We start from the raw sequence: 72089 nt of genomic DNA on the forward strand, positions 1-72089 counted from the left end.
CTGGATGTCATTATCATTAGTCCTGACAAAGCTATAAGCACACAGCTCGTTATGATCCTAAAATATAAAAAGGATTCTTTTCCCGCGGGTCTGTTGTCACGGATCTTGAGTCATAACTATGTGACATTTTAGGCTCCTGTGATCACAAAAGATACATTTGACATTTCCTTATACACAGTGATGTATAAAGAGAACAATGGAATAAAAGCATGACTAAATTACAACATGCACTGTTCAACCTGTCAAAAATAATAACAACATAGAGTCTGACAAAGTTATTTATGAGTGTTTTTGGAGGCCTGTACTGAATTTACGAGTCCACAGTAACTTTAAAGAGCGTGTCGACATCTGTTTTTTGAAAGACTGGCCAACAGATAGCCTTTTAAATTTCCAATGGGATATTTACACATAAGACTCAAAAGTGGGTGACTTGTTAAAGAAAATGACAGCAATTGTATTGAAAGATTCAAATAAGACATTTATTGTTATTGGAATCAATGAAGAGAATATCACATCTTGCTATAGATTCTCCTCCACGTGGTCACTTCATTTCTGTTGTTCATTTCACTGTACAGGGAGGTGATTTATTTGCAGGCTACCTGCATGTGTTGGCCAAATTCCAGTTAGATTCATCTCTCTGTCACTGTAACAAGAAAGACGTTGCTTTTCATTAGTTATATTGAGTTGTTTTTCATTTTTCATTTATAGACATTCAAGAAGAGAAACCCCTAAAGGCTGCAGCACGGGCGGGATGCTGTAACAGATACTCGACATGAGCTGCTCTTACAATGCCCCCGGGACTCCTGGCAGGACCGTGCAGGTCCAGGCAGCCCATTTCCATGTCCGTGTAAAAGCTTTGATTCAACATTGTGACAAATGCCTCAATTAACATTCCAGTCCATTAAGGCGTTGACATTTTAACTTTATCTGGACGTTTTCAAAAATCCTCGCTCGCGGGCAGCAATCTTTTTGAAACATGGTCCTGCTTGTGAGTTTGACAGAACATCTGCATTAAAAGTGCCCTGGTTTTATTGTCCTGTGTGTGTGTGTGTGTGTGTTTTACAGAGTGCTTTTAGAAGCCACTAACAAAAGATAAAGCTTTAACGAGAGGGGAGGTTTGCAGAGGAGTCACTGAAAGGTTTGCTCACCGGTTGCTCTCTGAACACTATGGCAATTTTTTCAGGTGACTCACTGAAGCTCAAAATAGGTTTAGAGCAGAAGGTTGGAGACTTACTTAAAGGAGTAACACACACACACACACACACACACACACACACACACACACACACACACACACACACAGGTACCTTAACAAATCTACCCATCCTCATCCACCCACACGCACTGGAGTCATTGTTAATTCAATTCAATTCAATTTTATTTATAGTATCAAATCATAAGACACTTTACAGCTAGAGTAGGTCTAGACCACACTATAATTATATATATTATAGAGTTATATTAATATAAATATATTAAGTAGCAGTGTCGGTGCAGTGCAGAGATTTATTTTCTTTCCTTTTGTTTTGGCAATGGCACTTTAAGAAGAAAATAAAAAAAAAATTGATAATGATTAGCTAGAAATAAAATGACCTTGATCTTCAGCCATATCACGTCACATGATGACCAGATCAGATGTGGTTCTGTGTATTTTACAAGAGAGAGTGAATGCATCCATGCAAATTTGGTTTGTTTAGCTGTTAGTAGCTGTTAGTAGCTGTTAGTAGCTGTTAGCTGCTACCGCTAGCCAGCGAGTCCTTCCTCCAGGATGAAAATAGCCAGCAAAGCCAATGTCAATTTGTGGCAGCGGCAGGACCTGTTTTTGTTGTCGGCACCATCATAAAACACATATTGCCTGGAATCCCTGCGCTGTCTGTGTTTCATGCCAGTATTTTGATGAAACATACAAAATAAACCCATTCAAATAGTTCAATTACAAATAGGGTGATTGATAAAACAAAGCTAATTCCCAGTTAAAAGTGGGCTTCCTTCTAGGTTTCATTTGTTTATGGAGCCGCTGATCATTTAAGTGTGAGTCAAATTATCCATCAGGAATATTTTCCCCCAAGTGTCCCCAGTAATCATTGGCCTTTAATCTAAACTAAATTGATTTTCCATGTCTCCCTGTATCCAATTTTTTTTGTTTTTTGGTAACTAGACTTAAAAACAGATTTCTACCTCATTGTGATTGAGTTTAATAACACACAGCTTGTGAAGTGTCTCAATGTCAGACGCTTGCTTGCATCTCGCTCTTGAAAACTCTGTGTCTCAGCTAAGAACAGGGGCACATGAACAGTAGGAGTGCAATCCTAAACATTTCAAGGATTTGTCTGACAGCTGTGTTATCACAGTGCTCCTGCATATAGACAGCATTGCCTTCTCCTGTTAGTGTGACTCGCACACTAAGAAGCTGACACAGAAAATAGTTCTCGCTATTTAACTGTCCATCTTCCTTAGATTCTAATGTTGTTTGTATTTCACTTACTACACCATAGTGGACAGCAATCAAAGTCACAAGTTAGGGACCGTTCGGTATTTATGGAATAGACCACCGGAGGAAAATAGGGGAGGGTCATGTCTTTTTATTCTTTGCTAAGGGGAAGGTCACCCAACATTTTTTTACGCTGGGAGGGGGTGTCACCCAACTTTTGCATTCATGAAAAGAGCAACATTTCAAAGTGGGTTGTTTGGTGCATATTTTTCCATGTAGCTCTCAGTCTCGGCCCCCCATCAGCACCCTAGCAGATGGGTCTGACTGCATAAGTGGAGTTTGCTGGGGTAATTGCATTGTTTAAAAAATGACTGGAATAATTACATTTGGCATGACCAGATATTTTATAAATATTTTAAATAACACAAAAAAACTAAATGGTGGTAGGTCCTCAAGTCTTCAAGTCAAGTCCCAAAACAAGACAGTCAAGTTCAACTGTTTTGAAAATAGGTTATTCACTTTAACATGAGAAGACCCACTCTCATGTCTGTCCATTAAATGTAAGCAGCCAGTTAGGATAGCTTAGCTTAGCGCAAAGAATGGAAGCAGAGGGAAACAGCTAACCTGACTCTAAAGTAACAAAATGTGCCTACTACCACCTCCTAAAAAGGCTGTTTTCACCTGGTTTTAAAATCCGATCACAAGTGGACAACTCTAAGCGTTAGTTAACTTCTGAAGCACTCCCGGAACAAAACCACCACCAAAAAAGTCCTTCTATCAAGCCAATTACCAGTACTATTTTGGCAACGTCCTCCATTGCAAGAAATGTCGCCTAATTTTTTACACCTGACAAAGGAGATAATGGCGCACACACAAGCCCAAAACTCTGTTTTCCCTGTCACACAACAATACATAAACGGTGGTTCTAAAAGTCTTCTGGCCAGAGTTTTTCAAAAGCTCCGTTTAGAGTGACCTAAAATGCTGTTTTTGTGTAGACGAAAGGCCAAAATGCATAGAAAAAGCTACGTTTAAAAAAAAAACGTGTGGACTAGGCCTTAGTCTTAGAAAACTGTCAGCCAGTCCTGTCATGAAAACAGCTAAAAAGAGTGTACAGTGGTGGAGTAGTAAAGTATGGTGGTGGACTGCTAGCTGGAGTAGGTGCCAGTTCACCTCAAGGTGCTCTTGAGCAAGGCACCGAACCCCCATTGCATGGGCAGCTCCCTCAATCTGACATCTCTCCATTTAGTGTATGTATATTCAGGCCTGTGTGTAATAACAACAGAGTGAAAACATTGTAATTTCCCCTTGCAGGATTAATAAAGTTTACATTATTATTATTATTATTATTATTATTATTATTATTATTATTATGATTCATAGTGAAATGTTCATCACTTCCTGGACGCCTCAGCCAATACAGCATCCAATACTTCAGAGGTTGTTTGGTGACCTCTCATTAGCATGCGTAACAGACTGACCTAACCTCTCTGTAATCTCTTTGCCCATATGACGGGCACATCAATTATTGAGCCATTAATTATTGGCTCAAACAGATGTCAGTCAAGTGAGACGGACATTTTGACCTTGATGAATAGCACAGAGCTATAAACACACAGCGATTGTGTCTGAGCGTCCGGCCATGAGCAGTCGCGTGTGAACACTTTTGAAAGGTGCTATAAATTTCAAGGGCAGGGAACTAGTTAAAGGAGATCTTCCATGACAATGACTGGCTCATATATCAGCCTGTATGATGGTGTAAATACTTACACTGCTCCATTTCACTTCAAGGAACTAAATAAGAATCTCGGTAAAATACATTAACACATTTAATTTGGGCCATATGGAGGGAAAGTATCTGTAAAAGAGTTGGTGATACTGCATCACTGGTACTATGCAAGGTGGTGGTGGCTAGAAGATCACAATCTCTTAATATAACCTTCCTGAAGCCCTTCAGAGTGAAAGCTCAGCTAAGAGAGTGATTTTATCTTGTGCTCAGGCTTATTGAGCTTATTTCAGTCAGTTCAGTTGGTACAGAGCTGCGCTAAAGCTTTCAGAGTTCAGGATTTTATTCCCTCTGGGGCTCCCGATGCTGTATGCTCATTTATCATACTCGTGGTGCTTTGGATAAGAGTGTCCTATTTACGTAAGGTAGATATTCTAAAGTAATGGTAGTTTATTTTGACTCAATCCCACATATACACCATCCTACTGCCGGAAAAATATTCACTAGAGCACTAAATATGTTTCAATCCACCACTAAAAATAGTCCCTAACAAATAAAAATTATATTATCTGGGAAAATTCTCAGTCATCAAGGTCACGGTGTATTCAGAAGGCTCATATTGTTAGCAGTGTAGTGTTAGCAGTCTGAACTGAATATAAGTAGAAATGTCCCATGGGATAGATGAAATTGGATGAGTATAATTCATTCTGGTAAAAATGTTCCTATGCACTTCAAATCTAGACTATCTAGACTGTCAGACTAGTGACTGATCAATCACAAACTTACTCATTCACATTTAGCCGGCGGCAAAGGGGAGCTTTTCAGTTGTTTCACCTGACAACCGGCACCACCCACAGGAATGGAAACAATGGCAGCAACAGTTTAGACCTGCAGATTCAGATTTTCACATAAACATACAGTGGGAGAGAGAAAAACAAACAAGTACTGCAAAAGACAAGAATCATAAATAAAAAAAAATAGAAAAATGTTCACTTCTTACACTAGTTCTTACAATAAGAAATATGTAAAATATTTATGTTTTAAAATAATAATGAAATAATTAAAAAAATAGCGTGTTAATGTAACCCATTGAGTCAGATGGGGAAAATTGATGTTAACGAAACATGGGGCAGGATAAGACTCAGTGGGGGTCCTGGGTATTGCTGTCTTTGTAGCTACTAATCAAGGAATCAAATAGAGGAGACCTGAGGCAGTTGTATCATTTTTTAATTTGTGCACACATATATGTTTCTTATATCAAAAGATGACTAATGTATTTTAAGTAGTCTGTGAGTTACGAAGAAAAATGCCCCGGCCTCCCCTATCAAAGGACAATACTTCCAAGTAGCTACAATAACAAAGCCTTGTTTTAAAATGTTATTTTTCTAGCTATGCTCATAACACCTTATGACCTGTTTGCTGTCAAGGTGTGAGCCACCGGAGAGTCTGGGTGGATTAGATAAGCATCAGCCACACAGCGATAAACCACAGGAGCTTATGAGTCAGGGCTGCTGTGGTTTGTCGCTGTGGAAACTGCTCCCTCGGCCCCTTCTTCAGCCTGCAGGACGTACGTGGATGAAATATCTCAAAGCCTGTAGCTCACGAGTTAAAAGTTTGCAGAAGTGTCCCCCTCCCTCCCTCCCCCCCCGGTCATCACTGGAACACTGCACATCATAACATCACGATCACGTTTTCAGCTGGCCAAGTCATCACTGTAATGAGGCTGTCACCATAGCGACGTCCCAGGGTTACCGGTGACAGCCAGGACAGGTGACGCATGCCGCCGGCTATGGAGATCACAGCTGGAAACAGCCGTGACTTTCGGGAGGTCTAACCTTGTGTTTGGCCGCGACATATCAAATGCAGGCAGCCAAACAGCACTTTGACCTTACCTGTCTGCTGTTAAGTGACAGTGGAAAAGTTTGTTGTCAACCTAAATTAGAAATAATTTCACTACATTTTCACATTTCTGCTTTGCTATACTATATGATAATTGGTACCAAGGCAATGTTGTCTCAGACAGTTAACAACAGCTTTTAGATTTCTAAACACAAAGCAAAGATCCTACAGTACACAAGCATTTTATATTTCTGGCAGCACCGACAGCACTGTGTTTGGAATAAGTGATATGTGATAAGTACAGTGTAAACACACCACAGCAATGATCACTTAGAACCAACGTTGCAAAACTAGATGAAAGCAACATTATATGTAAACATAGCCAACAACTCATTTGATAACAGATTTCCCGGGGACTTGGTATCAAGTGGACAAGCTTCTCTCCACATTTTTCCTTTTTTTCTGTCAATTCATAATAGTATTGCTTTGTTGAGTGCAGGAAATGCATGTGCATTCAGGTCATCTATGGACCTTTTTCACAGCAGACATTTTGACTTGTCATAGTAGGAAAAGCACAGCTGAAATTGATAACCTTAACAATGGCTCTGTGAAAAAGGTCTATAGGGCTAGGACTATGCATATTGCAAATTATCCAAATATAAACATGCTCTTTGATAGATTTCTTTGTAACTGAATTCATTTTGTTTCTATGGAACTACACTAGTGTTACACAATGTTACACAATTCTCTTGCAGGTTTCTCTATCTCTCTAATGCTGCATCATCCCTCTTGCAGTTCGCTCAGATTTGACATTAAATGCAGCTGGTGATGAAACTGATGTGCTGTGAAAAGTGGATATCAATCTAGCAGGTCAACATTTTAAGTGCAAATGCATCACTTTTGTAAGAGGGTAAATGAGGGATGTTATTTTCTGGTATTTTCTTGCTATTTTTGCAAACAGACATGTTTTTTTTTCCAGAGTTGGTTGCACTGATGGGAATAGTGCAGCCTATAGTTACAGTGCACTGCTGCACCCACATGGCAACCTGAGTGAAATGCAGTTACAAGTATTGAAGGTTTATAAAAGCCAGTTGTGAGGAGTTAAGCATACATGGTTTGAAGTGCAATTGGAAATGTTATTTCATTATATATTTTGGGAGTATATATCTGGCCTGATTTAAAAGCCTCATGGGTGGAGTCTGTCACATAATGTGATCATTTGGCACCAAAGCAGGCTAAATTAATCAAGTCAGAACATGCAGGAAGAAATCTGCCCAAACAGTGTCTTGTCAATGACAACTTGCCTATCATCAGAATTATACTTAAATGCATCTGCCTGGAGGAGTGTTTAGGTAGGCCAGAAGCAAACTTTCTCTGTCTCTTAATTGATTGTCCCAGGTGTGTTTTTTTTCACAGCACAGGTGCTTCTGATAACATTAATGATGACTCTACTCCCGTGTCCCTGTAAACCATGAAAGTGTGAAAGTGAATCAGCATGCACAATACCAGGACCCTGAAACTGAAGCATCTAAATACAATTCAGCAATTATTTATGTTCACCTGTGCTTTTCCCACTGTGAAATGGCAAAATGTCTTCCATTTAAAAAATGCCTATTAGAGCCTATGAAGAAGTAAACTTCGTGAAATTAACAAAACCGGATACATTTAAATGGATGAATGATGTGTTGAATACACTTTAGCATTATAGTTGTGCAAGAAACCGTTAAAGAAATCTATTAAAATTACTTAATTTGGGAATTCCTATCACAGCTAACCCAAATTTACATTGGATGGACATGCTAACATTAACTTGGGAAGCAAACACCAACTTGATTTTAAGACTTTTCCTTTTGCCACATAACACAATTTTGTGTTTATGATTGACGGCCCAGATACAGGGATCTTGTGAAGAGTTTCGCTCTCTGAACATGCTTTTCCTTTGACATTTGTCTCTCAATTCTAAACTGGAGCTGATCCACTTGCAAAAGAGATCTGGTCTGAAATATGTATCTGAAGGGTTTATAGCAGTGATTAATGGTCATGCTGTTTTACTCTGGATTTCCATTCGGGAAGACTAAATGCCAAAATTATTGAAATCTACTAAAGAGAAAGTGAGACCAGTAATTCAGTGTTTGGCATTGAAACAACAGTGTTGACACGCTGAAAAGTTCATATACAAAGTGAGTTTTATCTTCAGTGTCTGTCACATTTTTAAGAAGCAGTGTTTTGCACTTCCACCTTAAGCAGCTCTGCCAACGAGTGTGGAGGGCCAGATTTGGAAGTGAAACAACCACCATCAATTTCAGTTACGACAGACTGAGTGCCATCAGTATCGACCACAGAGAGAGTCCAGTCTGAGAAATAAAATAATGTGAAAGTGTGCGTCTTCATCCCCATTTGAACAGTGATCACGTCTCGGCCATCACCATGGCAGCTTTTTACTGCACAGTGTGACCGTTCAGAACATATTTGCCTTCAGATGTGGTTGACAGCGCACAATATGAACTGTAGTTTGTTTTTGAGAATACTGACGCCTCAACAGCTCAGTCCTGGAGGTGAGAGACAATCATGGCAGACAATAGATTTGGCGTACAAGTGCAGTAACCTGCTATTCCATGTAGAATAAAGAAATGTTGGCCACTGTTGGCAGTGAAAAAAAAGCTCTAAACACAATGTTACATTTTACCACCTTCTAAGTTTATATAACGTGTTAAACAGTTAGGGCGCTACTTAAGCATTAATTTGTTGCCGTGTTTCTGGCCACTGGGCACACAATAGTCACTCTCTTTTAGCTTTGGTTTGATCGTTCTGACTCAGTCAGTTGCTGACTGCTCCATATGTTCACCAGTGGGATGCTGATTGTGTCTCTGCCATTTGATGCTGGACATATAGAGTACAGTCAGGTTATAAAAGCTTTCTCTGCAAAAAGGCTGCCTGTTACAGCTGGAAAAAGGTTGATGGGAGCGGTGAGGTTGAACCAAAACAGTTAGGTTGTGGGCCATAAAACCAAAGCATGGGACAAGTTTCTTTTGGGTCTTAGATAGGTGCAAAGCTCAGCCCTGATAGCATCAAGCAAACTGCTGCTATGACTTTTGGAGTAGCTCTTCAAACCTTCCATGTAGTTGAAAAAACGCCAGAGATACTTTCTGTCCCACTTTAAATGGCTCTTTCAGGGAGGACAGATACCCAATAAATTCTCAGTGACAATTTAGTCATAGTGGGAGAGGCCTTTGCTACTGCCTGTCTTAGCATGAACAACATTCTTTTACTGGGCAAAAAATTAAATTTCCAGAATCTGTCGGTCTGCTTTATTGACAGTGGGAAAGATCAGGGGTTAGAATCTCCCACTGTGGTCAGTATTCATTTTATGTTTGAACTTTTCATCAAAGGGTTGTGATTTAACTCACTGGGCAAAGTAGAAGGGCGGCTCTTCCAGCGAAGCAGCATGCGACATAATGACTCATAGGGTCCAACTTTTTTTTTTTTAAATCTTTTCTGGCAACACAAAGCTCCACTGTGATGAAAGCAAAATGTCATCCCGACTTGTGCAAAAGTTTCCTTGTGCATCTCTGTGGTTAGTGGTGGTTGTCAACATGGAAAAGGGCACATTGTGGGAAAACAGTACCACATAACTTGTTGAACAATGTCTGTAATTGTTATGTTATGTTTGTTTGTATGTATGTTATGTTTAGTCGCTTTTCTGTGGATTCTCATGGAATTTAATTCCATCTTTTCGGAGCACTTTCCATCTGCTGATGAAGATGTGATATGATCGAAAGCCCCCGAAGTTTTGATTTTCCAGGTCAAGATTTATGTTGCCACAACAATTCAATCGATTTAAATTGAGTTTTCTTCATGGGGCTCACAGGATTAAAATTGAATTATACAGAAACTTCTTTGAACAGCTTGTGTGTTTTTTTAAGTAACACTTGCACTGTTTGTTGAAAGAGATGTTCTTGTTTAATTCTTTAGAATGCATTTTTAATGCTGTTAGCACCACAAACAAAATCTTATTCTCCATCAAATGTCAACATCTCAAACCCTGGGTTATCCATTACAAGATACCACTAGAGATAAGTCAGAAAATGTTTTGTAATTTTGGTGAACCAACCCTTTACGCAGCACTTTCTGGGACATCATCCAGGCTACCATGAGAGGGAGACCACTTTAATCGATTATTGATCACTGAGCCGGGATCCTCTTTCTATCTAATGACTCTTGCCTCCATTGGTGTGTGGGCAGTGTTCATAGGCAGACTGGCAATCTGGCAATCTGGCAGTCCTGGCGAATCAGAAAGGCCGATGCACTCTTGGGCCGATTTGGGCCGCTGGAAAAAAGAAAGAAATGGTAGTTTATTTGAAGGTTGCTCCAGTGTGTGTATTATTTAATTATGAAAGCCTGTAAGTGCGCCTCGTGCTGCTTTTTACTTTTATAAAGTGGATAATGAAATTGGGGCCGGTAAGGGCTGGAATTTGCCAGGGCTGAATTTTTTGTCCCAGTCCACCCCTGGCAGTGTTGAATGAAGAGGCTGTTGATGAAGTGGTTAAGGACTATAATTGGCAGGAACAGGAGGTCATTTGTACACAGTCTTGGCCAAACATGGGATCCGGCTGGTCCAGAGTTGAGGGGACTCATCAAATGAGGTCTACTTTGAGGATGTGGAGTGGAGTGTGTGAATTGTCAGGATGGAACACAGCCAAAAGATAAGAGAGGAGGCAGATAGTGGAAATACACGAGAAACATCAGACCTGGAAGGAACTGACAACTGCGTTCAACCTAGAAAGTGAAAAATGTGGTTAGAAGTAGGGTTGCAGCTAACGGTTATTTCCATTATTAGTTTTAACATCATGACGAGCTCTTACTCAACCTGTAAAAACTGGGGGGTGTAGAGTTGGTGTTTGGAAGACATGGGCGTAGAATGGTGCATACTCAACCACTTTAAAAACTCATTTGTCCCCCTGTCCATCAAAGACCTGAATGGCAAACCAGCCTAATCCCTGAAATGTTGCTTTTATCTTAAACACACATGTACATTTTTACTTTTATCAGATTTTTATGTTGATAAGGCTGCTCACCATTACTATACCATTACTGCACATATTATGACGACTATTATGATGTGTTGTACAACGGACAGTGTGCAACTTTGTTGGCTAGTGGCAGTCTCTGCATGAAACATTAGCATGTCAATGCGGAGTGATGTAGGTGTGTATGTATGTACGCACTACGTTGTGTTAAATTCTTTAAACAGCAGATATTGTTTGTATGTCCAAGACAAATTTCCTTTGGAATGATAAAATAAAACTATCTATCTAATAAAAAGTTGCCGTCAAGTTGCATTATGGGAATTGTAGGATGCAGTATTTTCAAGCTTGAGCCATGTCATGGACTAAAGGGGGATTCTCAAGTTGTCTTTAAATAGCTTGTTTTGTTCCAACCAAGAGTCCACAATATATTCAATTTACAATCATATGAAAGAGAAATGCACAAAGATATAGCATTTGAAAAATTGGAATCTGGAAGATGAAGCCTACCGATTTTGGTGATCCTTTGACTTTTCGCTCGCTGGCCACCACGAGGTCGACATTTTTGGTTTTGAGCGAAATGTCCCGACTATTGGATGAACTATAATAAAATTTTGTACACACATTTGTGTTCCAAAAACTTCATTTAGCACCACCATCTTATCAAAATTGTAATTTGTTTATGAGAAATACCTGCAAAACTAATGACATTCCCATTAGCCTCAGCTTAAATTTGTGCTAACTGGCAATTGTAGCATGTGAACTTGATAAACTAAGATGGACATGGTCAAACAACCTGCTAAACCCTCATGCATGTTAGCATTGTTACTGTGAGCATGTAAGCTCACAGAGCACCTAGCGCAGCTGTAGACGTTTAGTCTTGTTAATCGTCTATTAATCACTGCAGCTCTGGTCAGAAAGCCTCACAATCCTCCTGAGGACTATCAAAAACTTAAAGATCGGATCTGTACAGATTTTGTGGCCACAGTTTTTTCGTAATCAATGGAAAACATCTCAGTTGGCGCCATACGTCCCAAGGGTTTGGACTTTCAATGAGAAACAATACATTCGGTTTCAATGTAGACACATTCTTGTATCATATTTTTTCACTTACATGTGACGCCACTGACACATTCAGAGCAAAAAAGGCGTAGAAGAGACCTCTTTATTGAATTTATTAAGTTGTATTCAGACACTCAAAACTGATCAGCCCATCACTAGTAATGCTGTTTCACATCATTAAAATTCATTGAGCTGTATGAGAGACCACCAGTAAGGTTAATTATGCTACCTGCTTATAGCTGTAGGTTAGCATGTCCAATACAGTCCGTCATATAAAATCGAAGGGCAGTCATTAATTAAAACATGATCAACACTGTGCAATGCAATAAAGGTTCCTTTCAAACATGACCATGGACCTTTTCGGAGAAAAGTAACAAGAGAGAGGGATTTTGTTAATAACACTACATTTACCTAAAAAGACCACCACTGCTTAACATTTGACCAGTTTGTGACAAGGTCTAGGATGAAGAAAAAAAAAAAAAAACAGACCTATATTGAACTGTACAATTGTTCAGAATCCCTAGATCATTTCCTGGTGCGCTCAGGAGCTCTGCAAGCTGTGCTAAAGGAGGAAGAAGACAACATTGCACCCTATAACAACATTAGAGTATATTTGTTTTTCCACATACTTGTGACAATAGGTAGTAGACCAATTTTCTGTTTGTGTGCTGTCTGTACTCTATTCTAAACCCTTTGACTGAGATCACCCAAATTGATGCAGGTTTACTACTGGCCAGAGCGGATTAACAAAGACAAGAGTTTAACATAGAACTAGTCATATGTTCAAGTCTTTGCAACTCAAAAAGCAGGATGTTCAACAGTCTTTAAGTTCCCTGTTGATTTTCTTTTTCATGTGAAAACATATCGGTGTCAAAATGTAAATTCTGTGATGGATTTGAAAGCATTTGTTAAATAGCAAAGCCAAAATAAAAATAAAAATCCTGTCATACGGGCCTCATGTTGAGCTCAAGGTGTTAGTTCCTGATGTTCCCACACTTTTAAAAACAAACATGTTTTCCATACCAAGAAGACTTTGTTGTTCAATATGGTGTATTGCAATGTGACAAGTCCATATTGCTCTACAGATGGTTGTGCATAACAGGAAGCCAGATGTGTATCAAGGCGGTTTTTCTTCTCAATACTCAAAGCCTTTTTTTGTGTGCATTTTCCAATTATTTAAAAACTGGACAGTACCAAATTTATTTTCCGCACTTTCCGTTAGGAGCCTTGGATGAAGATGTCTTCTTATGTAACAGATGTGTGGAAGGGAGGGATTCTTGGTTTGCACATCAGTCCTTTTCCTGGCACTGTCTAAATACATTGATGCCTCACAACAGACAGTCTTGCAAAGCCAGGCGTCTCAAGATGGGAACAATTTGGTTTTCTTCTGATTGTGAGCATAACTTAACCCACACACAAAGAATATTACAAGTAACACCATTCGCATCCAGTCGACCCTGTGAAGTGACAAATGAGGCTACACCTTCTCATCAGCAACTCGCACTTGGATATTCACACACAACGCAATCACACGTTCACAGGTTTCTCGCATGCTCATCTTTCTTAATTGGGGTTAGTCTTCGAACTGAATAAGAGATAAAAATGTGTTGTAGGCGTTGTAGTGATACATGCATCCATTATACTGATATACACTTCTTAAAAAAAGTAAAAAAAAAAAAAAAAAAAAAAAAAAAAAAAAAAGAAACAAAAGAACATCAACAAAAAAAAAATAGGTATTAGAAATGCAGCTATACAGAGTCTTTTAGCTATTCCAGGGGAGTGAGGTTGACGGTCAGGTCTGACGTCAGGAAGCCAAGGAGCCCGATGTCCAGATGTTCAGTTGGGAGGGGCGATGGGGGGGGGGGGGTGCGTGTGGGAAGGATGAGCAGGAAGCGCCGGGTTAGTTACTGCAGCAGGAACGGCTGGTGGGCTGAGCAGTCTCCGTCAGGTCCACTCCCCGGTTCCGCCCACTGCTGGCTCCGGCCGCTTGAGGCTCATTCTTGGGTAGCTTCTTTGCTGCAATGACATAGCAATAAGATCAGTGATGACATCACCATAGATAATCAGATAACCATTAACATTAATTCTTAAGAGTAGCTTCATACTAAATCCTCTTTGTTAAGAGTTAGTAGATTACTAGTCTCGCACTGCCAGACCTTCCTCCACAGCGCTGCGGAGGAGGGTCTGGCTAGTCCACACAGCATTCCGTGCTCTGGTTTAATGGCATTTCTTTAAACCAATCACAATCGTTTTGGGCGGCGCTAAACACGCCGGACACAACGACGGTGCCTCTACAAAATAGCGTCGGGAAGGAACTTGTTTTGGCGGAACGTGTGTACGTTCAAAAGTTGTTTTAGTCGTGAAACAAAAAAACTCAGATTGGACAGATAGTCTAGCTAGCTGTCTGGATTTACCCTGCAGAGATCTGAGGAGCAGTTAACCATAGTCCTCAGAAATGGAACAGAGTTTAAAATTACAACACAAAGAAAGCGTAAGGAAACTGATATCCGGCCGAAAATTAGGGACATCTGGCAGAATTTCCGGCAGCAGCTGATCGCTTTAGGCTACAAAACGGTGTTCTTCAAATGCTAATGGAGCAACAGCTTTCAGATCCTGCATACCAGTTTAGGGGCTGCATTATTTAACGCCACAGTGTCCTTCAGACAAGGCCCGGGCGGCTAAGCCCATAGAATCTCTTCTCTGAATGAGCTAGTCTCACCTCACTGTGACCCAGGTCTGACCAAATGCACCATTACTTCAACAACAACCACCAGGAGGTTTCCAAAAAGAGTGGTTCCAGTTTACTTAAGTGAACATTAGAGGCTGCAACATTTTATTTCAGTTTTAACCTGGCCTCCATTATCTATATCCTACAGTGGCTTTTTTTATTGGTCCACTTTATCAGTAACAGTACTCGCATGAACGCAAATACGTGGACAAATATTTCCCAACTTTATGGGTTGAAGAGAACAGCCTGAATGCACCACTGTCTGTCACCAGCTGGTCAGCTGATTGGTATATTAGGGCTGTAACAGCAGGGCGAGTGGTAAAAAGTCCTGCTAGATTTATTTAATGTCATAATTGTTTTAAGTCTTCATATAGATAAGATTAGGGAGTTAAAGATTTAAGAGTCACTTACCAATGGCCATGAATATCTCATTCACGTTCATAGAGGTCTTTGCTGAGGTTTCCATAAAAAGCAAGCTGTTATCATCTGCGTATGACTGTGCATCCTGTGAAAGGGAAACCAACATCAGGAAATCATTCATTAAAATGACCTCACAGTTTGCATGAGGAAAAAAACTAAATGTGGAGGAAGCAAAGTAGGCATGTCCAAAGTAGTAGACAGGTTGGGACCAATCAGACAGAGCTTGTGTTAATCTGTCACGTGTTTCATAAATAATAATCAGTCGGATTCTTTTATGTTGGCTTCAATAGACATATTTGTAATGATTTTTCTCATACTGTTTACAAGATTAATTGATAAGGATTTGAAGAACACAAACCTGGAAGTCCAGAGCTCTCTTGTTTGCGAGATCAGCCTTGTTCCCAGCCAGAGCTATTACAATATTTGGACTGGCTTGTCTCTGAAGCTCCTTAACCCAGTTCTTTGCCCGTACAAATGACTCCTGGCAAACAAAACAGGGAGGGGTGGGGTTGTGACTCAGTTAGTGAAAATAACAATAGATGTGATGGAAAGATGGGGACAACAGGAGCTTTCCTATAAGGTCTGGCTATGCTTTTGTTAATGTTTTGATCAAGCCCCCTCAAATAGACACATTAAAAAGATGCTTTTGATGAAATATGAAACAAATGAAAATGTTCCTTAGGTACAGTAAAAGCAGCATTTTATGCAGCATGGAAGGCTGGATTATTCTATACTGCTATGCAGAAGATATGCAATGCACGCAAGACGGAAAAATAAAAATGTGGGCCCCATGCCTGTCCTCTAAGATCTGAAGAGAAGGGGCTCTTTGTGTAAGACCTCAGAAGATACTTTCCAAATGTCTGTGCGCCACAAAGAACAAAATTGCCGCTGGCTTTGTCACCGACAGTAACTGTGACATAAAACGCCCCTCGTCCTATTTTTGTGACTATCTTTCAAGTACAATTTACAAATAGAATATAATCATAATATTACATTGGATGCTGCCTTAGTGGCAGCAGCTGTTTTTTCGATGTTAAGGCTGTTTTTTTTTTTTTTTTTTTTAGATGCAATCAACATTTCTAAAACTAAAAGAAGTGGACACTCATTGTTCAATATATAGACTATGTGGAGGTCAGTGATTCCAACATGTTCTTTGTAATCAAATCTATCAGCACATGCTGTGTGTGTGTGTGTGTGTGTGTGTGTATATATATATATATATATATATATATATATATATATATATATATATATATATATATATATATATATATATATATATACATATATATATATATATATATATATATATATATATATATATATATATATATATATATATATATATATATATATATATATATATATATATATATATATATATATATATATATATATATACATATATACACATATATATATATATATATATATATATATATATATATATATATATATATATATATATATATATATATATATATATATATATATATATATATATATATACACACACACACACACATCTGTGCGCCAAGATTTATGTATATATAAATATATATTTTTTAATGGGTCATGTGTAACCTCTTTGGATCCAAGTGGCCGATGTAGGTATTAGGTTTATCTACATTGTCTACAATACATTGTGTTGTTGAGTGAGGACTCATCTCTCAACATGTCAAGATACCAAAATAAAGTTGTTTTTTTGGCTTGACCGCTAATAAGAAAATTTAAGATTGATAGGTTAGTGAAAGCAGCGCTGGTAACAGCAACAACACGACAGAAACCCTGGCACCGGACTCACCTCATTTGTTATATCATACACCACAATGGCTGCCTGGGCACCTCTGTAGTACATTGGAGCCAGACTGTGGTAGCGCTCCTGACCAGCTGTGTCCCAGATTTCAAACTTGACTGTTGTGTCGTCCAAACATACTGTCTGAGTCAGGAAGGCAGCTGCAGGGGCACAAAGCAGAGGAACCGATGACAAATGGGCACGCAGCTACTGAGCTACACAAAAACATGTTTCTGTGAAGGTAATAATTGAAGACCAATGCTGGAGGCACACACGGGAGGTTTATCTGGTTGACTTAGGCCACAACATGTTTTATCCTGATAATTTAAAAATCTGGATGGGTGCTGATTGCTTAAGCATTAAGTAGGTGTTTTTTTGTTTTTTTTTAGCAGTAAACACACTGTTCACATTCAGTCAGTTACACACACATCACACCTGGACACTGCCCTGTTCAACATCACTTTTGGCATATTGGGGATCGAACCCGTTACCGAGTTACCGTTTCGATCCCGGTAACTAGGGATAGTTGGCCCTGGCCGATTATTGGGCTGTTTTTTGGCAGTTTGCGGATTATCTGTATCAGCGTTTTATTTGCCTGAAAACCGATCAAGTTAATAAATTAAAAAGTGCGCTACTCTGGCTCGGCTACAGCTCAGAGTCTGTCCCTCTGCTTCGGTTTCACTCACCAACATTCCAAAATCTGAATTTTGACTTAAAAGATTTTAATTTTCACGGTAAATGCCTATCAGTTCCAAATACCGGTTATCGGTTTCACTAACTACTTATACCAACTACTTTTAAAAACTAGTATCAGTATCCCTAATCACAACCCTGGAATGTGCAGTCATTTTCCAGTAAGCAGCATGTTTGCCAAAGGGCAATAAATGTAAGACTATGTAGATGATAACTGACTGCTTTAATCTCATGCAAACTTACCAGGAAATAGATATGAAGGTCCAGGAATTCCCCTAATTATTCCTATAGTTCTCTGTTCCAATTGGCTATTTTCACAATCACAATTCTCAATCTCCTCTTCATTTCTTCTGGTTCTCAAATGAATCCTATATTGCTTGCCACCGTGCTCTTTTTGGGGTGTTAAACAACTTTCCTACCCATTTCTCTTGCTCTTAGTAATATTTCCTATACTCTGACACCAAAAATGCTGATTTTATTAATACATTTTGTAATCTTTTTTTTTTTTTTTTTTTTTTTTTTTTTTTACTGACGGGGAACTCTTGTGACAGCTATTTGCTTGTACCATTATGAAGATGACCTAGATATTAATTGCTCATTCCACTGTGTGACTCTTTGCAAGTCATCCTGTGACAATGAGGTAAATAAAAGTCTGTCAATCAATTCTGTAATTCTGTTCAGAGAGAAAAAAAAGCCCCAACATGGCCTTACGAAGATGCATACCTCCGATTGTGCTCTCTTGGAATTCGTGAAACTGTCCCTTGACGAAACGAAGTACGAGACTCGACTTCCCCACAGCTGACTCTCCTAAGAGCACAAGTTTGAACTGGCAGATCTTGTTGCCTCCGTTTGGCCCATTGGGTCGTGTAGCTCCACCTCTACTTGCCATGTCACACTGCCCGGTCTCTTCCTCTGGACGCTGAGGTACTGTGAATAACTGTAGAAAATACCTGAGCAGGAGAGAAAAGGGTAAACAAAGTGTCACTGTCCATAAAACTTCTAAATGATTCAAAGATCAATGTCAGGAAATAACTTTGGTTGAAATGTACAGCTTTGCTGTGTTTATTAGAAAAGTAAGCAATATTTTATTGCCTGCAACTATGAATCATGATTCCGATAAGCAAAGCACCGATTGATGATTTTCTTAAATTATTTAGCTTTTGGTAGCATACAGCAATGGGTACATCATTATTTAGCCTTAAGTTGTTTTATTTAGCTTCTGCTGCTGCTTAACTTTATACGTTTCTTACAAAGTAAGTCTTGTCCAGGTGTGCAGCTCATAATGACCTAAACCACTTCCCAAATTGTAATATGAGCAACCCCAAAAAAGTTTCTAAAGGATGTTTATTAAAGCAGCATAACCGGTTTATGTTGTTGCTGTCATTTCTCATAACCCATGTGCGTAACCACCATATAAACAAGAATTCAAAATATATACACCATACTTTATGTAACATTTTTGACAAATGGGCTATTTGTACTATTGAAATACATGATTTCAGAAATCGTTCACCAAAAAGCTAAGTCATCTGTTATAAACTAAAATGTCCATGCACACTTTGTAAAATGAGCGAAATATTCAGGAATTTCAATGTCATAGTTGTACGCTGTTGTTCTAACATTAAATACATTCTATACTATACTACTACTACTACTACTACTACTACTACTACTATATTCTTTTCTATACACACTGAGTCAACAAGTTTCATATTAACAGCCAGACTTTTCCTCTCTCCAAACAATAGTTAGTTGCTTGCCATAACTAGCTGAGCAAACAGGCTTAGTGCAACTAACAAGTATGGCAAAAACATACTAGGGTGGCTGATACTGCAGTGGGAGTCAATTTTCCACCTGACTAACATTTTGGCATCTGAACTTCTGCTGGCAAAGCTGGCAACGTTTCTCACCTGTACCAATTTAACTGAAAATTTAGCTAGAAATGTCAAAATGTTGAACAACTGGTGTAAAACTGCAACAACAAACCTCTGGCAACTTGTGCTGTTAGCGTTAGGTTAGGTTATGTGAGGCAGACTGCCAAAATAGGGATTAGTATCACACAGGTCTGGGCACATATTTGGTAAATGTTTCAAGGTTAAGTTATGGACAGTTTTACTATCCACCGGTCTGTACATTTAAGGTGAAGAACAACATCAACAACAGATTATCTCTGTAATTTAAGACATTTTCATTACCACCAACCAACAAAACACAGAGCATCAGTCCAAAAATAATGACTGTCAACTTCGTCGAAATCGCGTTACGACACAGTTAACCACAAATAACCTGTTATGTTGTTGTTGACTGGCTCGAATTAGCAGAGTAACGACTGCTAGGGTTAGCATGCTACCTATTAAGTTCAAAATATCTAGGTTAACACAAAAAGGAAAACATAATATCGCCTGTGTAACGTTAATGTTAGATTCGATCTGGCTAGTATCGTACACATCAAGCGAACACACAATACATATGACTCTACATAACGTTTGAGAATGCCAAAACACAGATGATGCAGTTTTGGGTGTGTACAGCTAGTGACAACTGGCTAACCTTAGCTGCATGACGTTAATTTAGTGAACTGCCTTATCAATCAGTGGACTAAATAGAGTCACATAGCTATGTTTGTTAGCTATATTACACGTAGGGAATCTAAACATGACGACTGATCTAGATTCACCAGTCGTACAACATTAAGTTACTATGCTAACTAGCTTGGCCCTTCCAGTGTCAGCTAGCTAACGTTAGCTAGCCAAATAATAGACATTGGGCTGGCTAACACAGTAAAGCCGCATCGGGAGGAGCCCTCCAGATAGCCGTTAGCTAGCTAGCTAACGCTAATATTAGCTACTCACCTACCAAAAAGAGGAAGCTAGTTATTTTGAATGGTGTCTCCAGGATAATCTTTGTTGCACTTCAGTGTCTGTTCAGTGTGTCGATGACCCAGCAAGCTACCGTAACGTTCAATATCATAAGGCTCTGCGATCTCCCACTTTCAACTTCCCTTTTCGCATTGTACGAACGATGATGACAGATCGTATGACTGGAATCGACAATCGGCCTACGTACTGGTGCGACGGACCAATCATATGTTAGTATTTATTCCCAATTTATCTGACTTTCCAAAAAAACTACAAGACACAGCAAACGAGAAAAATAGAAAGAAGGAACAGTCATACAGACTTTGGTGCCAGTTGTATTGAAGTTACAGTGGTTATAGCTCAACTCAGGACCTTGTTTGGTCCAAGACAGCTGTTAACGTTGTTACGTTTCATCATGATTTTCCTTGGCCGAAAAGAGGAAATAGCCTCTAAGATCATATTGGTTGTTGATGTTGACTGTCAATTTACAAAACTATTGTTAAGTCATACAATGTCACATGATTAAAATAATTTTGAATTCACATAAAAAGTATTTTGAAATAACGTTACCCTGTAACAGTATTTTGAATTGAACTGTCTGCTGTTGCTAGGCAACGAAACGCAAACAGGTGCACTACTCAGCGTCTAGCTATCGTCACTGTGTCCACGTTCGGACACCACTTGCTGCTATTGGCCATATCCGGACACTTCCGACGTCACGCGCTTTCCGGTCTTTTCGCGGTACTTTGAATTTTCAATCGCCCAAAAATGTAAGTATAATTGATTTATACCCATCAAACAATCTATGTATGAAATTTCGTATATGTACACGGACATTTACATGTCTATTTAGTATATGAAAGTGACTTTGATGAGGGAAAGTAGTAAAACGCTTGGGCGACGCTCGGGCGGCGATCTTTTCGCTCTACAAAGTTTATTATTTTTACTGTACTGCTGATATGATTTAGCGTTAGCATGAGTATGCATTTTTTGCTAGCTTTAACACGACTCTGTCTAGGCAGTACGCTTGTCCATAAGCCCAGCAACATCACGTTTATTCATGTATTAGCTAACTATCATCTAACTGCATGTGTGTGAGAGAGGGGATATTGTGTTAAAAGCCAGTAGTGGCTCTTGCTATTGGTAAATGTGGTTATAACGTTATAGCTAGATTAACCTCCAATATAATGCATTTATAAGCTAGCTAGGTTGACAAAAATGTAATGTGTTTTGGATCTCAACGTTTGTAACTTAGCAACTCTTGTGTGGTTTATGTGCTTGGCTGAAAAGATAAAGAAAGTGAGTCAGAAAAGAATAAGGAATAAGAGAGACAGAAGCAGAGAAGATAAAAAAAGAGGAACAGTAGAAAACAAGGTAGGCAGTGTGTATGTGTGTGTGTGTGTCTCTCTCTCTGTGTGTGTGTGAGTGTGTGTGTGTGTGTGAGTGTGAGAGAATTGTATTTCCTTTACAGGAGCATCAAGCCCAAAGAAAAAGTGGATATAGAAATTGCCACTTTGGTTGAAGGTAAGTATTTTTGTGTCTATGTGATGTGGCAATTTATAGATTTTGTCAACCTTATTATTAAACAAGACATGACATGCCTAACCTAATTTTGAATTTTAATGTATTTCTAAAAAGAATGTATGTGCATTTGCAGATGCCCAACATCAGGCAGATGAGGAAGAGGGAGAGGAAGACCAAAAAATGGACCCAAGAGGCAATGGACCAGGCCAAGCAGGAGGTGGAAGCAGGCAGGCTCTCTCTACGGCAGGCAGCCATGAGGTTTGGGGTCCCTAAGTCCAGCCTGAGTGACCGAGTCAGCGGAAGAGTGGCCTCCGATTTTTCCATCTGTCGGAGGTCACTCCTCACCCATGCAGACGAAGACTCCCTGGTGGAGTACTGTCTGTACTCTGCTCTGCATGGGTTTCCGCTGACAAAGCCTCAGGTCCTGGCCCACTCTGGCCATCTACAACCTCCGCCACCAGGATGCGCAGAGGACCGCGCTTGGCCAGGCGTGGTGGATAAACTTCAGGGGAACGGCAAAAGATCGCCTAACATCCAGGACCCCAGACTTCATTGACCGTGGGAGGGCATCCTGTGCTAAGAGGGGCCCATAGAAGACTATTTCCGGCTCCTCACCACCACCCTGGAGGAGCATGTGCTGAGGGAGAAACCCCGTCAGATTTATAACTGTGACGAGACGGGGTTTCAGCTGGAAACCAACAGACGGCAAGTCATCGTGCCCTGGGGACCAAGCATGCATACAGGCAGGCCCAGGGAACAAGGGAGCACATCACTGTCCTGGCCTGCCTGAACGCGGCTGGGGAGGATATCCCCCCATTTATCATCTACAAGGGGGGATATCCAGGGGGCCCCTACAATAAAGTAGGAGTTCCCAATGCCCTCTACGGGAAGTCGCAGGCAGGGTACATAGACAGTGAGCTGTTCAGGAAGTGGTTTGTCGGGCACTTCCTGAAGTTTGCCACCCAGGAGCGCCCGCTGCTGCTGTTAATGGACGGCCACATGTCCCACCTGGATCCAGAGCTTGTCCGGACGGCACAGAGGGAGGGGTCATTCTCCTTTGCCTGCCACCACATACGTCTCACATCCTTCAGCCACTGGATGTGAGTTTCTTCGGACCCTTGAAGGCAGATTTCTCTGGTGTTACAGGAGATCTGTCGGCAGTGAACCACTCCTTCATGGTTTCCAAGAAGGAGTTTTCAAGGGTCTTAAGGGACTCATACCAGAGGGTGAAGGATCGGGGGCTTGTGGTGGCTGGGTTTAGGAAGAGTGGCCTTTACCCTCTGGACCCGATGGCCATTGACTGGTCACGGGTCATGCCGTCCGGGCGTGGGACCTCCTCACCACTTCCACCAACCCCATCGGCATCTTCCTGGGCTGGGCCTGATGTTACCCACCCCATAACACCCTCACCCCCACCACAGAGTCCACCTACCCACCCCATAACACCCCACCCCACCACAGAGTCCACCTACCCACCCCATAACACCCCCACCCCCACCACAGAGTCCACCTACCCACCCCATAATACCCCCACCCCAAAGTCAACCAGCCCCTATCCTTCATCCCCAGAATCCACCAGCCAATCCCTACCTCACCCATCCCCTGGTAACATCAGGCGGATAACAGTAGATCTGGCCCACCTCCTGGCCGAAATAAACTACAACAAAAGCACTGGCAAGGTCAGGAGGAATATCACCAAGGCCAGGATACTGACAGCCCAGGAGATGTCCGACACCATCGAGGAGGTGGAGGACCGTGCTGCAAGGCAGGAGGCCCAAGCTCTGGCCAGAAGAGACCGAGAGCAGCAGCGGGCCAGAGACACCAGCCCGGCAGCCACTTCCTCTACCCTGCCTAGCGGCTCCCGCCCCAGCCGCAGAAGAACTTGGCCCCTCGGGGCTGCACCAGCAACCAGCTCCGGCATTTCCATCGCCGGTCCCTCAGCACCCTCTGCCCCCTCTTGTGCCTCCCACGGTTCCCAGCTGCCTGCCACCAGCGGCAGACCATCCCGGACGAGCCTGCCTGCAGAGGGACACCACCACCCTCCATCTCCTGGTCAGCAAATTATATCAATCAGTCAAAATACTTGTATTAAACCTTGTTATAATAATAAAATATTATTATTCTTTTAGAGCCTTCCACATCGGGTGCAGGATTGGGCCGAGGGTCCACTTCTTCCTCTCCCTCCCACTGTAAATACTTAATATAATCTGTTAAAAACAAGCAAGATTTATATTTATGTTAGTGACATTAGCCATGGTGAAAAGTAAACAAAACATTTTTATTTATACAGCAAAAAGAACCAGCTCCTCCTCCTCCCTGTCTGTTGGGCCCACGACATCCACCGGTAGTGTACTCAATGTTAACGGTCTTTGCATGCCAATTATTATTATTATATTATATATATTCTTAAAACACTTTTCTTTTTGTGAGTAGGTCACACCGCTGCAAAGAGGAGACTGGAGCCGACAGTCTGGCGGTGTGGCCGGTGCAGGGAACCCGAACCTCCAGAGGCTCCAGAGGGATTGGTGTCGTGGGTCCAGTGTGACAACTGCCACAAGTGGTTTCACACCACTTGTGTCAGCTGGGAGGAGGATGAGCTGAACAATAATGAATTTTGGTGTTTTTGGTGCTCAGATGTTTAATTTATTTGTATTTATTTATTTATTTATTTATTTATTTATTTTAAATGTTTTGTCTGTTTTATTGTTATTAAATATAATTTTTGAACAATTATGAACACTTTTTTTTTACTATAAATCTTAGTATAATAGTATTTTATTGCATGCATATATATATATATATATATATATATATATATATATATATATATATATATATATATATATATATAAAAATGTATGTATGTTGCTTATTTTCATGCAATAGTTGTAAGATATCGAAAATGAGAATTGGTAATTTAACAAAACATCCAGTAGGTGGTGCTATAGGCTAAAAATGGAAGTTAAGATGCTTTTATTGCACAATTCAGAGTTGTCATTTTATTGTGAAGGACGGAAGTATCATCCCGGAAGTTTTGACAGCACTGCAGCAACTTAATACCTCCGAAAACCCAGCAGCGGCCATTGTTTACAGTTAGGAGATATGCTGGCTAATTCAGCGGTGTTCGCGGACTTTAGCCAACTCTTATAAAGTAAAACCTTAAGTAAATTGTTAAAACAATATACCGTTAGAAAGGTGACAACTTACACTTTAGTTTAACACCATTAAATTAACTGAAAACATTAATAGATCATTTATATTCCTATCATAACAGATATTGTGATAGAACGTTAGCCAATAAGTGTCCGAACGTGGACACAGTGACGCTAACTGAAGAATTTGGTGTAGCATAGCTAGAAAGTTGTTTAAAACTTTTCAGTTAAAGATACAATATAAAGACTAAAGTTACCTTGCATGCCTCTGTTGCTGTTACATGTGAATTAAAGTTCAATATGACTGACGGAAATACCTCTTACCAAATGAAACATAACGTTACAGATAGATGTCCAAACATACCGACGGTAAGTGAACTTTAAGATGTTTGCTAGCTAAGTTAGACAACTTTGCGTTAGCTAGCTAGCTACTCCAATGCTGAATCTAAAAGCTGTGACGCGTTTTAATTAGCATAATAATATTAATAATAATAATACATTTTATTTAAAGGTGCCTTTCTCAATGAACATTGTCTTCGCGTATACTGTAGCTACACTGAATACTATTTTTTCTATTAACACCAGGCCGGGAAAGTTATACCTGTAACAGACGGGACTAAATCCTGTTTACAAGAAGCGGCAAGGGTAACTATAAGTCAATTGTGTGTGTGTGTGTGTGTGTGTGTGTGTGTGTGTTTGTGTGTTTGTGTGTGGTGCTGACTATTGCATCTTTATCTATGGGGTGCATTCATATACAGTATAATATCTGTTGTATCTCTGAGTACTTGGCACAATTGAAGGTGTGAAATATAAGAAGACAGCTTTGTAAATTGTGAAGGTGCATGTTCACTCTGTCCAATATGCCATATTAACATTTTTACTTTACAGCCCCCCACCCCACCAGTGGTTAGGAAATTCCGCAACAGCATCCTACCAGAACCAGGAGCTATCAAAGTGCACAAAGGGAAGGCAAATGATCCAGATGTTGCCAACAACCTTGTTCATGGCATTAGCACCAAATCTTCCCTCACTGTGAGTACCATACCTACACGCGCGCGCGCGCGCACACGCGCACACACACACACACACACACACACACACACACACACACACACACACACACACACACACACAAAAGATATTGCCTATTAAAAAGGCAATAAGGAGTGTTTTTACTACCTCAAATTTGGTTGGTTGATTTTACTTTTAGATCAATGCCAGTGAATAATTACTACTCCACTTGGTGATAAAATGTATGGCTCTAAAAACATATGTCTTACCCAAATTTAGGACTAAAATGTTTTTGCTTGTTGGCATTTTAAGATGCTCCTGATTAATTACTTAATTCCTTATTCATAATGTGTAATTGTTGGTGTAGCTATAATGGACTAATTTGAGAAAAGAAGATCAGCGGCAGTTTTACTGTAGTTTTTTAAGTGTTTGTTTCGGCACAAGCTGAATTTGCATACAGCACACAGTCTTAAGCATACAAACACCCAGAATATGGATATAAGTCCTTCATTTTTACATGATTCTAACAGGGCAGAAGCTTGATAAATCCTCCCCAAAAGACCTTGTTCCAGCAAAGGTTACAAGAGCTCAGGGAATCGGTGTACGCCTCCAGTCAAAAGGCACCTTTGGGCAGGTCACACAATCAGCGTGTTGGACTTCCTGCCTGGAATAACGACAAAACTACGTATGGCGTGAAAACACTTAAAGGTATGTGTATTTATGGGCAAATGAGGTCATGGCTGGTACAATTTAAAAAAAAAAAAAAAAAAAAAAAAAAGAAAGAAATAATAATAAAAATCAGTCTGGTACATGAGCATGGAAATACTTATCTACTCTTATCAAAAAAAGTCAACCTCATACTTGTGTTACTAGTCCTGCAAAATATTTAGATTTTTAAAAATGTTATGTTGTAGGTTTTTAAATAATTATCGTGAGAGTAGGAATGATGAGCTTTCTTTTCATTGAATGTCTCACATTCCTTTTTGTCCAGGGTTGGCTGTGCGTGAGATTATTAACCCTTCAAAAACAGCAGAGGAGGTGGACAGGGAAGCTCAGGAGGGACACGAGACTTACATCCGTAGCCACAACGCCTATTTTACTGGTAAGATGAATGGGAAATAAATATTTTATGCATAAGGCCTTCACTGTGACTGCCAACAATCTATTTGTTGTATTTTGTTCATAATTTTGAAATGTGATTTATGCCTTTCATTACAATAAAATCAGCTTGCTCTACTCCAGGTGAGCGTATTGATAGGAAGTATGACTGGAATCGCTACAGTAAAGACAGCAGGTTTGGAATTCTCACACCTCATTTCAATGACGGACGTAATCTCGGCAAAACTCTCCACTGGCTGGGGGAGACACAAAAGTAAGTGCAAAAATAAGTGGGCACGAGTGTTTTGATGTTAATTTCCATAACACTATTTATTCGTTCAGTGTATACCTAACTTAAAGGAAAATAAATCGTACCTGACCTTGCGCTCATGTTATTGTACCGTAGGTTTTACAATCCAAAGATTGTTTGGAAGAGATCTGGGAACAAGGAAAAGATGGCTCAACTAATGGGCAAAACAACCAATGTGTAAATTTCACATTTCCTCTGACCAATTCTGTGATCTCTGGATATACTTTGCTATCTAATGTTAAACTTCACTCTCTCATAAACCCATCTTTTCAGGAGAGGAAATACCTTGAATCTTCCACCAGATCACACCTTTGGAACTCTTTTACCGCCGGATGAATTTGGTAACTCTTTCCTGGGTTACATATTGGAACATAAAAAAAAAAAAAAAAAAACACAGTGGTGTTTTTTTGTTCAAGTCCCCAAATGTCATTTTGCCTCCTTGGTGCACAGGTGTTGGAGCTATAATCCACTCCACGGAGCCAGGCCAGTACGTGAGTGGCCGAGACCGACAGCGCAGCCTGGTCAACGCAGTGCGGCACCACCTGAAGAAGGTCAATTTCCACAACTTCCCCTCCCTGCTGCAGGCGTTCAGACATTATGACCAGGTACGTTGTTGACCAATACTTCCAATCTGTGGACTATTCAACTCATCACATTTAAAGTAACCTGAACAAATACAGTGACACCTTATTTGGTGTACAGTACAAAGTCAAGATAGCATAGTTTTTCCCAAACACATTATCCAAGAATAATCAATGGAATCAGAGCACGGTCCTTTCTCACAGTGTACAGTTGTACTTTGTCATAGCAGGAAAAGCACAGGTGTAATGATTTGAATAACATTAATAAACACTTCCCATTTCGGCCCTGGCAGCCATTATTGAGGTCACTGTGTTTGACAAGTCAAAATGTGTCCTTTGAGAAAGGCCAGTTGCAGGCTTGATATAAGGCCAGGGATATGACTCTGGTGTTTACAACATGTGATAAAGAAACAATGCTAATGTAATTCTCCTATCTCAGTCCCACATACTGTACAGGGTTTCCCTACCATTATAAGGCTTATGCGCTGCACCCAAGCCGTTTTGGGCACCACCTAAGCTGAATGAACGTAAAATCAATGCGAGCAAACTAACTAAATTACTTTTCTCAGATCTAATGGTTGTAGTTGGCCCCCAGTAAACTTCTTTAGCAGTCTTTGAGCTTTTTGAGTAAGCTTGTCCAACATTTTAGACACAGATATGGTATTAATATTGGTCCAAAATGATGTGAAATTGAGCAAAAACGTGCACCTAGGTCTTCCACAAACCTAGGGAAAACACTATTGTAGTTATTGAGCCTTGTCATGTATATCTGTTTATGCATATCACTAGGCAGGCAAGGGAATGATTGACAAAGAGGACCTGCAGGCAGTGTGCAGTCAGTTCCAGCTGGACATGAGCAGACAGGTTCTGGATGACCTGATGGACTACTGTGACACAGACAAGGACGGACTAATCAACTTCCTGGAGTTTGCTAACTTCCTCAACTGGAAGGACAAGATGCCCATCAACAGTCGAGAGCAATGCATTATGACGAATGGTCAGTTAAATGCATTGTGATGTATTATTTTATCTACTAAGATGCTATCCAATTGTGGTAACCCTAAAGTGGGCATGCTTTTTCTTTTTCACTTTCACATTTGTATGCATTTCCCCTGCTCAGGTCTTAATTGAGTTGCAAATGCAGTTAGGAGATTTATTTTTTTATGGTATTTCAGACTAGGACAACACTAACATCAGCATTTAGCAATAAAAGACTTAGAAGCACAAGTCTTCAGGTCATGACAGTCAAAGTGACTCAGTTAAGATTTTATAATTTTGCATTTGGAAGATGCAGAGGATATCTGTGGAGACTCATTTTCAGGAACATTTTCTATTTATTTTGTCCCCAGCAGAGCGTCAGACCAGCACGGCTCCAGCCAACATTGAAAGGAAGCCTTCGTCAGAATCGGCACAGCATCCTGCCTCTGAGGCCTTGATTAAGCCTGAGGACCTGGAGCCCGTTAAGCCAGGCAGCTTACTGAAGACCGTCAGGACCTTGAGGCGACCCAGGGCAGCCCCAGACCACTTCATCACCTCGTCCACCCTCATCGGGTCTGTGAGGGATCCGTCCACATCAAGTAAGTCAGAAATAGAGATGTGTGGTGATAGGTAGATAAGCAGCATAACCAGTGTTACATGACTGAAGAAAATAGACGACAAAATTATTTTAGTGTCACTATTTGACTTTTTGTTTTCCCGTTTGAAACCCAACAGTTGGGATTTGTTAAAGGGTGAAATAATAAAGAATAGTAATATGCAGACACTCCCCCTTACATACAGATACCTTACTAATGACACAAGCATTCTTTAAGTCCTTTATGAAGCAGAGTGAGCATTTGCTGTTTTTCTTAGTTTTTATTTTATTTTTAATCGAACATCTAGGAGTTTTGAACTGACATCTCCAGTCGCCTCTCCGTCAGCTTGGCAAAATTTCTGCTGAATCGTCTATTTTACAAATATTAGTTGTGCTTTACTGAATGTGGCTGACATTGGACGGTGATGGCATGTGGCTGTGAGTCCCTCATCAGGATCGGGAAATCAATTTGCCCGTTTCCTGCCGACTCTGCTAGCCTGGGCTAGCTAGCCAGCTGGCTCAAGTTTTCAAACGTCAACATCAGAATAAAAACAAAGGAAAAGGTGGTAAAGATATGTTCAAGCTAGTGAGACCATCTTGACTACGAGTCGCTCAGCAGGATAGGAAAATCAACTCACCAGTCTCCTGCTGACTCTGCTTGCCTGGCCGGTCAAAATTTTCAGATGTAAACATCAGATGTAAACAACAGAGAAAGTCAGCTACGACCTATGGCTACAATCCTGGCTACGTGGACAAGCAAGACCATCTCTGCGTCCATCTCCATCTCTACATCAGAGGGGGCACCGAGGCAAGCGTGGAAGAATTGAACCCCGACCTGCTGGCCAGTGTGCAGGCGTCAGACGGTGAGCTGGGTGGCCTGCGTCGGTTTCCGGCGAGATGTCGGGAGCTGTGATGTCTTTTCGCCGAGACTTAATCCTGGAGTGCCCGTACCATTCAACCGGGTGAATTTTTTCTGCGTGCCGATTTGGCGGCCACATTCTGCGTTAGGATGAATCATAGGCGCGGGAAGTAGGGGTGCTGGGGGTGCTGCAGCACCCCTTGTTGGTGGCAGCACCCGTTGTTGGCAAACTGCGATCAAGCCCGTATTACCCAATGGGCATTAATCATTATGGTAATAATTATCCAATCAGAATAAAATAAAAGTTGTTTAATGTAATGATTGGGAGAAGGCCGCATGCACCTGTGTAGATTGGCTAAAGATAAAGGTGGCTGGGCATAGAGCAGGTTGTTTACATCGCACTGATCCAAGATCAGCTTTCTAAGAACGCGTTGAGATTGAAAGAGTGGAATTAATTAGTAACTGATCCCCGGTCAGATTGGGTTGCATCAGCGAGTGAAAGTGTGGAAAACGGAGAGAAAGCGGCTGCTATAAAAATGTCCCGCGAATAAATAACTTTTTAAAAAGAGCTGGGAATGACGAAGAGGAGGATGTCGAGGAGCTAGCCAACGTTAGCTTGGAAGAATCGCTGCCTTCTACCAGCTACACTCAGCCACAGCTAACGGTGGCTAACATTAACTTTAGCGAAGTTGTTGTGGAAAAAGACAGAGATGAGGCCGGCGGTCATCAGCATTACAGAACAAGGTTATGGCCCCTCAGGTACCATCATCACTACGGGGACCGATTACAGAGACCGTCCGGGAGGAAGTTATACCCAGAGGGATATTAGCCTTTCAGAATCGGCGGCTAAATGTCCAGTATCTCGGAGGGGGGACGAGGCTGGCGGCAGAAAGACCCGCTCTCTCACTAACGAGGCACTGACCCGACATCTTCACAACGGTGAAACGGTACCACGGGAGTGGATTCTAGATCACTGTCCACCGGAGACATTTGTCGCGTTGCCTGTAAAGTGCTCCCAACACACAGCAGCGCATGTGTAGTAGGGTTTAGCGAGCTGCTGAGGGAGGATTTGATCTCCGACTTTGCAAAGAAAAAGACAAGAAATTAGAACTTCTAAAGGTAAGAGCTATTATGCTATCTGTAAATTGAGTAGGTTAATATAATCTGTTGTGACCGTGTGACCAGATAATGTACATATTTAGTTTAGTTTATTGAAATGCCATGCATATCAGACGTATTGCATCATCATTTTGTGATGCTGCCTGTGTGAGACTTAGTGGTCAAGTGCAGTAGTCTATATGTTGGCTTTTGCAGTTTGTGAAGTTGCAGCTGACTAAGTGACTGTTATTTTACAACCTGCACTCAGCTGTGTTTTGTGATGGCATTGTTGTATCTTCAGTCAATCACGTTTCAGAATTACTATTGTGCTTTCTGCTTGGGTGATTTTTAGTGAATACTATATCGCCATAGTCTTGAGCCATACAACACTTTGGTATGATTTAATTAATTGTAACATTGTCTTGTGATGTGTGAGTCAGATGGCAGTACTTGGTTTAGTGAACTGGAAAGGCATACTTGATGCCTGCTCAGCTGGACTAGTCCATTCATCTTTTTTTTTTAATTATTTTGTATTCGATAGTGACAGTGGATAGACAGGAAAGGGGGAGAGAGAGAGGGAATGACACGCAGCAAAGGGCCGCAGGTCGGATTAAAACCCGGGCCGCTGCAAAGGAATTTAGTGTCCATTTAGTTTGCACCATATGTAGCGTACTTGATGGAGGGGGGGAGGCAGAAGTAGAGTCGTTGTCTTCCCCCCCGACAGCACCCCGCACCCCCTGCTGAAAATGACTTCCCGCGCCTCCGGGATGAATCATGCACAAGTTTAAGGAGCTGATGGGATAACATTTCACTGGAATTGTACCTCCTATGATTTTTATTTGACAAGTAAAAATGTATTGACTGATTGAAGCATGACATGTTTGAAATCACATAGTGGAAGACATAAAATGCTGTATGTGAACAGATGTGCTGCCAATGCTAAATATACTACGAGTATGATGTTTGAAACTAATGCTATGTTTCATGATTCATCCGTTTGCCAATTTTCTAATTTCTTTAGCAGCACCTCATTGTTTTTTCATTACAGGCCTGTTAGAGGACATTTTTCCTGATATCCAATAGTTTTATAAGCGCTCATATAACATTTATATTTAATTAGCTCCCATCTTATTAAAAAGCCTTACTCATCATGTGGTTCCTCTTTATATAGGCAGCCGTGCCTATGGGATCCCGTCTGTGCGCTCGGACCTTCCAGCTCCACGCATTAAGAGAGTCAGTGACCATAACAACTACGGTGATACATCCACGGCTGCAGATCTCCTGCATCCATCAGTCCATGCCCTTCGGGGTGTTCATGAGGAACACTTCTTCTGTCCTCGTACCAAGAAGGAGGTATGCACCACGCACAAGCTCAGCAGTAATACAAGAAAATAAGATTTACTAAGTACAGGGATATGATCAAAGACAAAAATCCCTAAATTTCACAGTTATAACTTGACCATGTTTTAGTGAATTGTTTTTTGATACCGACACTCATCCTCCTTTTCACAGATTGCAGAGATCTTCAGGAATGTGGGTGTTAATGTTTGTCAGGAGACATTCGACGAGGCCTGGAAGCTGGCGTCCATGAAGAATCCGGCCGGGGAGGTTTGTGTCGAGGTTTTCCGTAACGTACTTAAGGAAATAAAAGCAATGTAATACTCAAGATGTTTTCGCAGGCACAGTGTTTCCTCAACTAAATCAATATTTCTGTCTAAAAACTTCGTGGTCACATGTAGCTCAAAAATGTTTGATGTAGTTTGATGGGAGTACATTTTTGACACGAAGATTGGATTTTGGGCCTTTGCAAGTAAATACTTTTATTACATTACATTATTTATATTAACATATGTGTCAGCCACTGGGGATGTGAATGAACACATTTAGTATTCAGTTTCAGCTTTCTTGGAAGTGATCCATTCTTGCAAACTCCCAAGAAACTATATGTTAAATTGTGTAAAAATCTTTTTATTTGAGCTGGTAGATTCTATTGCTATCTTTCTATTAAACTGACTTTACTTTACACTGTTACTCGTGATCGTGTTCATAAATCTGTTGAAATGGTAAATGTAGAAAGGGAACACATACTCCTTTTTTAATGGCAAACAGACTAATGTGTTGCATCACATAAGCTTTTATTGGAGCATCCATTTGACCTATTTTTTGGATTAAGGTTTTTTGGAGTGATGCCCTTCCTGTTATTTCATGAATTTGCTGGAAGCCAGTTAACAGCTCCTGGCAGAGCACCCACACAAAATAGGGTTATGTGAAGAGACATACTGTACCTGATACACACTTTTTCAATATATAGACTTAATTCTTCGTGAGCATCAATTTGCTCTCACACATGCTGGAGAATCTAGCTGCCCCTTCAAGCTGTATCTCCATCATTGGAAACGGCAACAAACAACATTTTTAAAGTATGTATGAAATGCAGTGGTTTAAGTAGCCAATAATGCATCATTGAGCATGTTACTCTAATAAATAAACTTCCACCTGTCAGGTGTATGGGTGGGTTTTCATCTTAAATACAAACCAACCCTCTTTTAATAACACCTAGGTTTATATTTTCTTCCCCAGCTGGGGGCACATCAGCATGCATGAAAATGACAAAAACACACATTGGTGGAACAAAGCAAAATGTGTTTATCATTATTATTTACTGTGATTGATTCTTCTTGGTTTTAAAATCACGGATTAGCGTCAGTCTTAACTTGTTTTGCCTTAAGTGGTCTTTGTTCTGGCCTGGACATTAATACTAGTTTCCTGCCAAAATAAATGTCAAAACTACAAACGCACAAGAGCGCATGACACTAAATAGCATTAAAAGTAAACAAATAAATTAGTAAATAGACTACAGCTAAAATACAAATGCTAATCAGAAATACTTTGCCCTTAAAGTGCATTTTTTAATTTTGTTTTTATTTTATCTCCCTGCACAACAAACAATATGCATTAAGGCATGTGTGTTGCTGTCCTGTCTTCATTAGTCACCACACAAAATATTAATAACACCACAAATTCAGAGATAAACGTGTCCGCTAACAAAAGATGTTTTCAATGCACAGAAACCGCTTATTTGTCATGTCAACATTTCATTTTTCTTTTGTTACAAGAAAAATGTCATCTTTTGTTGGTACACCTAAGCTGCTGTGAAACAGTGTTAAATATTGGATTGCTTTGGATTTAACAATAACAGCTGGTGTGACTGTTTCTATGCTGGTAAAAGACCTGAGTAAATACTGAGAGGTACGTTCTCCGTACCTTTTTAATTGGTCAGTCAAAGTATTAGATTTGATTTCCAAGCATACTGATCTTGTAATTCTATTAATCAACCTTGAAATGGAAAATCTGACAGAGATAGCACAATTAAATTATGGCGTCTTGGAGCTAAGACACGTTCAGACATACAGACACACAATTTCAAAGAGGTACGAGGGATTGTTTAAAATCTCTTTCGCTAACCAGATTAATGAAACGGGTTGGCACGCAGCCTCGACTGATGCACACGTCTGAAGATTACAAAACCGCAAAATAACTAATAAAAAAACCATTAGCTTTTTGTACATTCATCACTTGTTTTTGTTTTCTTGTTAATTTCCATTAAACTGAGTGATGCACAGGCGTAGCAAATTGTTTAATGTGCTCTCACCATGTCCATGAGCATATTGACATGTGCTAAACTAACCACACTCATTTAATCTCATTAGGACTCTGCGAGATGCTCCACTGGAACCAAAAAAAAAACCCACGCAAACTTCCACGGACCACTTATTACTATGCAGGAAAATTAGAATAATCCTCAGCGTATTTCATTATGCATTAATTTGGCGGCGGCTAATGACAGAATCCTCTCTGTTTGTTAGATATGTTGTCAACATTAATAATATTGCAGCAATCTTAAACAGAATGGGATGACACGCAGCATTCACAAGCCTGTCAGACGTGATGTTTTTGACAAGTGACAAGCTCCTGGCAATGACCGTAGGCACAGGCTGCGTTTGAGTTAGTTCAACGGGTGGGGAATTTTCTACTAGAATTTGTCACTCTTGCTTGCAGCGATGCAATATACAGCTATTTTCACTTGGTACAAGATTTGTGTTGTGATCTCCTCGATCTTGCTTAAAGAGTCAACTGTATTGCCGACAACCATGTACCAGAACATCCGCCCCCTCCTGCTTGCTATGGAAAATGGATTATCTTGATGCCTGTTGCTTGTTAGGACAAGTACTGAATACATTTACACAAATATATTTGCTAATGCGAGTCAGTCGTTAACATTAGCCTGTTGATGTTGACGTCAGACGCTGTTGTAAAAGTTAGGGACTGTACAGAAATTGTTAAAGGGATGCTTCACTGATTAGCATTAAGCTTTGTATCAGTAGAAACCAGGTAGTATTTTTGAATGACGAGGCACCTTCATTTATCATTTATTTACTACTACTACTTTTGTAATGTTTTTCTGTGTAAATTAAAGGGTCAAGGATACAGTTTGGTGCTTATGAACAAGCAATTTATTGATACAACTTATTGTTTTAACAAACTCAGTTTCTACTAATCCACTTTTTCTGGAACCTTCAGCTGCGTCTCATGTGCTGTGTCCGAAATCACATACTGTGCATTACATACTCAATACGTATAGTTAAACATCGTGTCTGTTGTGAACGTTGTCTTCACTAATTCATTGTGCGATATTTATGCCGGCGTACTTTCCAGTTTTTAGCATACTGTAATATTTCACCGGAAATAGTGATGGAATTTCGGACACAACCATGGTCATCCTCAGTGAATAGACTTTTCTAAGTTGTCATGGAGATGCCTTAGTTGTCATCGTATGGCCCTCACCATGACAACTAAGCAAACCCCATTTGCGGAGGATGGCTGTGAGATGTGATTTAAAAGCTCTGGAAGAAGCTCATGGACCAGGAGTGAGGTTTTTTTTCTTAGGCGTTTATTTTATAACACACTCAACAGCTATTTTTAACAAGACACTTTAAAAGTCTTCCTCCAGTGACCTCATCACTCTATTCATATACTTTATCTAGGCTAAAAACACCTGACACAGGTGATTCAGAGGAGTTGTAGAGTAGGTCTAGGAGTATGACCTCGGGGAACAGTCTGCTCACAAGATATTTATTAGTGGTGTAAAATCCCTGGAGGGGGGCTTCTGAAGCATCTGTGGGTCAGAGGACACACTTCAACTAGTGAGGTGTGTTCATTTATCAAGTTCTGAGGTCTTCCGTTGTCGGTATGGCTTCAGTATTACGGCTCTGCGTCCCCTTTCATGTGATCCTAATACAGTTCTTCAATCTGCTGCTCGCAGATGTCCAGCTTAAAGTTGTCTTTTATGGACAAGTAAATTCAGCCGATCACTACTTCCCTGTTGTGTCCTGATGACTGACAAATGGCATCAAATGGAGTCAAATCACTCGGCCAGTTTCCAGTGCCAGTGCCAAACAGTCGTGACTCTCCAGTCAGGAGAAGCTCCAGTCGTCAACTCTCGTTGGAATCTGGAAGGAAAGGGGCCGACATGTTCAACCAGATCAACGATACTTTACTCCCAAAATATGAACAGGTCCCCACACTGATGTAAATCCTTCAGAAGGGAGTTCTAAATGTGTCTTAGTAGTACAAGTGTATTCAAAGTGATGAAGGAAAAGGTATATTGATTAAGGGTGTATTCACACCTAGCTCATGTGGACCAGTTGTTTGCGAAACCTGGACCGTTTAAAGGCCCACACACACCAAGCCGACAGCTAGGGACTAGTGAGAGGAGATGCCACAGTCAGCCGTCGTTGCCTCTCGTCGGCCCTCATTGCCCTCGTCTGGGCCAACAATTAGCATTGGAACACACCGCAGACACTACAGCCGACGGCCAAGTACCACGAACCTTCTGCGCCTGCATGAGAGGAAATAACTCTCCATACCAGCAGGCGGCGGTAACCTATTCGTCATTCAACAAGGGAAACCGGATAACGTTGCTATGATACCCACAACAATACAGTGTTTGCTCGATCAGCGGCAGAACCGAACAGAGCCTACGGTCCCTCTGCTTCACTTTCCGCCGGGAAGACAGCAGACACAGACTGATCTCATGAATTGGCGTATCTATGTCACGCCAATTTGTATTCCGTTTTTGCGTGTTATCAAGACGCATAATCGCATTTTTGCGTGTATATCAACGCAAATCGGCCGCCATTGACCTACATTGCGAGTCAATTTCCGCCATAGCGAGTAGTAGAAAGGAACGGGGGATTGAGTGAGGAGGCAGGTTGGGGTGGCGGATGGGTAAAACACAGATTTAAAAACACAGGACTTTCACCCGCGAGAGCCGGGTTTGCGTCCCGTGTGCGGCGATTTTTCAGCCATTTTTTTTTTTTTTTTTTTTTTTTTTTTTTAAATAAGCCTTACCCAATGTTTCTTTCCTAAACCCAACCATTTATTGTATTCCTAAGCGCGTTTGTCATTATTTTCCGTGTTTTTGTCACTGTTTTGTTACTAATGCCTTTCCCTGTGTTCTTTTCCTAAACCCAACCCTTTTTTTTAGTTTTTATTTTTTTTTTACAGGCGTGACGTTGTTCTCGTGATAGTACGTCACATTCTCGCGATAACACGCAACGTGGCGAGGCCACGTGGTGGGTATGTTTACATCAGCTGTATACAGCGTAGGCATACACGTGGATAGCTGAAAATGCGTACAATAACACGCCATTTGGCTTTATGAAAGTGGCGGGTATATTTACGCAAAGTCATGATGCCATGTTGGCAGACACTGGGAGATGGCTAACTGGACTGTCCCTCTCCCAGTCTGTCATCTGTTCTCTCTGGAAATAAGTCTCTCTACAGTGGGAGCGGAGGGACCGAGCGGCCCACTGCTGGCTCGTTCGCTAACGTAAACTTGCTAATTTCACCTACCCAACATGCCTTCATCATACACTGGTTACAGAAAATTAGCCAAACTAAATTGTAACTCATCTGGCGATAGCAATGTGCTTTCCTTCGATTTGACAAGAGCGTGTGAATTAAACATAAAGTTCTTACATTTTACTAATTTAGAGGCTTCTGAAAAAAAGACAGACAAAGGCCGACACTTGGCGACGGTGCGGGACACACCGCACAAACTAGGCCGACGGTTGATCACCGTCCAACTAGGACCGACGGCTCAGTTTGTCTGAATATGGAATATGTGAACACAGCAATCACACTCTGATGCGGGGCAAAGCAAGTGGGCCTAGATCGCCTTGAAATGGTGGTCTCGGCTCACCTCCACTCGAACTCTGAAGCGGTTTGTTTACAGTCAGAACGCAATCGACCCTTCCATCCAAAACAACTAGGCTTTTAAAGATAATCTAATCTTAACCTGATGTGCCGTCTGAAGAACAATTGTTGTGTGAGCGTGTGGCTATATGCACACATCCGAGCCCATCTTCGACAGCAAACCTTTGAGGCGGCACGTCCTCTAATAAGATGCATCAGAACATTGTTTTTCTAGCCGCAGTCTAGATGCTTGCTGGAGATGGATATTTTGTTCATCTAATTAATACTGGTATTGACATAAACGCAATGAAAACAATTAGCAATACACGCTCCATAATGAAGAAGAGAAAAAAAGAAAAAGGAAGCGTTTTGAGGCAAATCTTCTCGGTTATATTTCTGACCCACGAGAACAGTTTTCTCGAGCTTGGCATTTGTTTACAACTTTTGGGCTGCAAGGGGCAAATGCAACAATTCCATCAAATTAGTCCCTGAATTGATTGGAACAAAGCAAATGAACTGCAGGTCTGAAAATGCCCTAACAATCAACTCAAACAAAGTTCTGCTAATTGTCTCGCCTTGAAAACAATGAGGTGAGGATTCTGAAAATAGCCCCTATCCTGCAAAACTGTCTGTTTGCTAACCTTTGGGATAACATTTCAAGTGTAACAGGCTTTCTCAGAGGGGATTTCAAGACCTGAAACAATAGGAAAAGAGAATCTGGCCAACTAGATAGGTGGGCATTAGGTAGAATAGCCACACCATGTGGTGCAGCAGCTAACCGGATTACTGGTGGGAAATGAAAAGAGGCTTTGACTGTTGCATGCACTGGGAGTGAAATTATTTCCCCTTTCTGTTACAGCTGTGAATCATATCAGTATAATTTAGACCAAAATCAGAAGAACTAGTGATGCAGTAATGTTATAACATTTCTTGACAAGCAGTCAAAGGTCTTAGATATATTATACAGACAGTGATCAAGCATGGAGAAAGACAAGATGTTATGACGAGACTTGTGTTTGCTCGCCTGCTGTATGTGAAGCATTTTGCTGGATACTCAGAATTTCATTCATCCAGTTGGTGTGAATGAAAATGTAAAATATAAAGGAGGGAAACAGCTGGTCTGATTATTTGTGTGCTTGTTCAGGATTTTCTTATTTGGACCTCCTTTGCCCCAGTTGAACTTCACAGACTGCCTGTGTGTCTGAATATTTAGAAAGTGTGCCACTATGCCTCACTGTGAACTTACAGAAGTATTACAGTGAATACAAATAGGATCATAGGATTGTCTCTTGCTTAGTTTTTATCCAATATTATTATATTAAAAATATAATAAAATATTGTATTCCAATCAGTGCTTCTATTAATATTTCTTGGTGCAATGGTAGCAGTCCTCCAGTGAAATAAAATGTCACTTTTCACTGTTTTCCCAAGTGAGATAAATATTAGATCAACTCTCATCCACCCACACAACACGCTCACTCAAAAAATATCCTTTCCACATATATTTGACTCGCCACCATCAGCTTTGTGGCTCGGTTATCCACCCAACAAAAAAAACAGACGTGCCATATGTTGGAAAGCCTGCAGGTAACTTTGAGCTTTTGCCAACATATAATTAGTCTCTAAGTAAATATTTGAAGCAAACACCGATTTTGGCACATAACATCTGAGCAAATTAATGATAAAAAAAATTAGTTTGAAGCAAAAAGTCCGCACACACTGCATGTAATAAATTTGGAAATGTAAAATCTGAATGATGGAAGATTTGATTGTAAGTCATACTTCTGGACGCATGATATGTCTGTGCAGACGACAAGCTGAGTGCTTACTCATAGACTGCTGTCACTATTTTCTTCTGTGGGCCACCATCTTCACTAGAGGCCACTTTGAAGATCTTTGTGCCCTCTGGGTCATCAGGGCCTTCACATGTCGACAGGAGCCAACACCTCATGACAATGAAGCAGAACTTTCTACCTGCAAGGAAAAAGACGGAGAACATCCAGCAAACAAGTTAGCCGTAGAGATCGTGATGAAAGCTTCTTAAAAAAAAAAAAGGCCCATCAAGTCTATAAAGCAGCATTCTTCACAATCACACCTGAGAGCTGGCAGTTATAACTACAGTCCTCTACAGGTGATCCTCCTACTACTAGCGCAGGTCATGGTTATGATGAGTCCATGACGTCTTCCTTGATAGGGGAGCATGGACGGTTTTATGACTAATAGCATCCATTTCAAGAAGTACGCTCCAACTTGGCAGTCAAGCGGTACAAATGGTTTGTTGGAGTTGTCAGCTGACCAGAAAGGGACCCTGATGGAATACATATTACAACTCAAGTGTCCTGAAATCACTTTTGTCAGTCAGTGTTCTCAACCCGTACGTGTAATGTATGAAGACAGATCGCACAAAGCTCACCATATTGATCAAAGACCACAGACACGTCTTCTGGGGAAATAAATATAATATCGTCCATTGCGACAGCGAGCTGCCGTCTCTGAGCATCGGTGAGAGACCTGCACCTCGTCTGAACATAATCTATCATCTGAAATGATGGAAAAAGAGATCATCAAAACTATAAAACTGACATGGATAATTAATCCTTATCCCCACAAATTGAGTACTTTTACATTGTTAAACCCTTTGCGATGAATGTGAACAGACATTTTTTGAGGATTTATTACATTATACCATACTCTGCTGTGCAGTGTACTGTACATGGATTATTTTTTTAAATGACCACATTTTCAAAAAAAAAAAACAAGAAATAGTAATTACAAATGCATGTGGGCCTGGGGTAAAACATTTACTTTTCATTTGAATATATCTCCAGTTTTTGTGTGCATGAACTGTATTTCCATGATTTGTTACCTCATTGGACACAATCCCCACTAGCTTGTGGTATCTGCCACTGGACATCAGGTTGGAGACATGGACCAAAGCCTTGGATAGATGGGGAACAAAAAGGTGATTTATTCACCTGCATGACGTCCTGTTAAAGGTGCAGTACGTGATTCTGTGCAAAGACCTGATATTTGAACTCAACTGCTAAACAAATACAAACTCAGGAGCAGGTTATGTTGGAGATTAGAGATCAACCGGTGTAAAAGCACCGCCTGCTGACCAATCAATACTCGATTGATAATGGCGTCACTGTTCTTAGAAGATCCGGTGGAGCTCGGTGCGCGGACAGAGAGATGTGCGCTCATGAAAGTTAAAACATTTAGAGACTGACAATCCCTGATGGGTATTGTTATGAAAGATATAGATTTCCAGCGGAGGGCCAGGCTCGAACAGAAAAATTTGGCCCGATCCGGACTCGACTGTGCAAACACCGCCTCTTTTATGTGAACGTGTGCGTCGCTGGATTGGGAAACCCTGGGTTGACTGAACTAGTGGTTAACCACCATCGTGACACAGGTTATGCGGGACAGCGGTTGGTAGGTTAGGTGAAGCCAGGAAACTGAAATCAATCCAGGGCAAGTTGATCTTGATTCGTAGTACAGGCCGCAGGGCTGTGTGTTAACACAGGATTTTTTTTAATGCACACAGAAAACAGAGAGCTACGTGACCGTGAGGGGATATTCACTGATTTTGACAAAAAGTGTAGCCTATTGGATTAACATCACTATACCTTTAACTGTGATGCCTTGCGTTTAAACCAGACTCTTTTTCTTAAGAGATTTTTTTTTAAACTTTTTTTCATAAAGAATGACCCGATAAATCTATTATCAAAATAGCTAGCAATTAATTCGTAGTTGACAACAACTAATCAATCAATCGATTCATCTTTGCAGCTCTAATCGAAAGCTTCAGCTTTGTTTGATATGGACTGAGTTTAATATGCTAAAGTGGCATTTGAGAGTTGCAGTTGAGATACATTAAGACTTTGAAGGTGTTTTCGGTCATTCATTAAAAAAAATCAAACTTTTTATCTACATTGTATAATTCATTCCCTCTAGTTTTTTTATGCATCTCGTATTAGGTTTGACTAGCGACCATGTAAAAACCTACGCTTTTAGGTTTAATTTAAACGAGGAATCACGGGAAGCTTTCAAACCATTTGTCGCATACACTGAAAACAAGCAGTACAGTTCTGGAGATGCGAGGCCTTCTTTCAACCACATATGGAGAAAAGTTACCCAGCTGTTAATTACTGATGCAGTAGAGGTTGGTAGAAGACCAGCGGATACTTGTGTCAGTGTTACCTGCTTTACTCCTCTTTCAAACTCCGCAGAGTTTATGTCTAACTCAAAGTACAGATCGATGAGATACATGATACATTTGCACCGGATCCATGTGATCGGGTCCGGGATGCCGACTACGGAGACAGCGGGCTGACCGCTGGAGCTCCCCGGCGGCCCGTCGGCTCCAGGCTTTGAGCTAAACAGTCTGTGTTTCTGACCGGCGAACTCGAACCTCCGCCTGCACAGCCTCCGGCTTTGTGCTCCGGGCACCCCGGTGAAAGGACGCGCGGGTAGAACACACGCCCACACCCACTGCCGGTGCACGGTCGGCTGCCTGCTGCAGGACGGGTCCCTCTTCCAGGAGCAGACCCCGGGTAAGCACGAGGCGAGGCCGCCGAGCTCCCGGCATGCAGCAAGGCTGGTGATCCGCTGCATCAGAGCGAGGAGGCCGCGGCGTTACCGCCAGCGTCTGAATCACGAACCGGGGCTGAAGCTACCTCCATTGTCACAGTTGCCTTTGGTAACCTTATGAAACTCAACCCACCCCACATGCTATACCCATAATCCTTCTTCTTCTTCTTCAGTTGCTTGTTTAACGGCGGATGCGGACTAATTTAGCGCACTACCGCCACCCTCCAGATAAATTGTGCATGATCATCACTATGGCCAGGGGCGGATTAAGGTGGTCAGGGGCCCCTAGGCTGCTCTTAATCATTGCACTTTACTGGAAAAATGTATTTAGACACGCACCAATTACCACCACACCATATAGGTAAAATAAGAAAACTACATCATAAAACTAACATCAACAGAGATGTAAGTGGAAAGAATACCAGATATTATCCTCTGCCACCACAGTACCAAAACAATTACAATGGAAATGTAACAGCAAAGCAGCAGAATTCCCTGGATTCACAGTTCAACAGCAAGATGGTAATCACTTTTATCTTTATAAACCAACAGGTAGGCTACAGCATCTGCAGCAGTGCAGAATACCCAGCTTTACTCAGGCAAAATTACAACATCATTACCAGTGGTGGAAGAAGTATTCAGATCTTTTTACTTAAGTAAAAGTACTAATACCATACTGTCCTGCATTGAAAATGTTACTTAAGTAAAAGTATGTATCATCAGGAAAATGTAGTTGAAATATTAAAAGTGAAAGTACTGAATGTCGAAAAATCCTCATTTTTTAAACAAACCAAACAAATGTATTGTCAATCAACTAGTGTTTAATGGTCTCATCATCTCAGCTGACTTGTAGCCGTTATATTGTCTGATAGTTTACTTTACAATCAAACATCATATGTTCTGTGTGCAGTAATCTTAATCTGTAAAGTAACTAGTAACTAAAGTAACTAGTAACTAAAGCTGTAACAGATGAATGTAGTGGAGTAAAAAGTATTATCTCTGAAATGTAGCGGAGTAGAAGTAGAAAGTGGCACGAAAAGACTCTAGTAAAGTACTTCAACAGTTGGACTCAAGTACAGTACTAGAGTACATGTAGCCTACTTAGTTACATTCCACCACTGATCATTACTGAGACACAAACCACTGTGCAATACACTAAACTGTGAATCAAATAAAAATAATAAAAACAGCAGCAGCAGCACATAACAATGTTATTAACAACAATAATGAAACAGCAGCACAACATGTAGGCTACATATTGTTGCATAATCATCACGCCTTTAGAATTTTTTTTTAGAATTCACATGCAGGATCCGAGTTATAGGTAGTAGAAGGGACGGACTGGGACCAAAAATTGGCCCTGGCATTTTGGCCCAGACCACACCACAAATACCACCCGTCCTTGCTCTCCCCTGAATGTGTATAGCAACTCCTACTCCTTAAAAATACTAACGCCATGTAATGAGTAAGCAAGAATCAGTGAGATAAAACGGTATACTCCTCATGAATCATAAAACAAGCTTATATATATATATATATATATATATATATATATATATATATATATATAATCATTTCATGACTGAAGAGGCCCTGTGCTTTAATTTGAAGAGGACTATCATAAGTTTTTGTCTGTCAATGCAGATAGAAAAGCTACAATTCTCATTAAGAAAGTTTGCATGATGTGCAACGTTTATCTAGGCTACTTTAAGGACACAAATGCACAAGCACAAGCTTAAGGTTTGATGAACCTTAAGGTGGTGTTTTGCTTATTATTAAGATGTAGGCTACTTTGTTGAATGAAAGGTAGACTAATATAGCCTATTAATAATAAAACGGTGAGAAAATGATCAGTCAAGACTCAGATACCCGTGCACTTAGCCCAACTAATGCAATGATACAGCATAGCATGCCTATTTCTTTTATTGTTGTAGTGTTATCTTCAACAGTTTGTCCACCACTTTTTTTGGCTCAGTTTTATCAAGGGGTTAAGTGTTTTAAGGGGAGCTGTGTTTACCGCAGGTTGTAGCCTCACTCCATCATCTCTGTCCCTCTCCTCCTGAGTCTCCTCCTCACTGTGCATGTCACTGTAGCCGACACCAGCACCGCTGTCATCGGCCACGGGAGCTGACGAAGGTCCTGCTACTGGCTAAAACATGTCTGTCCATTTGACACATTTGGCAGCGTTTCTTTTTCTCACGCAGCTTCTCAGCACCTCCTTTGCGTTTCTTCTCTATGATCTCTATCACTGTTCTAGCCTGGCAGATGCACACCCGAAACTGCATGCAGGCAGAAATCCCAAAGAGGGTGCTGTTTAAAGATATGTTGTCCTCTTCATTGTCTTGGTTAACGTTATCCTCACCTAGTGCCACTTCACAGCTAGCTGCTGTAGCGGCATGTTCATCGCTTTGGACTGTTGTTCATCATGTCTGTATCCCCAACAGTAGTCGTAAAGAAAGTTTGTCATTCTTGCCAGCGTTGCCAAATATTTATCGGCATCTTTTTTCTTTTATTTGAGTCGCTCTGGTAACTTCGTTTAATTTTTGCGTTTAGACTCGTCTTGCTTCGTCTCTGTTTGAGTTCTCCTGTCACTGTGTGTTTATCTTTCGCGCCGCGCACCGTTATAGACTAGTCCATTTCAATGTGAAAGTAGGGGGTGTATGGAAAAAAATAGTCTATGTGATATTTTTGACTAAGTGTTTTTTGGCCAGCCCAGAGTCAATTGAAAAAAAACAATGGGCCGCCGATCTAGGCCTAACATTTTTATGGGCCGAAAAAAAAGTACCTTACCATTACCAACCATACCTACATGAGCCGGAACCCAAACAAACTTTACATGCGTCCCCCCATTTTGAATACTATGCAGCAACGTCAATATCTCACACACAATATCAGACCTTTCACATGAGTTACCTGATTTAAAATTTTCTAAGGCTGACAACGAGTCTGAGCATATAGCTACTCTTAGCGGTTTACTAGTTTGCTCTACCCACTGCAATGCTATCAACTCTGATAAATTATCCGACACTCTTGCAGAAAACTTAATATCAAACTCTGGTTTCACATATGCGATTGCACTTTCCCTGTATCTGGTTGCTTTGACCCATCAGTAAAGATTTGCACATACCCATAATAGTTATCCACATACCTCATAGACATTTTTTCACTATCCCCCTTATAATTTTTGATCTTTTCATGCAAAGTTATATCAGCATCTGGAACCGGTAGCAACCACGGCGGGTGCGGTGGATAGACTACAGATGGACCAAATTCGAAATGTTTGTACCCTGAATAACATCAAGCTTCTTTAATTCAAACTTTGCAGCAGACCCATAAGCCACGCACCCAAAATCAACAATAGATCTAATTAATCTCACATATAATCTTTTCATTGAAGTCATATCTGCTCCCCACTCCTTATTGCACAAGCACCTAATTATATTAATGACTTTTTTACACTTGTTAACTATCTTTTCAATATGATTATGCCAGGTAAGCTTAGAATCAAAGAGCATACAAAAATCTCACACATTTTACTCTTTCTAAATCTCTACCATACAATTGCAATGTAAACCTTTCTTAAATTTTTTTAAACGAGAAAAACACTACCTTGGTTTTCTCAACAGAGAACCTGAATCCCATTTCCCAGCCCATTCTTCTACACAGTCGATAGCTTTTTGCAAATTTTTAACAATTAATTGAACATTTTTACCCCTTTTCCAGAGAGCGCCGTCATCTGCAAACAATGATTTGCCTATACCATAATCAAGTGTATATATAATTTATCATAATAGAGAACAAAATTGGTGAAATAACACTTCCTTGGGGTACACCATTTTCCACAAAAACACAATCAGAGAAGCTACTGTTTATCCTCACCTGGATTTGCCTATTGCTTAAAAAATCCTTAATCCAGCAATACATTTTCCCGTCTATTCCAAGCCTTCGAATTTTAATTAACACACCATCCTTCCAAAGCATATCATACGTTTTTTCCATATAAAAAATAAATATAGCAGCAACTACTTCTTTACACGCCTTTCTTATATCAATATATATATATATATATCTCCAATTTAATAACTGGATCCATGATGGACCTTCCTTTCCTGAAGCCGCTTTGGAACGACTGTATCAAATTTCGAGACTCAACAGAAAAAGTCAGTCTCTCCACAATCATTCTCTCCATTATCTTACCTTGGTGGGATGACAAAGCAATTGGTCTATAGCTAGAAGCCACAGTAGGATCTTTCCCTGGCTTTCTAATTGCAATAATAACAGCCATCTTCCAGCTCTTTGGAATTTTCCCTTGTTCCCATACCTTATAGAATAACTCCAACATAGTATGAAGAGCTTCGTTACCAAGATGCTTCAACATTGCACAACTTATTCGATCTTTTCCCGTAGCTGTTACCTTCGCCTTGCTCACAGCCTTCTTTAGTTCACCTACTGAAAAACTTGCATTCAAGCTATCATCTCGATCCTCTACATTTTCTAAAAGATATTGGTACTGTCTTTTTGTTGCCTCTCTTTTATGTCTTTCATCTTCAGTTAAGTTGAAACTACTATGAACATTAGCTATATCTTTGACCATTAACGCTGCTTTATCTCCATCCTTCACTGCCATAGTCTCACCATTCTTAAGGACTGGATAACTCCAAGACTGCCGCACCCCACTAATTTTTTTAACAACTCTCCACACATCATTTACAATACTTTATCCAGTAATTCTTTTTTACTTTCCTAATTACTTTCCTCACCTTAGCCTGCTCTCTTTTATATTCCAAATACTTTTCGTTAAACGATTTATTTCTACTGCTTATTGCTTGAGTGCAGTCAGTTGTCCACCATGGTACCAATTTCCGCCTAGTACTTCCCGGCCTCGACTCGGCAATAGAAGCTCTTGCAGCTTCCACCATAGCTACACTAACATTTTCTGCAAATTCATCCACATCATCTATCACCTCAACCTGACCCATATTCATTTCACTTAAAACTGTAAACATTATCCAATCAGCTTTATTCAAATTCCATCTTTCAGAGAAACTCTGATTCACATTGCAGCTCCTATGACCCATCCTACACAAAATCGGATAATGGTAACTTCCAATCGTCTCACTATAAACTTCCAATATTATTTGACCTGCAAGGGACTGAGAAACTAAAGTCAGATCCAATACGGACTGCACTCTCACACCAATACGAGTAGGTGACCCATCATTTAAACAAACCAACCCTTTCCTATCCATAAGTTCTTCTAAAACCAAACCATTGTTATCCGTTTTATCCCCTCCCCACAGAGAACTATGTGCGTTAAAATCTCCTAACCATATTACTTTGCCACCTTCTTGCCCTTCAACCAACTCCAGTGCATCAATATCAAGTATTTTACAGGGATTATAAAAATGTACAATATTTAAACTACCATTGTCACACCAAACCTCAGTAACTAAATACTCTAAGCCTTTACCCTTACCTAAAACTCTGTAGGGAACCCCCACCTTAATAAAAGTAGCACATCCACCCCCACTACTATCACTCCTATCACTTCTTTCACACACATTAAAACAAAATTTAGATGAGGTTTCAGCCATGTCTCAACAATGCAAATAATCTCAGGTTTAATCTCTAATTCGGAGATAAACCTCTTGAGCGCTTGCCCATTTGCCACCAAGCTTCTAGCATTCCACTGTAGAAAATAAATGTTTTTTTTTTCCTTTCCCTTCCTTTTCCTTTTCTTTTCTTTTCCCTCCTTCCCTTTCTTTTCTTCCTTTTAAGTCTTAGCTTGTAAAATCGACGTAGGCAACTGTGAGAAAGGCTGTGATAGGGATGTTGGTTTCTCAGATGTATCTCTATTCTGAAATTCTTCATAAATGCTCTCCCACGTAATGTCTTTGATACCCAGATACCTATTGGCACTTTCAACCACAATGGCAATGTCTTCTCAGACCTGTGTCTTGCTTGAGACGTACAGTTGATAACTTCCGCAATAAAGCACAGAAATTCTTTCTTCTTAACAATCAGGAATTCCTCATCAACAACTGAGAACTTTTACCAGCTCTTGCTGTCTGTCTCACTAAATTTGGCTCAGCTTCAACTCTCTTAGCTGCCTCAGCATAAGCCTACCTTCCTTCAGCCCTAATATGCTGGATTTCAACTGCTCTCTATCTGGTTTCACACTCCCTGTACCCGACCCTATGGGCTCCCCCACAGTTGACACACTTCTCTTGCACCCCAGTTCCACATGTACCATAGACATGCTCTCCCCCACAGCGTCCACATGTTTGAGTGCCTTTGCAGTAAGCAGCTATGTGACCATATTTCTGGCATTTAAAACACCGCAACGGAGGGGGCACATACATTCTTACATTGAAGTTCATATATCCAACAGTGACATATTTAGGCAGCTCTTCCCCTTGAAACTCCACTAATACTAAAGACTATCAACCTTCTCTCCAGACCTCCATGTTTTGAGCCTCTTCAGGCTAGTCGCACGTCCTCCCTCAATGCTATCCTTCAGCTTTCCCAAATCCTCTTTTATGGGAATACCATAGATAACTCCCCTACACACCACTCCTGCTGCCATTTTTTTCTTCACCTCAAGAACTTCTTTTTTTGCAAACATTCTTCAGCTTTAAGGCTTTCAGTTAGTGGCCCTCGTCTTTACACACTATCATCAAATCACCATCAAACTGCACTCTAGCTCTGATTATCTCACCCACCTCCTCACGCAAAAATTTAGTAAGAGCAACAGGCCCTACTGACTTAATATCATGACCCTCTTTGAACTTTACCAGCACTTTCCGGGGCATGCCTTCTCCATCCTAGGAAATAAAATACTCTTGCATGCGAAATTACCATTGGAAATTACAAATCCCACTATGGCCACGCCAAGACCCGCCCTATGCCTACCTCTGATTGGCTTACACGTCACCTCCAGTACCTCCGCGCCGCGGCCGCGCTCCAGCACAGCCGCTGACGTTTCGCCGGCACCGCGCAGTTTGAAATATATGTTCAAGACACGAGACACTGGAGACGGTAAGAAAAATGAAACAACTAAACGAAGTATATTAATATCGTTTGCACCAACCGTAGCCTTCACCACCATTTCTAATAGCCACAGTAGCTTATTAGCCGCTAGCAGCCACCAGAGCCATAGATATATAGAGATATCACTCTGGCAGCCACCATAGCTTATTAGCCGCTAGCAGCATAGCTGCGTTACTGACAGAAATGTCTCTACGAAAACTCGTTTGATATGAATATCTAGGCTAGTTTAGGTATCAATATGTAGTGTTTTGGTTTCATTAGTGTATTGCAATTTACCTAGTACCTTCCTGTCCCATAGAGAGTGACAGAGCCAGTCTGGCAACGTGCAGCAGTTGGAGGAGCTTGAGTTTAGGTGCAATAGAAGACTAAGATTTAAAAACAAATGATCATATTTTCTGTATAGACCCCTTCAATGTTTGTGATCATCTAGAGCCAAGGTTGGGTGCATGCACCAATTCAGTCGCAAAACCCCGCCCTCGAGGATAGGAACTTGTTTTAAAAGAAGTTTGTGGTAGTGGACACCTTCTACTTTTACTAAGGTAAATATGTCTCTTATTATTTGTACTTTTACTTGAGATTCAGTACTTTCTCCACCGCGACTCCGACAACCATCTCTAAGCAGTCTCCCGCTTCCCAGGAGGTGCACGGGAAGCGCCATGTCCTTATATGGGAATTTGCGGGGCGTTTTCTTATGCTAATTAGGAACAACTAGCACGCGCTTTCAATTATGAAGATGTGGGATTTATCAATCCTAAGAACACAGGTGCGAACAATTCTGCTGTTTAAGAACACATCATGAATCCAACGTAGACTTTTCTTAGAAACTTTCTTAATAACATATTTAAGACGCGCTGTTTGAATAATTCAGATCCACTTCGAGATAGGCTTTTAAGGATTTATTGTTCATTTGAAAGTTTGAAAAAAAAAAAAAAAAAAATCCAGTTGCCTGAAAAATACTGCAAAAAGTAGATGTGGAGAAACTTGCGGTCAACAGAAAATGCAAAAACCCAAGCTCACACCCTCTCTATCCTCCGCCATGCATTTGTCCAGGTGTATAAATAGGCTGATTATTGTGAGACCAACCCCCGGCCCCATGATGTCCTACGTTATGTAATAGGTGAAAATTATAAACCATAAACAAACATAATATACATGGCTCCTATATGTATGTCTGCATACGTACATCATACAGTTTATACACAGTTTAAATATTGTTATTTTAATATATTTTTTTGTCCTCCTTACCATTAAAATATAGGAGGATGAAGTCAATTTTACGGTACCACGTCAATACAGGACTGAGCTGCTGCACTGCATCTGCCCTGTTGGCAAGACTGCCACACCCTGCAAGCACCAAAGTGCAGTGGTGCAAACATTTGTTGTGAGTGAGACACTCCCACTAACAAGCACACCTCATCTCAGGAAGCTCTTCTATGAAATTGCTTCAGGTAAGTGACATGTGGTTATTCTTCACGATGGGATGTGGACTACAGTTTGATGTGTTGTGTGTGTGTGTGTGTGTGTGTGTGTGTGTGTGTGTGTGTGTGTGTGTGTGTGTGTGTGTGTGTGTGTGTGTGTGTGTGTGTGTGTTCGTTCACACAGGAGGGACCACTCCAGATGACAGGTTTGAAAGCTTGATTTATGAATAGCCTGTGGAGCCAAAGTCAGTGTTGGGTGAGTACAAAGTCCCTCCACCACTATGATGTTCTTTCAGACTGAGAATGTTGAAACTTCAACAAGTAGTACATTTTTATTCAAGATGGATACTGTTTTTTTTTTTAATGATCAATTATTTATTTATTTTCTTACAATCATTCATACATTGGAGAGGAAGCATCTTCACAAAAAAAAAAAAAAAAGAAACCTTAGGCTGATTACATCATCATTGAAAATACAACAAAAGCACAATAAAGTGTTTCTTAATTCTGATGCTTGTTTTTCTTCTCCCCTTATCCCTCTCCAAACCCCACCCCACCCCCAACAAGATTTGCTCAAGGTATTGAACAGTTGAAAAGAAAAAAAAAAAAAAAACACACACACACACAACCTCTCAAACCTTTCCCATTGCCACCCGTCCATCCTTCCTTCATCATAGAACCCAAAGCGGGACATTGAGCATTGTGTATATTGGATAAATATCTCATGCTTGAAAATATCAAGCGCATCCTGATTTCCTCCTTCATATTATAAAATCCACAGAGGTCAATACAATATTCTAGATAATAATAAAACAAAAACTGAGTGAGGTATATGCACAACATTTAAACATTATACACTGTATACATTAGATGCACATTCCGAAAAAATAAAATATAAATAAAGCAAATGTATAAAACAAATCAGAATGTAAACAGTAGAAAAAGTCTGACCTTGTCTACATTATTTCATTTATCTTCTCTAATAGCTCTGACCAGCAATCAATATTCGAGGTTTTGGCATAATGTAAACGTGCTGTAGAGAGCTCTAGCTGAGCAATAGCCCGGTAAGAAGAGAGCCATTTCTTTACTAGCAATATATGTGGTGGTTTCCAGAGACAAGCTATCATTCTTCTAGAAGAAGACGCCTATTGTTAATAGTTAGCTTTAGAGAGGATGTGTCATTGAGCAGAAGCAAATATGGTAAGAAAGGGATGGGTCGTTTAATGATACTAGACATGATGGATGAAACAAGATGGATAATGTTGTTTTTTTTTTTCCGAAAAGAAGAGTGCATGGATAGAGAATCTCTTGCTCCAGCACAGAAGATCATCTCAGATGAAACTGGCTTTAAAGAAAACTAAAGAAAAATAAATTGGCGCATAAACCACAAAAAAAAATGTCAAGGCCGTGATAAAACAGTGTTCCATAAGACCAAAGTATAGCGGTAGAATGCCTAAAGACAATCACAGTGAAAAACGTAGCTTATTTTCTTTATCACTGATGACCACCGGTCATCCAGTGAAGAGGAGGCTGTCGACACATCAGCTGGGCACAGTAAGTATACTTATCACAACTTTTCAGATTGATCCAATTGTTTCACTTGCCACCAACACTAGACAGAAGAATTAATTCAGTTGCTGTTAAATCTATACAGGCACAGGGACAGAGTCTTTGGAGAGGGAGCTGGATGGCATTTTGAGGATCCTCAAAAAAATTAAAAAAAACTATTAGAGGACACAACATTCAATGCACCTCTTCAGTCATTTGTGGAAAATTAAAAAAAGTCCAGTCATCTTTGTTCTCCTATGGAAAGACCAGCTGTGTGCCTACTAGGATCCGTGCCACACCAAGGGGATTTCTGCAAACGACCACTAAGATTGGTGTGCAGCCAACGGCGGTGTCACATAAGTTAATAACCCCTCGGTTCGTTTTGCACCGGAATTGTCCTTTAACGCCACCGCTCATTTTACACACAGTTTAACAACAAAACGCTGAGTGAATATTACTCGCTCATGTTGGTTTTGAGCGGTATGCACCCTTAGTGGGGAAGAAAAAGCAATTCAATTGAAGCACTTAACATGATATCACAGGTTCACTTAGTTTCAAATGGTTATAATGAAATGCCTGTCTGTATGTTGTCTGTATGTATGTCTGTCTCATGGAATATTTTCTATGTGTACTCATTTGTGTGTCTGTACATACAGAAGAAGGTTCACTTAGTTTTAAGTGGTTATAATGGCATCAGCAAGTTTGTTTCTTTGAACTGCTTTAATTTATCATTTTATTTCATCTATTAATTTGATTCTAAAGGTGAAATGAATGCAAGATGGGTTAGGTTTGCAAGATGTATCCAAAGTCAGTGAGTCTAATCTATTCTGTTGACTTTCCCTATCTGCGTTGTTCTATTGGCCTAGAGCAGTGGTTCTCAAACTTTTTTCAATAATGTTTCCCTTTGGAATTGTTTCTTTAAGCCAAGTACCCCCTGACCAGCGCTAATCATTTTCGGTAGAAAGAAAAGTGTATATAAACAGGAACAGTACAGCGATGTCAGCGATAGATTTACTAAACAACAGCCTTGTAATAAAAAAAAAAAACGTGTGCATGAATAGGTCCTGAGCATGTCTGTGTATTTCAGGCCTGTGTGTAGTGATTTCTAACAAACAGAGTGTAAATTGTAATTTCCCCGCTAGGGATTAATAAACAGTATACATTTATAAATAAAAATGTATAACTGATATTAATTGGGATGCTAACAAAAAACAGTATTTAAAAAAGATTTAACGTTACTTCCCGGAAAAACTGAACTGCCAACTCCTTTGAGGGTCTTGTTGTCCAACCATTACAACAATATATGCATATTACATATCGACTATATTAACACACTATGGAAATGTGATTCTTTTTCAGAAGACCATCAGATAGAGGACAAAACACAAGCAACAGGCACTGTATGGATGGGCAATATTTACAAAATAAAAATATTAAACAATTTTATTTTAAATAAAAATATATATATACATGTATGTAGAGTATTATTATTTTTTTTTTTTTATTATTTTTTTTTTTTTTGGCTTGATATTAGGCGACAGAATCAGAGGCGCCCAGCACATGCCACGGGTGTACGTGAGGCAGCCTCACAGGAACACGCACCCGGCACCACCTGTAAGCAAGTTAAATATGTAAAATGCGTAACATTAGCTAGCTAGTGATGTTGTGAGAACATTAGCTATCGCCTCTAACTAGATACGTAATGTATTTTTGGCATATATTTGGAATGGCTTTAAATCAACTCAACACTCCCACATAAACGTTTCCTTTGGCTGACAGGAACAGAAGATTAATGTAATCTGCAGAGATCGCGTGGGCCGAGAGGTCAAGGTGATGTGCAAGTATCCTTCTCTGAAACTGGAGATAATCATGAATAATAATAATGAGAACTGCAAACAGTTATGACGAGCCCAAGCCTCCGATGCCAGTCGTCCCCGACGCCCCGGGGAGTTGCGCCAGTCGCCCCCGACGCCCCGGGGAGCTGCGCCAGTCGCCCCCGACGCCCGGGGGAGCTGCGCCAGTCGCCCCCGATGAGGTTTCGCATGCACAGACCTTGCAGCTCACACTTCTCAATATTTACTGATGTTTATCTCCTAGCGTTAGGTTTTGGTTTTCGCTTTTGCATGCTACAATAAACAAACTTCTTAACCCACCTGACAAAGTTTCTACAACCTTCGCAGTGGACAAATCTAACTCTTTTCTCCCACTTTTTCAATCCAAAATCAACACCATTCATAGGCGCTGATACCGTGCAATTAAACCTTGCAGTTGGTGCTAAGTGGAGAGTCTGTCATAGTGTGATTGGTTATGTCGGTGGCATTGATTCTTAATTTCCCTCGAAAGCTGATCGCTATTACGTGTCAGTTAACCTTCTCATCTCCAATCCTATCTGTATTTGTGAGAAGTGCCTCTGTCCTGAGTTGAAAGCCTACTTTACGGCTTTATTATCGAGTTAATAGGCGCGTGTTCGTGTCGGCCGCTGTCCATTTCCTAAGGTTTTGAAATGCAAACAACTTTTGACTACTTTTCTTTTTTTTTAAACGACGTGCGCCTGTGAGCACCCACGGAGGGAAACATCAATCGGCGCCTACGACACCATTTACAATAACTTGACCACCTCCCCTTCTCTTTCAACAACCACACCTGCCGGTACCTCCACCCTCTCAGTCACTCTCTCATTTCTCTCTGCTGTCCCCTGTGGTCAGAGGGGGGTTAAGAAGTTTGATTATATTAGAGAATTGTTAAAGGTAGTCTGTATATGCATGGAGATGAACTGTTAACCACTACATTTGCAACGGCAGAGTATCGCAGACCTTGTGCATCAAACCTCTCGATATTCACCAACGTTTGCACCCCTTAGTAATGCTTCAGGTCCCGCATTGGCGCAGCTTCCCAGGTCATCGGGGGCGACTGGCGCAGCTCCCCAGGGCGTCGGGGACGTGAACGTATATATATATATATATATATATATATATATATATATATATATACTACATGTCTTCTGACGCGTTATGTTACGCGTATTGAGCCACGTAAAAAGCGCCGTTATCGTGAACACGACATAAACCCAACATGGGCAAGATTGCTGCCTTCAGGTACTGTTGGAAATGCAGGAAGAATCACATGGAGCACTTATATTTAGTTTTTCTTTTCCACCTCTCAGCATGGTGGGCTATTATTGTTTCGGTTTTTGCCTTTTTCTGCTGCTGTTTTTTAATGTTTAATTGGTATATGTAATTTTTTTATATTTGTATATCATTTATTTTAATGATAATAGCCTAATATTACTTTAGCGTCTTCGACTAACAGATTGCTGCTGCTCATTGTCATGCCTGCAAACCATGCCACAAAAGTTGATGTTGGAAACTGGATGAAATTAGGGGATGGCAGGAAGTGGAAGTATGAAAGTCAAATGTTAAAATGCACATTTGGCATTTCACATTACAAATATAGATGATGTACAGTAGTGGGGGCTGTCAGCCTTGAGAGGATGACTCATACGCTGCAGCATGTGATTTACCAACAACAGAAAAGCCATGTAAATATAGAAAAAGTAGCCTAACTACATACAGCAGGCTATCCATACTTTATTTTATGTGTTCACTCTTTTGCACAAACATTAGTTCCTACACTTTAGCAGTTCAGCAGTGTTGTCTGCCATTCATTCTGCTGCTACGTAACATAGGCCTAAATATAATTTTTGTACTGATTATTTGTTTTCTCTCTTTGTGATTGAGCAAGTCGAAACTTACAAGGAGCACATAAAGGCAGCAAAGTGGCTTTACTGACATGATCCAGTAGAGGGAGATAAATATCCATTTATGTGTGTGTGTGTGTGTGTGTGTGTGTGTGTGTGTGTGTGTGTGTGTGTGTGTGTGTGTGTGTGTGTTAAAAAGTATAAGGAAACTAGAAAACAAACTTTAAGTGTGTCTGTGCGTGCATGTATTATTAACATGATAAAAGAGAACATCTTAAAATCCAGTGAAAGCGCACACACACACACACACACACACACACACACACACACACACACACACACACACACACACACACAGACAGAACCAGTTGTTCATACGGGCCAGCAGTTTCCGCCTAGTCTTTGTTTTCTGCGCAGGTGCCCAAAATGATTGTGCGAAAATGTGAAATTTGATCAGCAGACCAAAACATCATTAAGTCCCTGCTGTTCTCGGTGATTACAGGTCAGCGCCGTTTCCCCGTCGCTCTCCCTAGCGCGCGCTCGCACGCACGCGGCAGACACCTGCGCGCGGCCCCGCCCACCTGAAGTTCTCCCAAACTAATTTTATTTATCAATAATTAGCAGCGCAACACTTGGTTATTTGAAACTACGCTCAGACACGGAAACCTTTCCGGGATGTATCATAGTAATTATGTGTGTCAGTTGTGAATGCTTTTTACATCTGCGAGTCGAATGGAGCAGAATATTAACGACTTCCACACTGGATCAGATTAATTGTTGGCGAATCTGCACACACACACACACACACACACACACACACACACACACACACACACACACACACACACACACACACACACACACACACACACACACACACACACACACACACACACGTGAAGAAGAGTTAGAGACCAGGCTGCTGTTTAGTACTCGTAATCAATGACATGTAACCAGGATAGCGTGAGGAGGAGGAGGAACGGGAAGAAATAAAGGAGTGAAGGAAGAAGAAAGAAAGGCAAAAGAAAGTCAGAAAAAGGTAACAAAATGGGCTTAAATTTACAAATTATGATGTGAATAATTAACATGGGATCTGTCTCGTGAAATTAGATTGTCACATAGGGCCTATAACGGTCAGAAAAGAGACTAAGACCTACCTACATTCATCTAGATTTTTGCGAATCATAAAGAAAACAATCAAGCAAGACATAAACTCCTGCAGCCATGCAGGCTAATGGATCAAGTTTGAATCTGGTTTCACACTTAAATATTTCCCACACACACCAGTTTATCTGCCTTTTGGAACCAGTTCCAAACCAGCCTCCTATAGGGCTGCAGCTACAGGGCGCTGAGATCATGTCGTCTGTATTGGTTAAGGGGATTTTACCAACCTGAGGAGGAGTTCACATGCTACAGACTTTTTAGGACTGATTCTGTTATTCCTTTGTGTTAATATCTTTAAATGGGACTGTGTTTAGTCAAACACTTCAGTTAAAATAGTATAAAATGAAGGGATTCAGTATTTCTCCTTCAAAATGATATTCCTGGCAGTGTGGAACATTCTTTGAAGTAGCAGTTAGACCATTATCTTTACAGTTAACAGAAAATATGACTGGAGGGGGTTGCAATGGGGGGGAAATTGGATTTGTGACTCTATGGCCCTGACTGCCAGTTTTATTTCTCCACTTTTTCTAAAATGGACTTCTTCTTACTTGTCTTACGTGAATGTTTACCTGCTGCCCCCACTGCAGGACACTCCTGCTGAGCGTGTCCTACACATGTGACTCCGTGTCATGGAGATGGTGTGTGAGCTGTAACGTCTTCATTGAGCTCTTTCCTCTGTTGTGCCACTGAAAGGCACTGTTGTCCACAGCTGAACTCCTGGGTAACATGACGAAGATGTCGTGGTGAACCAATGTCCTGAGTGTTTGAAGGCAGGTCACTGGCGGAGCTTATAGGTTAAATATGAAGCTCGGTTTATCAATAATAATGAGACAACTTCAATCAATAAGATAGGCTGCATGGAATATCTGATTTTATGTGCGATTTTCTGGGGGAAATTGCAGCTTTAAAGAATTATGAAAACGGGATTTGGATGTATAAAAATAAATAAATATATATATATATGACATTGTAGCTTTGATGTTCATGTGGGAATATTACATTTCTCACAGCTTAACATGGTGGGGGTGCTGGGACCCTTAAAAGGATGCTGAAAGCTAAATGAGGGATCGCTAGACAATTAACAGGATAAGAAAGCAGGAACAGGTTTCATCCCCATTTTTGAATATCTAAAATATTTCCTGTCCAATATTTTTATTTGAGTCTGAATTCTGTGTAAGAAATCTATGCATTTAATTAACAGTTGTGTGACACTAAATCTGTCAAAGTTTACTAAATCTCAATTTACCTGCTCTCTATGAAGTACACTTTTGAGTGTCAATTATAGGGAGTAGTGGTGAATGAGTGAATAAGGCAGTAATTTTGGAGGCAGCCTATGCTTATTTCTTTTTCATAATTTCAATATGTATGTATATTTGTTTTTTCATGTACATGTGAAAATGTAATCAGAAAAGGAAAGATATGACCATATGTGCAACCTGTGTAACATGGTCCCAAGTACCGTAAACGGTCATTTCTTATCAAGTTTGGGAAACGTGGTAACATGATATTTCTTGATTAAAATACATAGTATAAAACTGATTAATGTATTTTTGCACAACTTGTTTGTTGTGCTTCCAACTTTACATATTCTAAATGTTCCAGAGTGAAGTGATAATGGACTCAAACAAGCAGATTTTAGTTTTTGTCTTTTTCCGCTGGAAAGGATGCTATGTTAAATCAGAAAATATGTTGTTTTTGAAAATTTGAATTTAATCTGGGCTACAGGTATTGGATTTTTGTGTCTGCTGGCAGTGAGCCACACACAATAGCACGCACAGGTGTTGACCAAAAAAAAAAGGAAGAAGAGGGGAAAGTGAAAGGCAGAAAGTGATTTGAATTATCATTGCAGAATGCATTTGGCATCTCGGCAATGGAAAGAGCTTTAAATGGAGCCACAAAGTTTTATGTAAAATTGATGCGTGGATATTTCCAAAATTTTTCTCTCCATTTCTTTTCTTTTTTTCCTGCTGAAGCTTTTACTAACTCTCGCTTTAAAAAACGCAACGCTTGTTGATCAGGAGTACAGATATCTTTGACTTGAGCGTGGGGTAATGAGAGGAATTAGCACAAATACTCTAAGTAATAGTTCCTGATTTTTTTTTTCACTCACAAATTATTTTTCAACTTGTTTTTGGATCTATGCATAAATTAAAAAATCTGCTGAAATTTATTATTCATCTGAGATGTGATTAATATGCAAAATTATGCAAATTAAGATGCAATTAGGCTCCAATTCTCTAGTGGAATTTTCCATTATAATTTAATACAAAGTAACAGAGTAATTGGTGTCACGTGTAATTACGGTTACTCAAGTGCACTTTCAGGCATGCAAATGATTTGCTATATGTTGGTTATCCTATGCAAATGTACCATGTGGTGTTTTAACAAGTTGAGGAAAACACAATGGGTGCGTGGTTACCCAGTGGGGTTGGAACAAGGTAAACACACCAGGGTGTCTTTTTTTTTTTTTTTTTTTTTTTATAAATGATGAGTTGGAAAACTTTCATCGCTCAGATTATCACCAGTCAACACTTCCAGAGACTTTTTCTTTTAGAATTTTTGTGGAGAGGCGCAGACTTGCATCCATCACCAATCAATTATTGAGAGAAAACTGTTTGGGACGTGACTTGGGACTCGTGCTTGAGGGAAAGGAGGCGGTTTCCAACATGAAACTGTTGCTTCACTTGACACAAGTCCCACGAAGTATCAGACCGCCTCCACCTTCGCCTCCTCCTCCTCCTCCTCCTCCTCCTCCTCCTCCAGTCACTCAGAGCTTTTCGTGTCTCCTTTACAACCGAGCCCCGTTTGATCCATGACACTGCAAATGTCACGAGCAATCACAAAACATTATGCACAGGGGACAATTACGCCTCAGCTCGGCGTGACAAACTTTGCAGTCCGCGGCCGGGCGGAGAGAAGCAAAGCGATTATGTAATTGATATCTATTTAGATAGAATGAAAGTCCTGTAAACGCTCGGAGGGGAAAATGTCTCGCTGAGCAATTCCTTCTTGGGAGGCAAATTGATTTTAAATTGTTACATGGCTGGTTACATGTCCCGACATCTTGCTTTGCAACACACACACACACACACACACACACACACACACACACACACACACACACACACACACACACTCTCCCTGGCATTAAAACAGACACATACACTCACTTGTACACACATACATGCAGACACACACCCTCTGCTTTCTGTCTTGTTCATGATCAACGCTCTGAACAAAGACATCCTCCCTCCCTTCTCGTGCACCCCCCACCTATCTCTCTCTCTCTCTCTCTCTCTCTCTCTCTCTCTCTCTCTCTCTCTCTCTCTCTCCTCTCCGCCTCCACTCTGTGTGCCTGCCTGCTTGCACAACTCTCTCAAAGAACATAATCCCTCAACAAAATGGAAACACAAAGGAAACTTGAGCTCAATCCTATAAACGCGCGGACACAGCAGACAATGCCTCCTCCCACCAGTTTCCCCCATATCCCGTCCCCCTGCCTCCCCATAAATGCCCTGTGGCACAGATCAGGCTTTATCAACCCTCCCTTCCTCCTCCTCCTACATCCATCCATCCCTCCTTCCCTCTCCGATTAGTACCCCACGCCCCCCCCCACCTCTACCCCGCCCGTCTCGCTCCTGCCGCCAGCGTCTCCCATACCTCCACACGGAGGGTTCTCAGGCAGCAGGAGGGTGGAAGGCCGTTTTGATGGTCGGCATTTTCTCTCAGTTCTTACGTGTCTTTGATTTGAGACATGTGGTGAGCAGATATTTACGCAGAGATGACGGACAGGTAGATGAAGCACCATTCCATAATTTCCAGTCCGTATGAGTGTCTTTTGAGATATCCTCTCTTCGCGCCAATCACAAGCACTTTTACATTCTTTTCTTTAGATTGTTTTGTTGATGATGTTCAAGTGTCTGTAGAAAGCGCACACCGCACAGCCACGATGATGACCAACAAGTCCTCCTAATTATATGACAAAGTACATTGTTTGTTCAGGCCCTCTAGAACGACACATAGTGTTTTCTGATCTGACTCCACTATCAGCAGGACAACATTGTGACAACAGGTGATTGTCAGCACCTTCCAAAAACTGATATAATGCTATGGTTAATATGGTTAAACGGTAACTACCGTTTCTTTTTCAACCTGGACCTTATTTGACATTGGTCCAGCATTAAGCGAGATCGCTGCAGTCGTCGTCGGCGAAACAAGCTACAATGTAAGTTATGGTGCGTTCTTTTTGTCCACCGAAGTCGATTTACGAGTTGTTTTCCGGAGTTACGAACCGGAAGTTGCAAAAAGAACGCCACAGAGGTCGTATATACAACTCGTCAAGTCGTCTGAACTCAGAGTACCCCGAGTTCACTTTCAAAGATGGCTACATCGTGCATCACACGTAGTAAACATTGTGGTTTTCTACAATTTTAAGCACTTTTGTCTTTCTTGTAACCAAATGAAGAAGTGGTACACATAGCACTGTATACTGCTTACCTATAGGCATGTTGCTACAGTCTTATTAGGAGTTAAATACCGCCTGATTAGTTATTTTGTAGCTTGTGCAGCTGAAATTGGCTAGAGACGCTCGGTTGCTATATGACAACAACGGCTTAAGCCGAGCCTTGAGCAGAAAGCAGAGCAGTAGCCGAACGTTAATGTTAATCAAAACGTAATTTTCATGTATCGAACTGTGAAATATATGTGTGTAATATGTCAATAACTGGGTGAATAAAATCCTAAATGTTACTAAAAATGTTACAAAAATCCATCTTTTCTCCGACTCGTAGTATTGTGTGACGAAAGAACGCAACAACCCACGGTTACTCGTTTTCCGACATGGAGGTGACGTCACACTCAAGCTACTAGTCGCGATTACAAGACAAAAAGAACTGGTGCGTTCTTTTTGTCTTGTAATCGTGACTAGTAGCTCGAGTGTGACGTCACATCCGTGTCGAAAAACGAGAAACGAACTCGGGATCCTCTGAGTTCAGACGACTTGACGAGTCGTATATACAACCTCGGGGGCGTTCTTTTTGCAACTTCCGGTTCGTAACTCCGAAAAGCGACTCGTAGATTGACTTCGGTGGACAAAAAGAACGCACCATAAATAGGGAAATTGTCCAGCTTGTATTTACCTTCACAAAAGTGCTTGTTTTGCCACTGACAGGCTCAGATTAATATTCTAAGTGTCTGAAAACATTATGGAAAGGATCCCTTCAGAGATAGACCTTTAAAACCTCTTTGAGACCTTTCTGTTTAACCAGAAAGAGCTCTGAAGTCGCTAGCGCTAAACCCACCAGACTCCATTTAAAAAATCTATATTTTTAGCGTGCATAGAGCCAACATATTTCCACATGTAAATCGGTAAACTATCTTTTTATTTCAACCAAAACTAGAGTTGTGATGGTTGGAAAAGTAGAAAAGACGACCCAAAACATGTTTTGTTTCTGTCGACTTTGAACAAAGTGTATTTTACGATGCTAAAATGACTGTTTATTTACATGGAGTGTGGTGGGTTTAGCGAACGCAATTTTTTTTATTTTGCTTAATACTTAAAAACGTACTTAACTTAGACACAAAAACATAGGAAAATAGGGTCCAGGTTGAACAAAGCAGTAGTTACCCTTTAAGGTTTGATTAGGTTTAAAGAAAAAGTGACATAGTTAAGTTCAGGTTTGATCATGGTTTGAGTTATAATTACTAGCCTACTTTGTTTAGGTTAGGGGAGCTTTGTCGTCTTGGTAGCAATAATAAACTCATGGTTAAGGTTAGGGAATAATCGTGGTCATGCTTTGAAAAAAATAAAAACTTGACTTTTTATTCAAGTTACTTTTTACTTTGACTGTCAGTTGGAAACAGGAAATGAACAGCGGCCTCCCGTGTTAAAGTCCAACGTTTTGTTGACCCATTCATGCACACGGACCCCCTCCAACATTAACTTTGTCGCTCTATACCAACGTTCTAATGTCCTTCTTTGCTCCTGTCATAATTACTACTGCCTCTAGGCTTTGTTACTTTAACGTCATGTACTTTAATGTCATTTTGGGGCTCTTCCTGACACGACTGATGTCGTCGTTCTTCTTGGCAGTGTCATGATAACCCAGTACTTCCTCTGTTTTTATCCCAAACAAAGGTTGCTGTTATCACCCAAGACTGTAAAAAAAAAGATGGATGACATCACTTCTTGTTTGACCGTTCACCCAGGAAAGACGTAGGAGACATAAGAGTTTTCCACACGGCGTGTAGGAAAATCTGTCATGAGCTTACCCAAAAAGTTATTGTCCCGCGTTGGCCATTAAAAAAGATCATCAAAACAAACAGTTATTCGTATGAACACGTGTATTTGTAACTTTAAAATTAAACATCCTTCAGTTTACTTTAATCAGACTTCACATCATTGAACTCTGCAGTCACTGTGTGCCCAAAATATTAAATTACAATGATGCACGCAGGAAATATGTGAACTGAAGATGGCTTGTGGTTTTGGCAATGTAGGTCAGTGTCTGTTTCCACCTTTGAGATAAACGTTTTGCTCCTCTTTGTTATTAGAGCTCATCCACACCAGCACCAGCTGATGCCCAGTGTTCTCCGAAGAGTGATTCCTGCTCGGAGCCGCAGCGGCGCCGGAGACGGAGCCCCCTGGAGGTGGAAGTGAGGTGGGTGAGGTTTGATCTATTCTCTAATCTGGTTGTCTGTGGGAGGAGGGGATGTTGGGGAGTTGTTTGGCATCAGTACCGGGACTCTCTGTGACTGTGTGGTCTTCGGAGAACCACTTACCGCCCACGCGCTCTCCTCCAGTTCCAGGCTCGGGAAGGTGAGGCAGGCTCTCTCCCTCCTTAACCCCCCCCCCCCCCCAGCCTGCTGATTAAATCAGCCCCACTCAGGGCAAAGCGCGATAACAGATGCAAAGTAGGCCGCCTTCACTCGCTGTCACAGGAAGAGGAAGTGCCCTGGTGTACCTTCACCTGTGCCTGGTGCCTCGCTGGTGCTGCCGCTACAACCCGTTGCACAGCTGGAGACGAGACAGCGAGCGCGTTAGATCAGAGAGCAGCGAGGTTCACATGTTGCGTTTCCTGCTACTGCGACTGTGTCGAGTGACCGTCTGAGGCCTCAGAACAAAAGAGAAGCACAGAAGATGGCTCATTTCTGTCTTAACTGAAATTACTAACCGCTTTTTGAAAGTACCAGCATGATTCTGTCTTCATTACACTGAAATAACACTTATGTGCGTCGAAAACTGTAATTTACATTCTGCCTCACTTCAAATATTCTCTCCTTAAACAACACCTTTAAAAGAACAAAAGGAACATTCAAACACCATGAATGGATAACCTCATTCTGATTAAGAAAGAAGAAAAGTCAGGTAAATTATTCTCACATGTGGCTCAATAATTTACATGAATCAAGTTGGAAATTTAGCAACTAAAGTAGTGGAAAGAAAAACAGGTTGGGATTATTATATACATTTCCCCACATTTAACATGCCAGTGAGCAAATCCCACAAACATCAGAGATCTGGGATGGCGAGTCCTCTATAAATTCTATAAATGTCTGGTCCCTTTTCATGGATTACTGTCATTTACCATCCGCTATTGTGAGCGACTGCCAGACTGGCTTGCCATTTCTGGGCCTGTGTTTCCAACCTTGAAATATTTGCCAACTGAATATTTGAAGCTGTAATTAAATTTATCCCACCTCTACACCTTCTGTAAGACGGCCACCTTGCACATTTCTCACATGCCATATTTCAGCTATTTTTTGTGTGAGGAAAAAAAATAAAAAAAACACAGCTTGGTGCCATTTTTTTTTTTTTTATGATTTGGAATGAGGATATTTTCACTGGAATAAATCTGATTTCAGGACATTCTTAATGGTCCTGCTTCCGTTTTCAGGCGTAAATACATATTGTGTGGCGAGAGGAGACTTCAGAGCTGTCATCGGCTTCATAAACAAACTTCATAAAATGTCTGTAAATGTGTTTAAAAAAAATAGGGGATGAAATTATTGCAGAATTTAATACAATAATCAGGCGCTGCGCTTGACAAACAAGTTACTATTTCCAGACAGCCAAGAGAAGGCGCTTAAAATCAGCATAAATGTGTCCACATGCAATAGCAGAACTCTTCTCATTAACATATTAACATGTCTGCTGTGGATGTTTTTTTTTCTTTCTCACACATGTTAAAGGTAATTCCAAAATATGTATTGTTTAATGGTGTAACGGAGGGTACAAGTGAGCTTTAGACTGAAGGAAAGGTAATGTTTTATTAAAAGACTACATACAAGATGCTAAAACTATTCACCCTGAGACACGAGTCCTTGACACATGCAAAAACACAAACCAAGCATTTGATTAATTTATACCAAACAATGTACCCTCGACTCTTCAGTTTTTTATGTTTTCACTTTCTTCTTTTTTTTCACTCGTACACAATACAAATCTACCAGATTATTCCAGATCATTTCTTCAGACTGTAGTAAACAAGGATTTTGTCGAGCACTGAATTGAGAAATCTCTTATACATTTTGTTTTTATTATGTACTTTTTTCAGAGTCCATTTCACTTATTTCAGACAGTTAATGTCTCCGTTAGGAGTGAAACTCTCCACACACTCACAGTTGTCTCCTTCCCATCAGAGGAGCTAAAGACGGACGTGTCCCATCCTCGCCCTCCCTCTGAATCCTGTTAGTTACACTTTAAAGGAGCCCACTCCTCATAATTAAAATCTCCAAGCCTCCCAATAATTACCACTGGTTCCCCTGCACTTTTGAATTGCACTTGTGGTGACATAATTCATTAGTGTTTGTCCAAAGAAATGATTTAGAGTCTTTAAAGTGCTCCTCCATGCAGAATAGCTATTAAAGCAGCCATATGCACATATGCTTGGAGCGTTAAACGGTTTGTTGAAGTCAGTCGGGGTACAAGCGATGATAAACATAAATTATGACTAATACACTGCACCAGTGGCTTTTTCGAAAATAAAAAATTACTGACACAGGGAAACCACTTTGGATCGGCTGCCGCAGCGCCGCAGCCCCCCTCGTCTGTGTGTACTGAAGCGAGGATGTAGGAAGCACGCCACAAAAGGCTCGGGCATCACCTTGAATATTCAGATGGGTAAGCTAATCGTTTATGCCTGGGTACACCACTGTGATTACCTGGCTCCTTTGGCATCACTTCTGAGCTCTCTCAAGGCGATGCAGAGTGCCTTTTGTTTTCATTTAGGTCCATTAAAAAAGTTTAGGCCGCACAACGCGACTTATCACGGAAGTTCACACCACGAATTTCAGACCAATAAATGTTATTTCTTTTTGCTTTAACAACCTGTGATTACTGTGCAAAGTGCAAACCAGTCTCCCAGTTTCTGTGACTAACACCCCCAATGCGGAGTGTGTCTTGAATGACAAAAGAGAAAGATGGTTTTACCACCTAACAGCTGGTGCAAATGAGCAGAATTTCAGTGACTTTTACACCAACGCTGTCACTTTGTGCATGTTACTATGAGTGCGTGGCTCTTTGATTTCTGTCCTACATAACAAATAAAAACATAAAACAATTTTCAAAATCAAAATCTACACAACTCCATCTTATCATTTGGGGCGTTTTCACTGACGTAGTTGTAGCTCTGCTATGCTTCCCATTTTTCAGAATGTATAACTAAAATACATGTAACTAAAATAGGAGACAATAACAGGAGTTAATACATGCGCTAATCTTAATTAGGGCTGGAATAATTAGCTGATTTATTGAATATGCGAAGGACAGAAAATTGATCTGCAGTGATTTTGCTGATCAGATAATTGTTGCATTCAATTTTCAAACAAAAATGGGATATATTCTTGGGTTCAACCCTTTCAAATCTAAGACTGTGTTGCTTTTCTTTGTCATATATGATAGTTAACTGATTATTTGGAGCATTGGTCGGACAATACAATCGATTTGAAGACATCATCTAATGATAAAGGAAATGATAAGGCGCATGTTTCAGTATTTGCTGACATTTTATAGACACAGCAATGAATCATTAATGGAGTCTTTTGCTTGTTTTTGTTCTTCCTCTGTCTCAGCACTTGAACCTTTATCAGCAAACTGCTGCTGAATATGGTTTTCATTAATATTAAAGTTGACCCCTCTTGCTGCTCCAGCACTCACACCTGCACTGTGAAAGCCTCCAGTTCACGGTGATCACGGCCTGATGTATTACCATACACCCTACATTCATCACTTTGTTTCCCCTTTGTGTTTCTCCTTTTTTTAAGGGAACTGCAGGAATTATTAGCGGCTTAGCACCGAGAGGCCCCTAAGTAGCTCTCAGGGTGTAAGCCTCTCTCCCAAGTCAAGGCCAACAGCACTCACTCCATTCAGTGATAATGTACGTGTCAGCAGGGACATGCAATGATCCCTCACTTCTCCATGCTAAATGATCATTTTCTTTCTTACACTATGTCTTTCATTCAAAGTAAATCCACTCCCCTAAAAAGAAAACTCCCAGCAAATATTAGCATGCTGTCGAACAATAGTCCTCAGAAAGCATGAATCAGCATATGATTCCCAATTCCGTGCACACAACAGGGGATTGTATTGAGGATCTGTGTGTGTGTGTGTGTGTGTGTGTGTGTGTGTGTTAGGGTGGGTGGAGGGGAGCCTCTGTTAGCACCGACATTCCCATCCAACAAAATTCCCAACCCCCGGCATCAGTACAGAGCTTAGGATCTGTGGGAAAGCCGAGGCGAGTTGCGAAAGCGGTGGAGCACCTCGCCCGAGTCTCCAGACGGCCTGATTTGGGAACGCCGTGAAATCCGTGGCAACTCTCCTGGCTTCCTGGCTGAACGGCTGCCATATCTTGTGATGGACTGAGGCAGGAGAGAGCGAAGCAGCCAGGGATGAATACAGCTTAATCTTTACCCAGGCCACATGTGTGTGCATGATAACATGGTTGCTTTCTTCCTGTGCAGGGTTATTCTCCGCCAGCTGCCAGGTTAGCTGCCTCGCACAGCCGTGTTTCGCTGCGATATTTGCCCGCTGTAAAAAGAACTATTGCACCTAAGGTGGGGGCTAATGCATGTTTTTGGAATTGGCGGTAATTCCTGACACATTTCGAGAGACAGATAGGGTGTCTTATAGCAAATGACAATATATGTAAAGACACCTAGCCCCCCCCACCACCACCACCACCCTTTTAGTTCCTAATATTTTATTTGAGAGGAGCCTCCTTACGCTGGGGATAGAGGTTATTTTTATAATTAAATGGCGGCGTTGTAATCAAAAGCAGCTAGACATGCAGCAAAATACCTAAACGCACACATAAAGTCCGGCCGTAGGTCTGCAGACTTAAGGAAAATGCTATTTTTGCGACATACAGTAACACCACACCAGGTTCGTATACCCGTATAAGTAGATCTAAATGTGTCTGCGCTATATAGTCGCACAATTTTCCCATTTTTGTTTTGCTGAATTCACAGGCAATAACATTCAACAACATTAAAGCAGCTGTCTGTTCTTTTTCTTTCAACCATTCAAAATGTCTGAATTTGTGTGTGTGTGTGTGTGTGTGTGTGTGTGTGTGTTATACATGCAGGTGCTCTTCACTCCATACATTTTTCCATCATCTACACAGGCTTTAATGCAATCACTCCAGCAGCTTGGTGTAAATTTCCCTCCTTTCTCTCCTTCTCGCATAAACTTTCTCCCCCTCCGCTCATCTGCCCGGCTACACAAAGCCCATTTATTATGATTGCATTACCATAAATGATTTTATAACATCTGCTTGTCAATAATTATCGTACAAATTCCCGTGCCCTCTGACCCGTGCGCTGAATGAACCCCAGGTGTAAGGCACTGTCGGGCTAATGAGTAGCGCCACGCTAGCACATTGTCCCCACGTCAGTGCACACAGCCACCCAGCCACTTCAATTAGAGCCTGCACACGCCTTAATATTAGCCCAACATTGAGGAATCATGCGCTAATTGAAAACATTGCATTCAAGAAGAGAGTGAGTGATATATAATGTCCTAAATGTTGCACAAATGCTTGTTTCTTCTCTTCCAGGAGAATATGGAATAAGTATGTTGCATGTTACCACACCAGCAGCATTAATGTGGACGAGGGCAGGTGGAAGAAATTTTGACTATTTCTTAAGAAGTATCACGACTTTCAGGGGTACAAGGAGAGATCACTAATTAAAAACAAAGTCATATGACGGAGGGAAACAACAAAAATGTCCTTACATATGCTCTCAAATATACATTATAGTGTGCTACAAACAATTTATTAAGTGCTAATATACTGCCTATAAATGTTTGTTTTTTTATAGTTAAAGGTTTTAACATACCGAGATGTTGCATCTTTAATACATTTTGGGTTGACAATGTGTAGGAGTCTACTACGTCTTTTCTATATTTCCATCATTTACCCACCTGTCTAACAGGTGTGCTTTAGGTTATGCCAAAATATACCTTTTTTCAAAATGCTTTTCAAAATACCCCTTTTACAAAATGTGTGTTTTGGTGCACCTTTAAGTGTGCTATGTTGGTAAAGCCCTTACCAACATAGCACAAGTAATAATCAAATCAAATAAATTATAGCAACATCAGTTAATAAAATTCACTCCTTCCAAAGACTCCTGTATATCTCGGACCACACCAAACAAATCATCCTCACACATAATGATAGCAACTATCTAATAACAAAATGAAAACAAATACACCGTACAATCACTTTAATGCCACATGCTCACTTTACAAACCATTATTCAAGTGCTCAAAGACGCTGAAGTGCATCAATCTATTTTACCAGTCTGTTTCTCCCTGAACAGCAGTCTAGATGCTCTAAAGCAGACACAACTGCAGTGTCAGATGCAGTCCTAATTGAAAAGTTAATTAACTTTTTGAAGTCATCAGCTGTCATTCCTGCAAATCAGACTCCAGCCGGGCCCCCGAGACCAACTTTATATCAGTCTTAATGGCTGGGGACCCACTGCAGGGCTACATGGGAACATTTGGTCATTGGAAGTACCATTTATAGAGTATTGTTTAATTAAAGTCAAATTAAGAGAATTGTATACAGAATTTAATTTCTGGTATGAATTATTGTCGAAAACAGAGTGCAACTCAGATAATCAAACTTTTCATTATCCTCTCCTCCCTCCTGAGGTGCCTCCGCTGTTTTTTTGTTGACAACTCCCAGAGCATAAATGAGAGGAAGCTACCCACAATGCACTGCATATCTACACGTTTTTTTCCCCCCTCATACATCAACTTCCTTCTGTCGAACTTTTTTTGTTTTTGACAAACAAAAGCTTCTACTTGAAGCCCCGTCTGGAGCAGATAACTGTCTCAAAAGTGTTGCTATCAGTGTGATATTAGAAATTCCACAGATATTATGAGGACCGCCATGAGATCCTGAATGCTTTGTCAGAAACAGTTTGTTCACCAGTGATATATCTTATCATAGAATACGCCCAGGTAAAAATGTTAATTTTGATACGTAACGTACGTGCTCTGGACATCAAATCCATTTTTGGAAAGTGAGGATGTTTTTAAAAAGTGAGAGTATTTCTAAAAAGCAAGGACATTTTGG

General features: G+C 40.7%; 3 protein-coding genes and 1 long non-coding RNA gene across 9 annotated transcripts; 2 read left to right on the forward strand and 2 right to left on the reverse strand.

Moving 5' to 3' along the window:
* Window positions 1-12161: 12161 nt before the first annotated feature.
* On the reverse strand, window positions 12162-30878 carry rab5ab (RAB5A, member RAS oncogene family, b). 3 transcript variants are annotated; one of them, XM_028579437.1, is made up of 6 exons: window positions 30461-30878; window positions 18439-18665; window positions 17032-17183; window positions 15586-15708; window positions 15219-15312; window positions 12162-14095 (listed from the first exon to the last, which is right to left on the reverse strand). In XM_028579437.1, exons 2-6 carry the CDS (start codon window positions 18602-18604, stop codon window positions 13980-13982), a joined length of 651 nt encoding a protein of 216 aa, XP_028435238.1. In that variant the 5' UTR covers window positions 18605-18665; window positions 30461-30878; the 3' UTR covers window positions 12162-13979. The 3 variants fall into 3 exon arrangements, with proteins under 3 accessions (XP_028435238.1, XP_028435237.1, XP_028435236.1); XM_028579436.1 differs by lacking the exon at window positions 30461-30878 and adding an exon at window positions 20568-20942; XM_028579435.1 differs by lacking the exon at window positions 30461-30878 and adding an exon at window positions 20572-20941.
* LOC114556505 (uncharacterized) lies at window positions 24261-24725 on the forward strand. Its single transcript, XR_003692694.1, has 3 exons — window positions 24261-24286; window positions 24388-24441; window positions 24531-24725. It is a non-coding gene; the product is annotated as an uncharacterized LOC114556505 (long non-coding RNA).
* On the forward strand, window positions 25429-55049 carry efhb (EF-hand domain family, member B). 3 transcript variants are annotated; one of them, XM_028579431.1, is made up of 16 exons: window positions 25429-25618; window positions 25835-25894; window positions 26138-26281; window positions 26791-26968; window positions 27252-27362; window positions 27503-27632; window positions 27765-27845; window positions 27942-28009; window positions 28119-28273; window positions 29039-29246; window positions 29599-29826; window positions 32951-33132; window positions 33292-33387; window positions 51938-52127; window positions 52282-52353; window positions 55005-55049. In XM_028579431.1, the coding sequence occupies exons 1-15, from the start codon at window positions 25550-25552 to the stop codon at window positions 52326-52328; spliced, it is 1947 nt and encodes a 648-aa protein (XP_028435232.1). In that variant the 5' UTR covers window positions 25429-25549; the 3' UTR covers window positions 52329-52353; window positions 55005-55049. The 3 variants fall into 3 exon arrangements, with proteins under 3 accessions (XP_028435232.1, XP_028435233.1, XP_028435234.1); XM_028579432.1 differs by having other exon boundaries at window positions 29602-29826; XM_028579433.1 differs by lacking the exons at window positions 51938-52127; window positions 52282-52353; window positions 55005-55049 and having other exon boundaries at window positions 33292-33445.
* Window positions 36443-43881, reverse strand: si:dkey-82o10.4 (m-AAA protease-interacting protein 1, mitochondrial). 2 transcript variants are annotated; one of them, XM_028579434.1, is made up of 5 exons: window positions 43240-43870; window positions 41903-41974; window positions 41450-41576; window positions 40866-41010; window positions 36443-37289 (listed from the first exon to the last, which is right to left on the reverse strand). In XM_028579434.1, exons 1-5 carry the CDS (start codon window positions 43651-43653, stop codon window positions 37205-37207), a joined length of 843 nt encoding a protein of 280 aa, XP_028435235.1. In that variant the 5' UTR covers window positions 43654-43870; the 3' UTR covers window positions 36443-37204. The 2 variants fall into 2 exon arrangements, 1 of the variants encoding a protein (XP_028435235.1); XR_003692693.1 differs by lacking the exon at window positions 36443-37289 and adding an exon at window positions 41132-41344 and having other exon boundaries at window positions 40925-41010; window positions 43240-43881.
* Window positions 55050-72089: the final 17040 nt, after the last annotated feature.

This window comes from Perca flavescens, chromosome 6 (genome assembly GCF_004354835.1).
Source record: "Perca flavescens isolate YP-PL-M2 chromosome 6, PFLA_1.0, whole genome shotgun sequence".
Lineage (NCBI taxonomy): Eukaryota > Metazoa > Chordata > Actinopteri > Perciformes > Percidae > Perca > Perca flavescens.

Excerpts from the sequence above, each read along its gene's own strand:
- rab5ab (XM_028579437.1), bottom strand. The coding sequence starts at position 18,604 with ATGGCAAGTAGAGGTGGAGCTACACGACCCAATGGGCCAAACGGAGGC. Across the intron at positions 15,313-15,585 it reads AGAGAGCTCTGGACTTCCAG|GATGCACAGTCATACGCAGA; the intron begins GTTTGTGTTCTT and ends TCCCTTTCACAG. Across the intron at positions 14,096-15,218 it reads TGAGATATTCATGGCCATTG|CAAAGAAGCTACCCAAGAAT; the intron begins GTAAGTGACTCT and ends ATGTCATTGCAG.
- efhb (XM_028579431.1), top strand. The coding sequence starts at position 25,550 with ATGACTGACGGAAATACCTCTTACCAAATGAAACATAACGTTACAGAT. Across the intron at positions 25,619-25,834 it reads GATGTCCAAACATACCGACG|GCCGGGAAAGTTATACCTGT; the intron begins GTAAGTGAACTT and ends TATTAACACCAG. Across the intron at positions 26,282-26,790 it reads GCACCAAATCTTCCCTCACT|GGCAGAAGCTTGATAAATCC; the intron begins GTGAGTACCATA and ends TGATTCTAACAG.
- si:dkey-82o10.4 (XM_028579434.1), bottom strand. The coding sequence starts at position 43,653 with ATGCAGCGGATCACCAGCCTTGCTGCATGCCGGGAGCTCGGCGGCCTC. Across the intron at positions 41,975-43,239 it reads TTGAAAGAGGAGTAAAGCAG|GCTTTGGTCCATGTCTCCAA; the intron begins GTAACACTGACA and ends CATCTATCCAAG. Across the intron at positions 41,577-41,902 it reads TGGGGATTGTGTCCAATGAG|ATGATAGATTATGTTCAGAC; the intron begins GTAACAAATCAT and ends CCATCATTTCAG.